At 33.3% G+C, this 56,032-nt stretch overlaps 8 protein-coding genes across 9 annotated transcripts; 6 read left to right on the top strand and 2 right to left on the bottom strand.

Moving 5' to 3' along the window:
* Window positions 1-2,490: 2,490 nt before the first annotated feature.
* LOC106120985 (aminopeptidase N) lies at window positions 2,491-21,054 on the top strand. 2 transcript variants are annotated; one of them, XM_013316459.1, is made up of 15 exons: window positions 2,491-2,643; window positions 10,363-10,559; window positions 11,472-12,118; window positions 12,399-12,554; window positions 13,514-13,834; window positions 13,982-14,165; window positions 14,924-15,159; window positions 15,833-16,013; window positions 16,374-16,572; window positions 17,251-17,525; window positions 17,956-18,152; window positions 18,566-18,733; window positions 19,348-19,561; window positions 20,037-20,184; window positions 20,761-21,054. In XM_013316459.1, the coding sequence occupies exons 2-15, from the start codon at window positions 10,377-10,379 to the stop codon at window positions 20,931-20,933; spliced, it is 3,282 nt and encodes a 1,093-aa protein (XP_013171913.1). In that variant the 5' UTR covers window positions 2,491-2,643; window positions 10,363-10,376; the 3' UTR covers window positions 20,934-21,054. The 2 variants fall into 2 exon arrangements, with proteins under 2 accessions (XP_013171913.1, XP_013171920.1); XM_013316466.1 differs by lacking the exons at window positions 2,491-2,643; window positions 10,363-10,559 and adding an exon at window positions 11,018-11,151.
* A 2,252-nt stretch (window positions 21,055-23,306) lies between these two features.
* LOC106120081 (uncharacterized) lies at window positions 23,307-27,521 on the top strand. The gene is made up of 12 exons (XM_013315256.1): window positions 23,307-23,593; window positions 23,722-23,825; window positions 24,119-24,277; window positions 24,584-24,686; window positions 24,832-24,985; window positions 25,084-25,164; window positions 25,303-25,402; window positions 25,473-25,600; window positions 25,865-26,011; window positions 26,211-26,313; window positions 26,392-26,616; window positions 26,689-27,521. Exons 1-12 carry the CDS (start codon window positions 23,445-23,447, stop codon window positions 26,820-26,822), a joined length of 1,587 nt encoding a protein of 528 aa, XP_013170710.1. The 5' UTR covers window positions 23,307-23,444; the 3' UTR covers window positions 26,823-27,521.
* An 81-nt stretch (window positions 27,522-27,602) lies between these two features.
* On the bottom strand, window positions 27,603-30,285 carry ova (ovaries absent). The gene has a single exon (XM_013316737.1). The coding sequence runs from the start codon at window positions 29,965-29,967 to the stop codon at window positions 28,540-28,542; it is 1,428 nt and encodes a 475-aa protein (XP_013172191.1). The 5' UTR covers window positions 29,968-30,285; the 3' UTR covers window positions 27,603-28,539.
* Window positions 30,286-30,799: 514 nt separating this feature from the next.
* Window positions 30,800-35,669, top strand: LOC106120048 (TBC1 domain family member 5). Its single transcript, XM_013315229.1, has 11 exons — window positions 30,800-30,840; window positions 30,913-30,980; window positions 31,844-31,978; window positions 32,478-32,577; window positions 32,900-33,016; window positions 33,482-33,606; window positions 33,786-33,836; window positions 34,096-34,198; window positions 34,627-34,745; window positions 35,207-35,349; window positions 35,467-35,669. Exons 1-11 carry the CDS (start codon window positions 30,838-30,840, stop codon window positions 35,652-35,654), a joined length of 1,152 nt encoding a protein of 383 aa, XP_013170683.1. The 5' UTR covers window positions 30,800-30,837; the 3' UTR covers window positions 35,655-35,669.
* A 1-nt stretch (window position 35,670) lies between these two features.
* LOC106119694 (uncharacterized) lies at window positions 35,671-36,918 on the top strand. Its single transcript, XM_013314818.1, has 3 exons — window positions 35,671-35,759; window positions 35,877-36,105; window positions 36,356-36,918. The coding sequence occupies exons 1-3, from the start codon at window positions 35,671-35,673 to the stop codon at window positions 36,608-36,610; spliced, it is 573 nt and encodes a 190-aa protein (XP_013170272.1). The 3' UTR covers window positions 36,611-36,918.
* A 439-nt stretch (window positions 36,919-37,357) lies between these two features.
* On the top strand, window positions 37,358-39,567 carry Vps51 (vacuolar protein sorting 51). The gene has a single exon (XM_013314982.1). The coding sequence runs from the start codon at window positions 37,423-37,425 to the stop codon at window positions 39,526-39,528; it is 2,106 nt and encodes a 701-aa protein (XP_013170436.1). The 5' UTR covers window positions 37,358-37,422; the 3' UTR covers window positions 39,529-39,567.
* A 419-nt stretch (window positions 39,568-39,986) lies between these two features.
* LOC106120506 (uncharacterized) lies at window positions 39,987-50,150 on the bottom strand. Its single transcript, XM_013315860.1, has 4 exons — window positions 49,156-50,150; window positions 47,991-48,054; window positions 41,926-47,869; window positions 39,987-41,752 (listed from the first exon to the last, which is right to left on the bottom strand). The coding sequence occupies exons 1-4, from the start codon at window positions 49,794-49,796 to the stop codon at window positions 41,319-41,321; spliced, it is 7,083 nt and encodes a 2,360-aa protein (XP_013171314.1). The 5' UTR covers window positions 49,797-50,150; the 3' UTR covers window positions 39,987-41,318.
* Window positions 50,151-50,567: 417 nt separating this feature from the next.
* On the top strand, window positions 50,568-52,383 carry LOC106120086 (uncharacterized). Its single transcript, XM_013315271.1, has 2 exons — window positions 50,568-50,794; window positions 50,990-52,383. The coding sequence occupies exons 1-2, from the start codon at window positions 50,719-50,721 to the stop codon at window positions 51,214-51,216; spliced, it is 303 nt and encodes a 100-aa protein (XP_013170725.1). The 5' UTR covers window positions 50,568-50,718; the 3' UTR covers window positions 51,217-52,383.
* The last annotated feature ends 3,649 nt before the right edge of the window (window positions 52,384-56,032 follow it).

The raw sequence follows: 56,032 nt of genomic DNA, 5'->3' as shown, positions 1-56,032 counted from the left end.
TTAATTATTTATTGTTTTACTTGACAAGCAAACTTTCAACTATGGCTTTTGATGTTCGACGCTGGTTTTAGAAGTTGAAATTTAAAAATCTTATGTTTTCAGTACCTAATTTTTGAATGGATGGACGTTTGTTATAAGGCATCTCCGGAAAGGCTCAATAGATCTTAATAAAATATATCAGATATGTAGAACATAGTCTGGAAGAACATGTAAGTTACTAATTTTTTTTAAATCTGACTGGACTGAATTGCGGGCAACAGCTTCTAACAAAAAATACGAACTTCTTATCTGAGTAAGATTTCTAATATTATAAATACGAATTTTGCGATGGATGCATGAATGGATGGATGTTTGAAGGTATCTCCAGAACGGCTGAACAGATCTCGATGGTATTTGACATACATTTTTTTTTTTACGTTTTATAAGCCAGCGCTTGACCACGATCCCACCTGGTGAAGTGGAGACTTGGTCGAAAGATGGTACGCGCTAGTTTAGTAAGTGCCTATTCACTCTACTTTTGAAGGTCCCAATATCATATTTGGACGGAAAAACAGAGGCTGGCAACATATAGAACATAGTCTGGAAAAACATTCAGGCTACTAATTATTTTATTTAATTCCGCGCGAACTGAATTGCAGGCGACACCTTCTGACATAAAATACGATCTTCTTATTATGATATAAATGTTTCATGAGTTGTGTACATCCTGTATGTAAGATCTAATAAAGAAATAAGTATCATCGACGCTGTAAAGGATGTTTAAAGTTACAAGTGACTTCATACGTCCTCATTAACTCAATTCTTGTCTATTTATACCAATTTAAGGCATCTTAGGAAGAGTATTTGAGAAGGGAAGACATCATGAGGATCTTCTTCCGAAAGAAACATCATCGGTGTCATTACTAGCTGTCACCCGTGACTCCGTCGGCGCGGGATTAAATAAAAAACTTAATTAGTAGCCTATATGCTATTCCAGACTATGTTCTACGTATAATATTCTGCGAGATTCATACAGCCGTCCTTCAGATTCCTTCAAACATTTATAATATTAGTAAGATTAGTATAAGCTATTTTCGCTCAAATCTTACTAATATTATAAATGCGAATGTTTAGATGTATGTATGAATTCAAACATGGATATTTGTTATTTGGTATCACCAGAATAGCTAAACGAAATTTGGCATAGTTTAAGATCATAGTCATGCAGGATACATAAGCTACTATTTTTATTAATACTGTGCATACAGAGTCGCGGTCGACAGCTAGTATATTAAAGCTATTACTTTAGTCTTGAATATTTTACAAAAACAATAGTTATGTTGCCATTTAGTAGAATAAAACATCGATATAAATATACCGTGACAAACGCTTAATGATAGCTGTAGGTACCTAATGAGTATGTAAACTAATAATTATGTACCATCGAGTGATGAAAGATATGCCGCTATATTTCTAAGAACATAGTGCTAACACCTCATTGCCTATGGTAATACCCAAATGCGCATCAATGACAAAAAAGCATAGATATGAGAGTACGGAATAGTGTAAATGTAAGGTTTTTATCTGCTAAAAGTAATTGTCTGGGTTACTTACGGATTTTGAAACATACTGTTATTTCGATTGTTTATCCATACCGGTCTAGACATCGAATAAATAAATCTTCGTTTATTTTTACTCTTATTAATATTAAAAATGTGAATGTTTGGATAGATGGGTCTTTGTTTAAAAGTATTATATCTTCAAAACGGTTGCATGGATCTCGCTGATTTTACAATAGATGTAGAACATATCCTGGAAGAACACATAGGTTATAAGTTTTTTTTTAATTCCGCGAAACCGGATTCGCGGGCCACAGCTTGTTATATATAAAATTTTTCGGACAGCAATTTTAATCCGCAAAAAGTTTCAATTGTAATAAAATCATAGATTGTTAATTTATTAAAACTTGAAGAAATTATGACGCAAGCTATAATACCGGTAGGAATGAAATAAGATACGGTAAGACAGAGCCCATTCAATAATTTCACGGACATGGAAATGAACTGAAACATATGTTTCGAAATAATGAAATTATTGTTGATGCCATAAAGGCAAAATAAATGCCATGGAAATTAAAATATAAATAAAAAAATGTGTAACCAAAGTGAATCCCACAGTCAAGTTAAAGTCCTTTTAGAAAAAACGTCGTTGGATGATTATTATATGACATAATAATAAAAACTAATTACTTTTGAAGTACATGCGACTGTAAAATCAACAAAACATAGGAACAGACAAAAGAAACAAATATCTGTAAGAAAAATAATATAATGCAGGTAGCACAGACATTATCAACAAGGTCGTTGCAAACAACCCACTTCATACCATGAAATAACCATTATAATATGATCTACCTACCTCCTTGATCACTGAAACATTACAAGGTGTGTGGTAGTCCAATAACCACTGGACGTTAAATACGTAAAATAACGCCCACTGCGAAGTGAATTTACCGTCATTTACCGGCATTGCGCGCGTCGCTCATGACATATTACGATTCGTTTTCCCTCGCTTTTTTTGTTTTTTTTTTCGTCGTGTAAACTTCAGTATATGGTGAATGTGCTCATTCAGCCACTTGGATTTACGGGTGCCATCTGGAGAACGGTAATAATATTTTTTTTTATTAGAATTTTAATCTGTAATAAATATCTGTATTTGGAAATACACTCGCATATTTAGCTCGTAAACTTTAAATAAAATTTGTGTGCTTGCTTTAATTTCGCTGATACATTTTAATGTAATTTTTTAATTTGCAATTTTAATTAATTTCTTTTGCGTTTTCGTTTTTTTTATTTTTGTTACAATATCGGTACAAATTAATTTGCTACACATGCTGCGTTAATTTATGATTTTCTTATTTTTCAATTCAGATTTTAATGCATAACTCACTTTCTTGATATTTAAATTGGTATTGCAAATTAATTGGTCACGATAACAATAATAAAAAAAATATATATTTTTATTGATATAAAAAACTAAATAAGAGTACAAACTACTATTTATAGATAAAATATGAAATTTGAAATACCTATAAAATTAATATTTAAATGTATTTCTATATTTTAAAGTCCCAAAAACTATTGTAATCAAATTATAAACACTTGTGCAAATAACGTACATATAATTCAAGACAAAATTGATTAATTGAAAGCGATACGTAACGTCATTTTACGATTAAAAGTAATCGTTTTTATGTTTTTTTTTATTTGCCAATGATTTATAATTGAGTTCAATAAGATCGAAGCAATTTTTCAACTACCTACGCAGTGATGCAACAATTTTATGAATATTGAACGCCATTCGTCCAATGTTCGTCAAACTTCAAACTAAAGTCTACAGCAAAAAATTAAGACAAATGACGATCATCAATTACGTTTTATACAATAGTCAAATGTAAAGGCATAGAAAAACATGACAAAACCAATTTTAATTTATGGCGCTTTATTTTCCCAAAAATTATTTAAAAAAAACGAAAATAAAAATTAGTTTATAATAGATAAACAATCGATGTTTTAAAAATCCATAATAAGAGATCTTTTAAAGTAAAATTAGATTTCCGAATACATAAAAGCGTTTAAAATCTTAATTATATAATATTATAAATGCGAATATTTGGATAGTTGTTTATTACAAGGTATCTCCAAAACGGCTACATGAATCTGGCTGAAATTTACGACAGATGTAGAACATAGTCTGAAAGAACACATAGGCTACTAAGTTTTGTTTTAAATTCCGCGCGGACGGAGTCATGTTCGACAGCTAGTAAGCCATAAATACTACGCACAATTATGATGCAATTTTAGCTATGAATCAACCATGATGAAATGTGGATAATCAATTATATTCGCATTAATAATTCGACTTTGCATCCGACAATAACAAATTGTCACGTGACATGCGCAGAAAACATAAAATTGTTTTTGTTGTTGTTTATGTCTACTAGCTGTTGCTAGTAGTGAGTGTGGAAAGTAAATTTATTCCTTGGATCCTGTACATTTTTCTTCATCATCAGCTCACTATACGTCCCCACCGAGGGGCTCGGAGCCTACCCTAAGTTAAGGGTGATTGGGCCATAGTCAACCACGCTAGCCAAGTGTGGGTTGGTTGACTTCACACATATCTTTGAATTTCTTCTCAGATATGTGCAGGTTGCATCACGATGTTTTCCTTTACCGTAAGAACGTCGGATAAATGTACATATGTAAATCGAAAATCGAAAAGCACATTGGTACATGGCGGGCTTCGTACCCAGGACCTGCAGATTGCAAGTCACTTGACCACTGAGCCACCGACACTCATTTTTCTTGGATAATAGTAAATATGCTTTTCCATACTCTAGTCTATCTACGTGTATAATACCTCCAGATTCATACAGTTTTTGGTAACAAACATCTATTCATACGTTCGCATTATTAATAAGATGTGACTAAATTTTAAGGTTTGGAAATTTTAAATGTTTTAATTTAAATTAAAGTAAGTAATTTTCTTATTTCAAAAATACATTTACGAATTCAAGTAAAAGACAAAAATTCAGATTGTACAAACCTTGATCCAAATTCAACAATTTAAAGATGCGCAATGAGGACGACTCTCTTAATGTTGTTTTTTTTTAATTTCATGCGATGTTGACTTTGATTGATTTCAACGCTTGCAAACTTCTTTTATTTTTAGTTATTAATTTCATTCCGTAAATTTTTTTTTCATTGTACATTTTAATTCTTTAAATAAACGTCAGAATTTTTCGTATTCATTTAATGACTTTAGGTAAAAATAACCTATTATTAAAACGCTATTTAATTATTTAAAAAAGCAAAAGTTAAATACAGATTGAATTTGAACAATAAATATAAACTTAGTTTTATTTACTATTAAATCATGATAACAATATTATTGAATATTTATTGAATTATCTTTAATCATTCAACATAGAAATTTCTTTCAATTGACTGCTGTAAAATCTCTCATACCAAATATTTATATAAAGTCTATTGAATCTAGTTTATAGACCGGTGACCTCGATAGACTTTATTATTAGTTTTCTATGAACTACTGAACTATTGAATATTCGTTACGGTTTTGATAGCGTACCAAATGTTATGTTAATAAATTTTTCTACCATCGATTCTACGACTGCGGCTGATATTTATAAATCATTCCCAACATTCCAATGAGTCATTTTATAGCAAAAAGATTTTGCGCAACCTAATACATACATATCTTCTAAATAAGTTGTGCCCGCGTATAAAATGAGTTGTGCCCGCGTATAAAAAGAATTGTGCCCGCGTATAAAAAAAGTTGTGCCCGCGTATAAAAAGAGTTGTGCCCGCGTATAAAGAGTTGTACCCGCGTATAAAGAATTGTGCCCGCAACTCCGTCCGCATGGAATAATGTTTTGGGTGGCATTTTTAATGACTTAGGCCAATTATTATACTTAAAATATTAAAAAAAAAAACATTTTTAACTTACAATACATTCACATAAACCTTATATACCCGTACAACCTTTCATCTCCTATTCCCTAATGTTATATTGAACCCTTAAGGGTATCATGTTTACAAACATCGAATGTCGTATTTATTTATATCAAATTAACAGCCTAAAAATAAGTTTCAAGCTTCTATCCGTACGACGATACTTTCTTACAAATTACAAGCCCAATTTTCAACTTCTTACAACCCTTTTTTCATTGTAAAAAGTAGCCTATGTCCTTTCTCAGCCTCTAAACTATCTGTGCGTCAAATTTCATTTAAATCGGTTCAGTAGTTTTGCGTGAAATAAGGACAGACAGAGTAACTCTCGCATTTATAATATTAGTAAAGCTTAAATAAGGATTGCCTTTGTTAAATATACACAATATATAATACTACACGCTATATAATATTGCGTACAAATTATTATTGATAGTCAAAAATACATACGACACAAAAATTAAGCGGATAAAAATATAACAACGAAATCCATTGCGAAATTATTTTGATTCGTCATAAAGTAAAAAACGAAGTAAGGAAAATTAACTATAGTTGACGATCGTGGAATTTACACATATGTCTCCAAATATCCAAATATCGCCTTTTACGTGGCTTGAAAAACTAACCGTAAATAATGTATGCAAATTATTGTTAAAAAAAACTTGAATTTGTGGTTTTGACATCACTAAACATGTAAATATAAGGCATCTAGTTTAGTTGCTTTATATTTTGGTGAATTTTTTTCACATGTTTTTAATTTAATTGGTAACGCAGATAGCATCATTTAATTTAATGTACTAAAGTATTTCTTACATACTAGCTGTCGCCCGCGACTCCGTCCGCGTGGATATATAAATTTTTTTAGTGTAGCCTCTGTATTCTTTCATACTATGTTCTATACGTATGCCAAATACAATCGAGATCCATCCACATCACATCCATCTAAACATTCGCATTTATAATATTAGTAAGTTAAATAAAAAGCAGCTCTTCAAGGCATAAATTCGAAAAAAAATGAATAGTATCCTATGTCCGTCTCCTGGCTCTAAGCTACCTCCTCATCAATTTTCAGCCATATCGGTAAAGCCGTTTTTGAGTTATAAATAGTGTAACTAACACGACTTTATATATATAATATAATATAATATATATATAAATATCGGCTTTACCGATATGGCTGAAAATTTAATTAATATTTTATTACAATAACGGAAGATTTTTTTACAAGCACCAAACGAATTTTACGAAACAAATTTTATAGTTTTCTTACAACAAAAGTTTGAATGACGTCATCCCATGTGGTCCCGATAGTGAAAGTTTGATCTGGTTATTCATTGAAATTTGAATGAGTAACCGATGGATTCTGATATCCAAATCGATGTATAAACATATTGACAAAACAGAGATAGCTATATGTTTAAAAGATAGATTTAATGCTCAGAAACTCACTATAAAACGCGATTCCTGGCAGGTATTTCACGGTACAATGTATATTATGATTTCTTTTTTTTCATGTTTTTTTTATTAAACTAAGTTCCATTGTTAAAAGCAAAAAGCTGCGTCTTCAAATAGCATTTGTTTATAGTATTTTTAACCACTTATCTATCATCAAAAGCTCTATTATCTAACACACTTTTCGTTTAACGTTCTCACGTAGTACAAAGGCGGTTCAAGATCAAACAAATCATAAATTAAGAATCTGCGTAAGAACATCCGGTTTGTATAACTGTCAGCCGTTTATTTACTTTAATAGACTAGAGATTATTTTATGTCTACGTAATATTTTATAAAGGACCTTCTAACAAACATCCATCCATCCATCTAAACATTCGCATTTACAATATTAGTAAGATAAGTAAATTTCTCTCGCGCTACCTTCTTAACCGGTAAGTTCAGCCCATAAAAGGAATTAACCATTAAACTTGGACCATAGATAACATATTATATTTAATCTTTATCATTGATAAATAAATAATCTATGGAGCTTTTTTTATTAAAATTTGTTAAATTCTCCAATGTTAATTATTGCAGCTCTGATTTAATTAGGTTTAAAAAACCGTTGCATTAAATGCCATTTATTACTCACGTGGGGGCATGGACCGCAAATATAAACACAACTATACGTAATATTTTCCTGAAGTTACTTACTATATTATATAAAACGTATGATTTACAATAACTTTTCAAACAAATTTTGATCCTTATTATTTATGCAATTGATTCCAGTTTTGTATATTATATTACAAAAATTACAGGACTATATTTGCGGAAATATTGCTTTTATAGATAATAAAAAGGCGCACAGACCGCAAATTATTACGTATAAAGACGTCATAGAGTAAGCGTACGTGAGATGGAACACTCACCATTTAATTTATGGTCTTAATTTCCCGCTATGTTGTAGAGCCCTAAACTCACTATGACGTCATCTTGCTACTTTTTTAATCTGCATATTTCATTTCCTATTAAAATAAACTTTTTTGACTTATGAATGTATGAAAATGCGCCTCTTTACTAAATAAAGAATACACTGCCTTTAATATTTTCTACCTGAGATTTAAATAGTGCAATAAGTAAAAGCAGTTAAAATTTTTAAAAGTAACAAAATTCGGAAATCTAGGCTAGATACTATTGAATCCATGACGTTATAATATACGTCATATAATTCGTCACATTCTTCTATGCTGACATATAACGCACCAAATATGGTTATTTCCTGTTGTTAACGTGTCAATAAGTCACGAATAACTATTTCAAAGAAGATTTTTATTACTAAACGACAAAAAAAATAACGTTCACACAACAGATAAGAAAACTGGTGCAACAATTTTACTATTATCACTGTAAGTCTAAAAGTATCGCAAATTTAGTGCTAAATAGAACATTAGCGATTATTATTATTCTAGTGATGTACAGACCCACATCCAACGGCCTTGTAAGATGACAGGAAATAAAGTGGAGATAATTCTTAACCAATAATCTCATTAAAATTATAAATGCGAATGTTTAGATGAATGAATGTTTCTTTGAAGGTATCTTTGGAACGACTCAACGAATCTTTGTAATTTGGCACAAATAGAACATATTCTGGAAGAACACATAGGCTACTCATCAAGTTTGTTTTTAAATCCGCGCAGATGAAGTCGCGGGCGACAGCTAGTAGAAAATAAAGCTATCTTTATCTTTATGACCAGCGGCACAAACTCCTGAAGTTGTCATTAAGAAGCTTCCTTAGAATAACTGAATGTGAAATATATACATAGTCAGATGAAAAAAAACACGCAATTATGCGGCATCTTATATCTAATCTGTTTAAAAAACACAATTTAAAAGCGTTCATGTATTGATATTTGTTAGACATAACTAACGTTGTATAATAAATTGATAGCGCTGCTCATTTGTTATCTTCTCGTTTTGCGTTCTAATTTTGAAATTATTTACATTACTTCATATATTTTACATTAAAGTTGAAGGTCGGTTAATTTCATTAATTTTTATTTATTCGTGAACTAGCTTCGTGTTCTTCCAGGCTATGTTCATACATCTATGCCAAATTTCAGCGTAGTGGATGATACCTTCAAACAAACAGCCGTTCATCAAACCAAACATTCGCATTTATAATATTAGTGAGGCAAAGATTTCAAACCTAAACTGTTAGTATTGCATGTTCTTACTTCGTTCTAATCACAATGGCATACATATCAATCCTTATATGTTTACCATTGTACATGGAATTGGAAGTACATTCACTTACAACATAATATAACCTTGAATATACCTGTGTGCCCATATTTAGATAACTTTATTTCTTTGCTAAACTAATATAATTGCATTGGATTTTTCCACTGAAAGTCCATTTTTAAGAGATGCTTGTAATTTCAATAAACACAACATACTATAACATTAGAAAAAATATATCGACATTTTTTTTAATAATTTATTGATTGAAAAATCGTTAATTAAATGACTGCTAATAATTTTCTGTAATGGCTATTATTGGTCAAGTAGATTGGCAATTTATGAAAGAATAGGCAATAAAAAAAGAAAGAAATAATCGTAAACAACCATAGACACTTGTATATAAGATAAGGCAAAGGAATTTCAGATTTGTACATCATAAAAAATAATCGTCGGTTTTTTTATTTGCGTTTTTTTTGCGTATATATTGCAATATTTTAACTTGAATCATAAAATCGTAGCTCGGTAGCAAATTGTTATCGCAGGTGCCCGCATACAATTCGTCACACCGCACACGATTAGACAAGGTTTATGTCGATAGTAACGTAGTAGGTAAACAAGCAACTGTTAGAGGACCCTACCTATATTTAACGACTTATTAATATGGTTTTTACAAGGGACAAAATTCCCAAAGAGTGGTCGTAGTCCTTTCGCCCAGTATGTTTGCCCTAGGCAATATCTTATCTGGAAGTTGCAGCCAACTGTTTTGGTTAATAATTTTAGAAAGAGACTTAACTATACACAAATATGCTTTCAACGATTTCACCTCGCCGATTATAATAAGCTTTAATAATTTAATTGTTTATTAAAGCTTACAATCAGTCATTTATAACTAGGAATATAGCGCATTGCGAAAATATTTTTTTTCATGGTTTTTAGTACACCACTTAAATTGCCTAAACGATTTTGAACTAAACTGGCGTTAGAAACAATTATTGGCAGCTAAGACTGTCGATTTTTCAAATTACTATATTAGTTTTTGCTGTGTATTATTTATAAATTTATAAGTAGTTATATTTAATAAATTATATGATCCTGGTTGTTGAATCTTAATGCGTATGTAATTAAAACAAATGTTATATTGTGCTACTAATATGTTTATAATTATTTATTTCAGTATGTGTAAAGGACATGGCTTTATCGACAAGTCGCCAGCAGTTCCTGGCGTGTGAAACTCAAGGTCTCGATGACATTCACTATGGAAGAAGAGGAGGAATTTTTATTTCGACTTGTATATGCATCTCTTTTGTCATCTTTGCGGTTATCCTTGCTTTCATAGTCGGAGTAATTGTTTATTTTGTAACATATTTTAAGGTATGTTTATCCACAAGTATTTAGTTGTTATCTTAGTTCATTTTAACATAAAAAAATTCTACTTGGAAAATATCAAAGTTTATTGAGAGATCTAAATCCATCAGTGGCCCAGCACATAAATTGGGTTGATGATATTGCAAAGAACAATTTTTAAATAACAACTCGTTATCCAAATCAAAGTTTAAATTAATTGCAGTTTTATCAATTGCCCATTGCCACGGCAATTTATCTATAAAACGGAAATTATGTAAAAAAAAGTCTATAAATACGTGACCTTTGCAAACTGGTGTTTATACTCTTTGGTCAGATAAAAACAAATGCCTGGCGTCAAACTGACAGTTACAAATCAATATGTCACAGAGTGATAACGTCTTTCAGTGTATACTTATATTTGTTAATTTAGTAAAAAATTAAATTTAAATTAATTAATAATGCTTTTCCAATATTTGATATGAATTTAAAAGTGTATTAGTTTAACATATTGAATTTCCCTCATACCTGTGATATTTCTTAGTTTTTATTTTACAAAATGAGTCATTTAATTTATATTATTATTCTTATAAATATTTTTTCAATTTGTGGTGACGAAAATGTGAGTATTAATAAAATCATTAAAATAATATAGCACAAGTAGTTTCTAAAAATATTTTAAACATTTTGGTTAAGTTAGTAAAGGACAATTAACAAGTCTAGTGGGGTTGTGAACCCACCCATTTACAGATATGGGATTGGTTTCGATATACTTATATGAAAAAATACAATAAAATACTCATGAAAAGATAATTCCATTTTTCAGCCGAAAAACAATGGGGTTCATTAAAAAATTTGAAACATTTTTTTAATTAAAGCTATGATTTTTTCCGATTGACATTTCTTTGAATAATCAAAGTGAATTTTTTTATTTTATTTCAGATATCGCAAGAAGCACCACATGACTTCTGGGATAACACAGAACCATTTGGGTACACAAACGCACCCTCACCCAACCTCAGATTACCACCTCATGTGTTCCCAAGTTTTTACAGATTGAAATTAAAAACTGACATAGAAAATTCTGTCTTCAGCGGAGATGTGTACATAACACTAAGGGCCAGTAAACAAGTTAAAGAGATTATTTTACACTCTAAAGGTCTTAGTATTAATAAGAATGCTACACTTACGGAACAGATTTATGAACAAGAAACAATAAATGCAAGGAAAAAGCGTGAAACAAGTAATACTACAGACATTACTACAATAAACAGTGTATTGGTACCTCAAAATGAGTCAGAGAATTCCGTTACTACAGAAAATAATACTGATATTATTAATCATACAACATCAAATCCGCTTACCAATCTTGAGTTAATAGTTGACACTCAGGTGACTCACAGTAGTGTACGTAATATAAAGATATTGTCAATAAAGGAGGGTACTGGTGATAGATTGATATTAACATTGGAATCTCCACTCAAATCTGACATTGATTACATACTGGAGCTGTCATTTGCTGGAAATATTTCAAATTCGATGACTGGTTTCTATAAAAGTACATATACTACAAGTAAAAATGAAATAAAGTAAGTTGCAAAGTCAATTATCATTTAAAACACCTTAAAAGAAATTAATTTTAAACAATTTATTTCAAACTTGAATAGTATGTAATATACTAGTGCTCGCGACTCTGTCCATACGGAAATTACTAAGAACTTAATTAATAGCCTGTGTGTTCTTCCAGATTATGCCAAATTTCAGCAAGATCTATTCAGTCGTTCTGGAGATATATTCAAGCAAACATCAATCTATCCATCTAAACAATTGATTGATTTCCTAAATTATATGTGTTTATTTCATTTTCAGAAACCTAGGTGTGACTCAATTTGAACCTACATCAGCTAGGGCGGCATTTCCATGTTTTGATGAGCCCGCTTTCAAAGCCAAGTTTGAAATCAGTATATTACATCCAGCAAATATGACCGCTTTGTCTAACATGAAAGTATCAGCCGAGGAAAATGTGTAAGACGTTCATTGCTATCTAGATTTAAAAACTATATTTTTATTTTGTTGTCTAGTTATTGAGTAATTAGTAGAATACCAAAAAATATCCCAAATGGAGCCATCATTTCCTGAACTAAAATCCATACTAACTTTTACATTTATTATATTAGAAACATTTATTTGGATTATGAAAAAGGAGCGCCGGTGGCTCAGGGGTCCAGCACTTGACGTGCAATCTGCAGGTCCTGGGTTCGAATCCCGCCATGTACCAATGTGTTTTTCCATTTCCGATTAACATATGTACATTTATCCGACGTTCTTACGGTGAAGGAAAACATCGTGATGCTGCACATATGTGAGAAGAAATTCAAAGATATGTGTGAAGTCAACCAACCCGCACTTGGCCAGCGTCTTTGACTATGGCCTTATCACCCTTAACTTAGGGTAGGCTCCGAGCCCATCGGTGGGGACGTATAGTGAGCTGATGATGATTTGGAATATTCTTGACTAAGTTCTATATAAAATAATTTCCCAAAATATATATAAAATAAATATTTAATATAAGGAAAAGACTTGGTTTTCACGTTCCTTAAAGATAACCAAAGTGTATTTATAATATTTGGGTTTTGCCATTGGTATAAGGAAAGTTATAAATCAGACACGTAAATAGATTTATGTTTGACATCAGCTATCTTCCAGTCTAAGTCCCTTCAAAATAAGTAAAGCCGTTATGGAGATTACTCGTAACAAACCCGGCTCTGCGGACAGACATACAGACAGACAAAAAAAAATTTTTATACATACAAAGTATGTTTTTTTTTTCGATATAACTTTGTTAATATGTTTAATGCTCTTGATTATTGCTTGATAATAAAAATAATGACTTAAGATCGATTTGGAGATTGAAAATCTGATGCGACCTAGTGAATGGGAAAGTACAGGATGTTCAAATAATTCAATAATTTTTGATATTCCAGAGAAGAAGAGCCCGGCTGGCAATGGACACATTTTGACAGATCAGTTAACATGTCTACGTATTTAGTTGCCTATGTTATATCAGATTTTCATTACCTAGAGACAAACTATATTAGTAAAGACAATATAACAAAACCTATTAAAATATGGACGAGACCTGAACTAATACATAAAGCTAAATACGCTTTAAGTATAACACCAAAACTTCTAGAATACTACGAGCATGTTTTCGGTCTTCCTTACGCTTTGGAGAAACTAGATTTGATAGCGATTCCTGACTTTTCAAGCGGTGCTATGGAAAATTGGGGCTTAATCACATTCAGGTAAAGTTCAAATTTGACTGCTTAAATTTAGTCATAGACAAAAAATACTTTTATTATACATAAAGGATTGTCTTAGCCAATAGTCTATTTAGGAAATTTGATGTCTATGTATTGGTTGGTTTATTCTATTGTTTATTTAATTTCTAGGGAAACAACACTTCTTTTTGACAAAGATGAGAATGTACCCAGAGACAAACAGAGCGTGGCCATAGACATAGCTCATGAGTTAGCTCATCAATGGTTCGGGAACTTGGTAACAATGAAATGGTGGACAGATCTATGGCTGAATGAAGGATTTGCTACTTATATAGAATATGTTGGTGTTGATCATGTAAGTTTTAATTACTTTAAATATACTATTATCTTATTTCTTACTAATATTATAAATGCGAATGTTTAGATCAGTCTTTCCCAAAGTGGGCGTAAACGCCCCATTGTGGGCGCTGCAGGTCTCTAGTTGCGGGTTATAGTAAAAGTTTCGTTTAGAATTCTCTATTAATATACATATTTAGGTCACAATAATTAATTAATTTAATTTGAAGTTATAGTGGTTTTTAAATATGTGAAAATATGGGGGCGCTAAGAAATATTTATTCTCAAAGTGGGCAGTAGTCAAAATAAGTTTGGGAACCACTGGTTAAGATAGATGGATGTTTGTTTGAAGATATCTCCGGAACTGTTATATGGATCTGGCTAAAATTTGTCATAGACGTTGGACATATCCTGGTATAACACAAGGTCTACTAACAATTTTTTTTTTAATATATCGCGAACGGAGTTAGGTTTTTTTTGTGCTACGGAACCCTAAAAATGAGAATAAATATGCTTTAATTTATGTGTATTAACATTTTTCGCAGTTTTTTTTTTTAATGAAAATAGCAGATTTTTGTGTAAATTTACTAATATTTCTTTTACCATTCCAAAATAAGCTCTAAGATTATGCTAGGATATGTTTTACCACAATAGTCGAATGTCAGCATTCGAACCCGCGACCTCGTGATCGGAAATCCGTACCCTTAACCATTAGGCTATTGACGCTTTTAAGTAGTTTCTTGCAATGGCTGCTGTAATTTAATTTGTTGTAAACAGATTGAACCGGAATGGAAAATGTTTGAATCACTAACTCAAGACAAGATGAATTTATTAAAATCCGACGCTTTGAAGAACACATCGCCTGTGTCCCGCAAAGTGGTTGATGCTTCGGAAATATCGCAGAAGTTTGATGAAATATCGTATATGAAAGGCGCAAATTTAATTCGAATGTTAAACAATACGATTACTGAGGAACTGTTCCATAAAGGATTAGAAACTTATTTGAATAATTGGTAAGATATTTTATCTTATATCTTTAAATGAGCAATTCTTGTATATATATATATATAATCGGAATCTCGGAATCGGCTCCAACGATTTTCATAAAATTTAATATATAGGAGGTTTCATTTTTAGAAAATGTCATTATATTCGTGTTTTATCTATAATCAACTTAAACATAAATTTAACTTTTTCTATCGGTAAGATCGAAAAATATTATTCATATTTCATTATTTTATTAGTAATTCGTACTTAAGTATAATTTCCAAAAAACACAATTAAAAAAAATACCTAGTTTTTAGTTTTTTAACACAACAATACTTACAACCGTCAAAGACGTAGGATCTGACTCCGAAACTACATAGACGTCGTCAAGGGGATACCCCCTCTCTCTAGTGTATCGAAAAATGTAAAATATATATATAGAAAATACTTCTAAATACTGTCCGTGTATAATCCTTATAGATCCAGATAGATAACTCAAAATGCAAACATCTGTTGCCCGCGACAGACACACGGAATTAAAAAAAAACAAAATTAGTCAAAATCTTCCAGACTATGTACTACGTTTATTCCAAATTTTAGCAAGATCCATGCAACCGTTCTGGAGATAACTTCTAACAAACATCCATCCATCCATATATATTCGTATTTATAATATTAGTAAGATTAAAATATTTTCAGGAAATATTCAAATGCAGTTGAAAATGACTTATGGGCAGCGATGTCGGAAGTAATAAAGAATCATTCGATGTTCCAACATCTGTCAGTTGTCGATTTCATGAACTCGTGGACGCGACAGGCCGGCTACCCTGTTGTTAATGTGGACAGAGATTATAACACGGGAAAAGTCACTTTCTCTCAGGTTAGTGGTAGTTTTGTAGTTTTATAGTTTCAAACATGTACACTCGGAACATCTTACGAGTCGCTGCGTAAACAGGAATGTTGTCTCCCCACAGCGCAGCGCGTCTCAAGGTCAAACTACAAAAACATTAATTTTAACAGTGGAAGAGCCCGTTTTAACAACTTCGCCCGAATTGTCCCGGCTCGCCCGGTGATATACCACGACCACAAAGAAGACACGCCTCAAGTGGAAGCTATTCCAAGTACAGGCTGATGAGTGTGCGTCCCGGAGGACTAATTTAGTCCTCTTTCCCTTCCCACACTTTTTCTTAGAAATTGCATCTATAATAATACTAAAGTTAAGCTAAATTTCTTAATTCAGAAACTGTTCACAAGTAGCGGTGAACCTTACAAGGAGATGACAGATCAGGTGTGGCATATACCACTCAGTTATGCCACTATGGATGTGCCACGTGCCAACTGGACCACTCGGCCCCGGCTGTGGCTGACTGACAGAAGTGCCACCACTGACCTGCAGATAAATCACACGGAAGCTTTGTACGTCAATATCGATGCTATCGGTTAGTATTTTACTATTTATTCGAAATTAAATGACACCCATACGATAGGTAAAAAACTGCTTCTTTCTCCTTTGCTACTAGAGTGACTTTAGCATAATTACTGCTGTGGATGGTATTCATAGCAAAGATTTCTGTCAAATTTCACTCAAACTAAAATATAAGTAAGTAAGTTTTTATATGATAGTTCATTAATTATTTATAGCAAAAAAATACACAAAGAATTACATTTCTTTTAATCGCTAGAATGGCGTATAAAATGTTTGACAGATGACAGCCCGCTCTTGACGTTAGCGCCACCTACTTAAAGCTTTCAGTTTTTGTTATTAATAAAATTGTAATGTCTGTATGTAACATACAAAATGATCTTCATAGACGGACAGACGGATGGGCAAGAAAGTGATCCTATAAGAGTTCCTATATTTTCCTTTCTAGGAACCCTAAAAAAGATTTTTTGTTTTAGGCAACCCAACATCAGGTGTATTAAATATTTTTTTCCTCGACTCCGTGCACGCGGAATAAAAAAAACACTATAGTAGCCTTAGTCCTTCCAGACTATGTTCTACGTCTATGCCAAATTTCAGCCGGATGGGTCAGTCGACCTTCAAACATCCATCCATCCATGTAAACGTTCGCATTTATAATATTAGTAAGATTTATCAATTTCCATACATTTAACAGGTTACTATCGTGTGAACTACGACAAGAGGAACTGGGAACTACTGAACCACGCACTCAAATCAGATGCATTCAGTAGTCCTTTGACAAAGGCTCAGTTGATAGATGACGCTTTTAACTTCGCCAAAGCTGACCAGCTCGAGTACAGCTATGCTCTGGGTCTTACTACTTGTGTCATCAATGGAGAAGATTCCAAGATTGTGTGGGATCTTCTGCTCAGCAACATGTACTTCTTGAAACATAGTCTAAGAGCTACATCAGGATATGTCTACTTCCAGGTAACAAAGCTTTATGTGTAACTAAAAAAAACTTAATTAGTAGTTTATGTGTACTTCCAGACTATCTTCTATATGTATGCCAAATTTCATCGAGATCAGTTCACTCGTTCTGGAGATACCTACAAACAAACATCCATATAAAGTTTCGCATTTATAATATTACTAGTTGTCGCCCGCTTCGCTCGATATAAAAAAAAACTTAATAAGTAGCCTACACTTCCAGACTATTTTACATCCGAACCAAATTTTATCGAGATCTGTTCCGGAGATACATTCAAAAAAACATCCATCTAAACATTCGCATTTTTTATATAAGGATTACAATTTTGGTTTAAATTAAAAACTCAGTTTTAAAATGCATACAATAGATGGCGCTATTACATTAAAGCATTAATAAGAGTTTATAAAATAACGTTAATAATGAATGCAGGACTATATGAAGATAATACTGAAGAAACAACTGGAACGTCTGAACTACGGTCTGAACACGCCCAAGGACGACAACGAGGCGTTCCTCATAGAGAATCTGGTGATGTGGGAGTGCCTCGTCGAGTCCCCGCGCTGTCTCGACTGGGCACGAGAACAGTTCTACAACTGGTCCTCACAACCTGACCTCACTAATAACCCGTAAGTATTGTTAACTGGGAGATCCCAGCATCTTCTGCATTATCTGCATCATCTGCATTGGGTCTCATCCGGTGATATACCACGACCACACAGAACACAAGCCTTAAGAGGAACCAACTCCGCCTTCAGTCTAATCAGTGTGCATCAGAGACAAAATTTCAGGCTTCTTTCTCTTTTTACATTTTTTCTTATAAGGAAATGATGCGAAGTGGATTTGATAGAGGAGGGGACGCATAGGAAGAGGAAAAATTCTCTTTCTGTGCGTCTTTTCTTTTGAAGATTAAATGAAGGCATCTGCAATTGCGGTTTTCTGTGGAGAGCAGTCGTTTCGCCATTTCAGCGAATCCAGATTATATGCTCGTTTGCCACCTTATAATATGAACAAGAAAAAAAATGTTGTATATCTTTTCCAGTATACCAAACTACTTGCGTTCGTTGGTTTACAATATGGCGGTGAAGCACGGCGGACGACGCGAGTTCGACTTCTTCTGGAACCTGTTCCTCAACTCCACAGACCCTGGCGTCAGGAGTCAGGCCATCAACGTGTTGCCCAGCACTCGCGACGAGTCACTTATATCTATGTAACTTTTTTATTTCTCATCTCATAGTAACTATAGACGTACCTTACTAATTTACTCAATTAGGGTAAATTTAAAGCTTAATTTCATGAAAAAATGCTAACAAATTTAACTCAATATTAACTAAATCACTCGATATCGTAAGAAACTTCTCTTATTAATATTTCGTAAGAAATCAATAGAAAATAAAAAAAATGAACTCGATTGAACTGTTGCAAATTATTATATCCATTGTTTGAGTTGTCAGTCAGAAGAATACTTTTTTCCTGACATACGTAAAGTATAGTTCATTTCAAATAACTTGACGGCTCAAGGTCATGTGCGCGCTACACATTCCGCTGCCGCCGCGACTCGCGTGAACTTAATAGCCGCTAGGATATCTGAAAACTACTATACCTTATATTATATTGGCATCTTACTAATATTATAAATGCAAATGTTTGGATGGATGGATGTTTGTTTGAAAGTATTTCCAGGACTACTGTATTGACCTTCCTGAAATTTAATATTCGTATAGTACATAGTCTGGAAGAAAACATAGGGTACCGATTAAGTTTTTTTTCCGAGCGGATGGTGGTGGCGATCGGTGTTTACAGCTGGTATATTTAATATTGCAGGTTACTAGAGAAGAGCCTGACGGAGATCCCGAAGCAGTACGCGGTGGCGGCGTGGAGCGTGGAGCCGCCGCTCGGCACGCGCCTGGCGCAGGACTTCCTCATACACAACTTTCATCGCGTCTACGACAAGTTCTCTCAGATGGACGCCTTCATGTTCCCCGCCGTCGTCGGAGGAGCTTTCGGATTCATTACTACCACTGAAGAACTTAACAAGGTCAGACATACTTAAAAAAAAAAAGGTCAGACATACTTAACCGTACACACAGATTAAAAAATAACTTAATTAGTAACCTAATTGTTCTTCCAGAATATTTTCTATGTCTATGCCAAATTCGCAAACATGCAGTCGTTCTGGAGATACCTTCTAACAAACTTACATCCAGCAATCATAAATTTCGCATTTATATTAATACGAAGATCTTATTAGGTGGCAGACGAGCAATCACTTGGATTCGCCAGAATAGCGAAGATTCCATCACCCATAGACATCCGCAATTATAGATGCGTTGCCTAACTATAATATAATCGACGAAACAGAAAAGGCAGAGAATGAGAATATTTCCCCTTCTTATGAGTCCCCTCTTCCGTTAAATCCACTTGCCCTTCCATCCTTTATAAGAAAAACACGAAAAAGGAAATATGGCAAAAATTAGCTCTGCACAATATTAATAGTTAATTTTCATGTTTAGTTGAAAAAGTTCGCGCACGAGCACAAGGAGAAGCTGATGCCGATGTCGCAGACGCTGCAGAAGATAGTGGACAGCGCGGCGCTGCGTATACACTGGCTGCAGCGACATGCTGCTCACATCAACTCCTGGTTCCACCACTACGTCACTGGTACTCACACCATCACACGCATCTCACGCATCTCATACCATATTCCAGCTTGATACCTTCACGCGTTCCTGATAAAGGTCTTGAAAGACAGACGGACAACAAAGTGATCCATTATGGTTCCGTTATTTCCTATAAATGGTAATTCATTGATTATACGAAACACGACACAAATATTGTCCACGACAACTATAGTGAATTTGGAAGTAATTTGGGATCAATCCAAGCAAGTGATTTTCGCAACTCCGTCTATACGGAATTTTAAAAAAAAGAACTTAATTAGTAGGCTATGTTTTCATTCACGGTATGTTCTACATCTATGCAAATTCTTATCGAGATCCATGCAGATGTTCTGGAGATACCTTTAAACAAACATCCATCCATCTAAACATTCGCATTTATAATATTAGTGAGATTTCTTAGTCTAGAAGATAGATTAGTCTAGAAAAACACATAGGCTACGCGAGTCGCGCTAGCTACTAAATGAAAATTCTTCATATGAATTTTAGCTTTATAAATTAAACTGATTTTTTACCAATTTGAATGACAAAATAACAATATATAAATAATATTTTTCAGTGAACGCTACAATGCAGGAGTCAGTAGACACCACAACACAAACTCTGCTCACACAAAACATCACATTGAATATTCCCGCCGACAGCGCGCACAACGCCACAGTGCCGCCAACTGACAGAGCTGACACTGCTGACAGTGTTGACAGTGTTGCCAACACAACTAGTCCACAGTAGATTGTAAGTGTTACCATATAATGTTCCTTCTTAGCTTAAGTTGTCATTCATCTAGTTATTTGAGTATAATTGTTGTATAATTATTGTAATTTATATAAATGACCATTTGTTTTATTTAAAAAATAAAATTGTAATCGTATTTGTTTAAAGCTATTTAAATTAAGCATAATAAATTATAATAGTACATAACATGTTCTGAAGTAGTCAAAAATAACATTTTATTGAAGTAAAGTTCGCTGTAAAGTGTATTATAATATTTTTTTATTATAAATATAAAGTGGAGTTCAATGGAATAAGAAATTATAACAAACCTATTTTAATACTTACCTTTATAATTAAAAAAAACAATTAAAACAAACTTTTTAAACAAAATCCATAGATAATAAATGACATCAGCCAGTGACGTGTAAATATAATTTCTCATTTCCATTGAATTCAACTATACAATATGTAAATTAATCATGAATAGCTTATTTTATCTGTGGTCATTGCAATATCCCAACGTGTGGAATATCAGAACCGTTACTTGAAAAACTAAATGTGCAAATAGTCTGTGGCCTGTCCAGTGTTACCATAGATGTTAAAAGTGAAAGCTGTCAAAATCAGGTTCACATGCTTTTTATTTATTGCATTTATTTGTAAGTGAGATAGTGTGTTTGGAACCTGATAGAATAATATAATTATTACCAAAAAATATTTTTTGCAATGGCAACATTTACTGTCAGCCAAATGCTTTTTTGTCTATTTAATCTATAAGAGAAACATATTTTTTCTATTATGTACAAATGTTAATATTGTTTGTTTGTAAACTAGCGATTTTATAAACTTAACAAACCTATTTAAATTTATCTTGTCTAAAATATCCAAGAAACTTTTTTTTTCTTTAATTAACATGTAAAATATTGCTTCCATTTGTAAATGTATTTTTTTAATCTACGTATAAATCATTTTGTTGACAGATTATAAAATCTTATGTTAGATTATAAACAAACAATATTCACAATATTACTGTGTGTTCAAAATAATAAAACGTACTTAAGAGATTTTATTTAGAAAAAATATTTTTCTTCTATTCTTCTACATAATATATAAGTAGAATATATTCGATACCAAATTAACTTAATAATTATATTTATTTACGATAACTTTACCTTATTTAATTCCAATACAGTAAATCGACAAAGCGCAAAGAGCGTCGGTGGCTCAGTGGTCAAACACTTGACTTGCGATCTGCAGGTCCTGGGTTCCAATCCCGCCATGTACCAATGTGTTTTTCGATCTCCGATTAACATATGTACATTTATCCGACGTTCTTACGGTGAAGGAAGCAATTCAAAGATATGTGTGAAGTCAACCAACCTGCACTTGGCCAGCATGGTTGTCTATGGCCTTATCACCCTTAACTTTGGGTAGGCTCCGAGCCCCTCGGTGGGGACGTATAGTTAGCTGATGATGATGAAATCGACAAAGTTGACGGAGAATTTTACTTGATAACGTCATTAAATATTGATGAAAAATTACATATGTAAATTTAATAGAATTAAAAGAGATAAATACGTCACAAAACCGCATAGGCGATGGTGCCTCTCTATCCTTTGTTCCTTGCTCTCTTTTACACTCGGCTATGGCGGAACGTGACAATATGTCATTACGTCGATTTTTAACACGTTATTACGTCAAAAAAATGGGAAATTTCAATATCTTTGATTTCTTTTGACTATTTTCTGATTTGGAATTAAATATTAGTCATCAAAATAATAATAATTGAGGTAAAATAAAGTTCTCATAATTTGTATGATTGATAAGAAAATATCTAATTTATTTTGACTTTTGTGTTTTAAAATTTAAAATAACCGATCATTTATTATTTTTATTAAAATTTATCTATTTGATTTACAAACAATCCTGTGAAAATGTGTTTAAATAAAAAGATCTGTGAAAACAATTGTTTTATTTACCTTGTATTATGACGCAAAACGAAACAGCTTGAGATTAGCTTTTTTACTGATTTTTTATCCCGATTTTAGACATTTAGCTATAAAATCAATTGTGCATTACCTTTTCTTGCTAAATAAAACAACGTAGCTTATTTAAATCGAGAAATAAGAAAGTGCACATAGGTTCGCGCATAGCAGTTCATAAGTTCGCGCTTCCAAAAAATCAATATTTTCGCCAACAGACTTTCACTCTAATTACCTTTAAGTAAAGTCTACTTCTGTATGATATTTAAACATTTTTCTACATAAGTACACTAATAAATATAGCAATTATTATAAACTTTTTAAATTGTAATGATACATACAAACATAAATATAGTGCCACGTCATTTCAATGCCAAATATTGGATATGGCAATCTCACTAAAAATCAATAATATGCTTGTAAACAAGAGATTCATGTGGGGGAAATAATATAAGCTCTTTCGTAACGTTTTGTACATTGCGTTTTGTTATTATTTAGCTATTTCTAGTTGTTTTGCGTTTTTCATCTGTAGTGTAGATTTAAGGTGACAATGGATACAGCAAATGTGGGATATTCCTACCATCTTCCAACTGCAGGATGGAACTACAAAATACGGAACACTTTGTCTCAATTCAGTGACTTATTTAGTGAATTTAATAAATATATTGCTCCTGCTTATCATCATGATCGCTGTGAGAGGTAAGTTAATGTTCAAACTTAGATATTTATTATGTAAACTAAAAATTACTAAATATATAAATATGTGTTAACAGTATCAATATTTTTGTTTTTAATTATATGAAATTGCAAATATATTTGTGTTACAGGTCCGTACCAATGAGGATTTATTCGATGCACAAAGGGGAATTTGTAATGGTTTTTATAGCATTTTTTGCTTGCTTCGGCCTAGGTGTCTTCATAGGACTTGCAGGTTTGTAAAATTTATAAAAGATACCATTCTCATTGTATCTGAATTTGTCTTTTTAAACATTGGCATCGCCAAACATATTAAATTACAAAATTTTGCAGAGAAAGGGATTGATAAGAAACAAAAACCTCCTTTTTTATTCAGATTTAAACTTAAAGATTTATCAAAGGGAGTTTTTTCTATTGACGCCCCAAGAATAGACGAAAACATTCTTCGCTACGCTAACCAGCGGTTCCTGGCTTATTCTAGAAATCTGTAATCCTTGCCTACTCCTGTTACATTTATCTTATCGGTAGGTCCTTCTCCGACGTCGATGACGTCAGTAGCAGGCAGCAGTGTGCTGGCTAACGCGAGCGACATGTTCCGCGGGCCGTACCCTCTGCGCACTCCTGCGCTCGGCACTCGCGCACAGCAACTCTGGCTGTTCGCTGAGATCCTTACCAACAATAATGACGGTGAGGACAGACCTTTATTTGAACATTTACTTACTATGTCCTGAAACTCAACACGCTGTCAGTGCAGAAAGGAAATAGCGTGATAGCCAGTATATATCTTTTTGGATAATTAAGCTGGTTAATGCAAAAAGATTTGTTCAAAGTAATATTAGCGAAATAAAACAAATTAACCTATTTCGCTTTAGTAAACTCATGATATTTTGATTATCTTAGAACAGCTTCACCATAAAAGCCCGTAAAAATATTAATCATCCATATATTTCACTGGTAGCGAAGTAACGCTTAAGTGTTCTGTTTTATTTCCAGAGGAAATATTCGACAAAAGTTTTCAGATTAGTATATCTATAGATGGAGTACTGAGTGATCATTCCGCAACTAATTTGCTGCCAGAATCTGATGCTACGAATAGGTAAATGTATCGTATTTTTTAGATTGGTAAACATTCTTTTTTCATTTAGAAAGATTTGTAGCCCTTTATTTCGCGCCTTTGCTTTATTATTTTAGTAACAGTGTTGTCAGTTTCAAAATTTTTAACAGATTAAAAATGTTTGTAGAACACAGCATCTTAAATGCAAGAAACAGATATGTGAAGAGGTGATGGTGCTACACCTGGGCGCATTGGAGTTCACGCATTACGTTCTCAACATACGATTCTATGGATTACAGGAATTCCATAAGCGCTACTTTATACGAGAAATTGTATTCTACGTGAGTATAAATTAAAAAAAATCCAAAACTAAACTTCCATCATTTCGTTTTTATATATTTCTAGAATAATTGTTTTATATTTTTTAACAATCTTACAGTTTAAAACGTACAATCCAGCCTTTACACAAATGGAGACGTGGTTTCGATTTATTTTTTTACTGACCACATTTACAGTAGCGGTAAGTTATTAGACAAACACTTGAAAAGTTTTTTCATCCTACAAAATAAGTTTAATAACATTGTTAATGAATTTTCTGCTTTGAATTTAGTGTTAAATTTAAAATCAATATAAATAGAGTAACTTGTAAATATTTCAGTGTTGGTTTGCACATTCACTAAGGAAGTACTCCACACAAGACTGGGCGATAGAACAGAAGTGGCTTTCAATACTGTTACCTTTGCTTCTTCTTTACAATGGTAAGATTCTGTTCCAAATATGCCTGTTATATTGTCATAAAAATAATTTAAATGTATAAATTATCCACAGATCCATTATTCCCGTTACGATTGGTATCAGCAGGATGCTTCGCGCCGTTTATCGATACGGTTTTCCAATCGATGTTCCTCACGTGCGTCCTCCTTTCTTGGCTAGCGTTATACCATGGGCTTAGACAAGTGAGTACTATCCGAGTATTGTTTACATCCTTTATACCATTTACCCAATTCCGTTATATCAATACAACAGCCAAAAACCTGTTAAGTTTTAGTATCCGACTCGAAGGACCATATTTACTAACTGTTTACTAATTAGGTGAATTTAAATTTTAGATTACTGTATTTGTATTAATTGTTGATAGAAGATAATATAGATAGAAAATAAGATTTAATATATGGATAGAAAATAAGATTTACTAACAAAAGATCATATTCTCCTTTCAGAATGAAAGAGGTTTCTTGTCATTTTATTTGTTCAAATTAATAATAGTTGGTCTCGTATGGATGCCTGTCATGATCATCACCGTCTGGCAAAAATATTACGCTTTTTATGATCCAACTTTTAACTACACTGTGAACACCAATTACCCGGTAAGCGCTTGAACAGTTAACTTCAAATTATCCATCCAGTATTCTTGTCATTATCATTATCGTGGGTTTCTGACATAAAAATCTCTAAATAAATATAAATGAATATGAAATCTCTAAATAGATGTTGTAAACTGATATTTTGGCCTCGGAAACCCACGATTAGCCCTTCAAACTTATTTAACTTATTTGTCTCTGACAGGTTATAAAGCTCGTATTCTTCGGTGCCATCATTCTTTACTTCTTATACTTGCTCGTACTTATCGTCAAAGCGTATAGTGATTTACGCAATATGCCGTTTTTCGGTAAGTTTCACATCAAAAATTGATTATTTTTAAAAGACAAATTGATTGAAATAAGATGAGTTGTTTGACATTTTCTAGACATAAGGCTTCGCTGCTTGTCCATAGTAGTCGCTACTGTGACGACTATAACAACATTGCTGGCACTGCAGTCATGGGGACCCGCCGCGCTCCAGGACCACTGGGCATCACAGCCCAAAGTCACCTACGATACGTCCGCCCCTTTCATGGCCCTCTATGGCCTATTTAACTTTAAAATGTATCTATTAGCATATCTATTCTCGCCTGGCATTGGATCTATTCACGGTAAGATTTATTTTTTACTTTCTCAAACATCTGTTTAATAAAAACATAATAATGAATTTTTATATGTTTCAGAAACGGCCATAACCAAAGACAATCCGGCGTTCTCAATGATCAACGACTCGGACGAAGAAGTAATCTATGGTTCCGATGAGGAAAGTCGACGGCCGCTCAATTCGCACCGCAGAGTCAGCCACGAAGATATTTAAAGTCCATAGTTATTTTCCTTAAATCTATGTTTTCTTGTTATAAAATTATACATTGTAATTCGTTTCTTTTTGTTTTGTTATGACCCTTCTATGCACAAATAAGTATGCATTTATCCCTAGTTCATATAACTTGTGACTACATCCCCCTTTATTGTCATATTAATCAGTGCATCAATCTAACGATAAAGGGGGATGAAAGTTACAGACAAAGTTCCCTTATTAAGTCGAAGTCTGTCCAACAATGGTTTTTCGAAGCCAAAATTTCTGTATAAAACATCCACATCCCTGTTTCTCTTTGACAACATTTTGGTCTCAAAAACTCACAGTAAGAGATAACAAGCCTATCATCCGTATTAACAAGATAGCAGTTTAAAGAGCAAAGTCCACCTCCTTTGATTTGAATATCAAGTGCATTGGGTAAAACGATGCCGTATTCATTCGCCATTTTGTATCCGTGGCCATCTTGGAATTATTTATTACGGTATGCAATGTGGTGTAATTAATCGTCAGAAAGTTATTACATTTTAATAGCTTACCATTAAACAAGGCATGTGGAATAAAATCTTTAAAAAAATATATTAAAACCTAAAGAAATAAAAAAATGGCGTAAAGTAAAATGGCGGCTATTGTGTCAGTTCGGTGACAATAGCCGCCATTTTACGACGAAGGTAACATTTATCCTTTTTTAAGGGACACGAATTGATGTTTTCGAAACCTGTTTTTACATATATTAAAAAAATAAGAGTCACGTATACAAATATTGTGATTTTATTACAAGAATTAACTATTGATCTTTTTACATAAGTTAAGAGTTGCATAAATAAGAATTAACTCCTTTTCACATTTGTATAAATAAAGGAATAACTGCTAAACTATTGTACAGTATGTTAAACAAAATAAATAAGTGCTTGTATAATTGTTCAAATTTGGAAATTTAATACTGCAAATTAGTTTTAATGTACAGGAGCCATAGACATCATCTTACATATTAGGCCATGTTCACATGAAATATATTATCAGCTGTTTACTTTATTAATTGTAAAACAAAATTGCAGTGTGTTTTAACCATATTGCATTTTTGTTTAGTGACTATGCATAACACAGCATAGGGATTGTATAGATGGTCAAAAAAACCTTTTAAAAACAATGAGTTATATTGCTCACAACCAATTGCTGACAATAAATTTGAATTGAACACAGCCATAGACAAAGATTTTTACAAATGTCAAAGTTTAACATAAATAATGTAAACAAAACTGAAAATAGATAATTATTAACTACACATTCATAATCAGTTTCATAAATGAAAAACAATATATTTAAAATATTGTAAGCTTTGTTTCTTGACCTACAAGAGTCAGCTATTAATATCACAAATTAAAGAAAGCTTCAAATATGAGTTTTAACTGTATGGTCTTTTTCCAACTCGAAAGCAAAAACTTTTTTGATGACTAAAGGTTGTCACACAATTAAAAGGACCTTGCCAACCCAGTACCTCCACACCTCGTAGTCGACGCGGTGTAAGCTGTGCTGATTGAGTGATTCAGATATAAATTAGTTATCAAAATGAAATGCCCATCTGGTTTGCAGCAGATATTAGCCCCAAATGAACTTAGAAGGTGAGGTCCTTTTAACAATGTGACAACCTTAACATCTTTTTAGACAAAAGCTTGATGGCAATAAATAAAAAAATATCCCTGGTAAAACAATATAAAATTCATTCTAAAGTTATAGTCTGTAAATTGTTCAAAGTATGAGCGATTAGAATCACAGGGTGTGGCTGCAGCACAGCGGAAGGCAGGTGTTGGATTGCCGGGAGGGGGCGCTGGCGTGCTCCGCAAGGCTCCGCTGGCAGGGCATTAGGTGTCGCCGCAGCCCGACGCAGCACAGCACCACCTCTCATTACACATGTAATACCAGCACGTGGATCACAGTTCTCATTTCCACTAGGTCCTTCATCATCCGAACACAAGTCAATCACTTCACAATCATTATCAAGTCTCTTTAATGGATCTGCACTCCTCACATCTGCTTCTGCTGCATGATCAGAGTCGAACCCATCAACATACACTATATCTTTGTCTACTACATACATTTTACTCTCAGATTCCTCCTTGAGTTTTTCAATATAGTCTGTCATACTCTTTAATGACATTCTTTCAACTTTCACAGATACAGGTCTACACTTAAGATATAGTAGTTGTCCTTTCACATCCAGTAACTTCTTATTTCTTTGATTTGGAAATATGTGTGTTCTGTGCCAATAATCTATAGGCCTTCTATACCTAATTGGGAATTGATTTCTACTTTTGCTAACTACATTTTTATTCAAAGGAGTCGTTGTACAACAAAATCTTTCAATTCTTTCTCTAGAATAAGTGGAATCTCTCTGAACATTAGTTTTAGCATTCCTCATATAAGCTAAGGAGGAAAATGGGAAGGGAGGACCTCTATCAACATTGGCAGCTGATCGAGAATTCTTAGGTTTTGTATCTATGTTGATATTATTTGAACTAGCACCATGGGCGATTTGTTTTGTTGACTGCAGTTTCAATGCAGACATAAATTCTGCCAGGCCCCTATTACATGTAGTAGTGGGGATTTCATTATTGCAAAGCCTCTCATGTGCTTGTAATGTATGTAAATTGTCAAAATGACTATCACAATTGTCACACAGATATATGTCAGCAGATTTGACATGCGATTCCTCTTTTTCGACTGACTCTTCTCTGTCATAAAAAAGATTCTCATTTCTAAAAGTTACTAGAAGCCGTCCACTTGGCCTGTAGTACATAGACGTAGTGTGATCTCGATTGTCAACTAACCTTAGCCGTTTTCTCGGTAAGCGCGCGAGATGTGCAGAAAACACAAGTAAAAAAGCGCTCTTGTGATGATTGTAACATCGCCTTACAAGGTTCTTTAGACGTGTCTCCCAATCCTGCGGTACTTGCTCTGGCTTTACAAAGGGATGAGAAAATTCCACATCTTCCGGCCACCATGGTGGTTGGCGAATGTCTTTGGCGGTGTCGTGGCCCCAAGAACATGTTACCATAAACGTTATGAACTTCTCGAGCTGTGAAGCTGATATTGTTGATACCGCTATTGGGTTGCCGTTTGCAAAAAGCAACGGTAGATTAGCGATCATGGCTAGTGGCGTATATTATCATCGCAGAGGTGTCAGCCGATGTGATCTCGCTTCACTCAGCAACACGCTAACGGTTATCACATTACAAGTTGTTGCGAACATCGTTACCATAAACATTGTATCCACAAAACATATGGTTTGCTAGGAACGTCAAACAAAGACCAGAACCAAACGTAAGTTTAATAGTCAAATTTTACAAAAATGCAAACAACTAACGCATTCTGGCTTTAACAAAACTAATGAAAACGAGAGATGGATAGATTCGCAGTGCACAGATAACATTCGTTGCTTTTCTTTCTCACAGATCACAAATGTCTTTTACGGCGCCATATTGGCGCCATATGATCATGTGAAATGTGAACCCGCACTCTCTTAACTCGGACTAGAAAAGCTGTGTACATAACAGATGTGTATTTATAAAATATGAACTATACGTTTAATTAATTTACATCCTTATTTCTATGAATACATAAAGTCTTAAATCTATGATATAAAATAAAATTAAAAAAAAAACGAATAATTAACAAATAAAATTACATTACAATTCATTCTATCAAGTTGGAATGTTTAAAAATAAGTCGACGTTTTCACGTTTTTGTGCGCACGGTGCATTCTTTTTCACAATCTTTCGTATATTTTACACTGTGTAATCTATGCTGTCAGTGCGATTTGACATTTGACACTTATTCAATATCAATAATATTTGTCAAATTGTCAACATTTACTGGTTTAAAACGGTTGTTTTTCTTTATTTATTTTTTATTAATATATGTAACAATACTATTTATTAAATAGTATTACCGTTCAATCAATTAAACTTATAATTTGAAGTTTTATTTACAAAAGTGCGCTATGCTTATTTAATACAATATGGTATGGTATTATCGTATTATTTGATGTAGTATTAGTATTCAAAATGTAGTTTTATTTTTTTGTTTAACTTAGGAGTCAAACAACATCGATTTTTCAACTGGTTCGCCGCCAAATAATCACGTTGAAGCTACAGATTACGAGTAAGTATTCATAATGTTATCAAATTATAAATATTGACATTCTTTGTTCATTTCTTCTCGTAATATCACTAAGCAAACAATGAATCAAGTAACTTTTACTTATTATTTTAATTACGGATTCTAAAGTTTTAATCACAAAAAAAAGAATAAGTTTAATATAACATTGAGATTGCTATAAAAAGTTGTAGGTTTTACTTTGTAAGGTCATTGGTTCCGAGACTTCGGCTTTTAGAAAGTTTTTACTTCATGTTTTACACGAGATGTATAAATTGAATTCATGGATCTGATACTCTTTTCTCTGTGAATGTAACAAAAATACTTTTTATAAAACACTGACAAAAATATATTAAATAAAGGCATTAGTTCTCATTTAAGGGGTGAGACTTTAACTTACCCTTAATTATATTGATTTATTTATAAGAAATATATAATAAGCATATACAATATTTAAAAAATAATCAAATAGTTAATTCAATATTATAAATGTATGCCAGTTACTTTTATAGTATAATAATAAAAATTATATCAAATTACTATCAATGTAGTTTATTATTATCTGGATTGGAAATAAGATATATTTGTTTAATATTAATCAAATAATCATTACATATTAATGAGTCGACCCTGTGAATACTAATATTATGTATAATAAAATTATTTTACTCATTAACATAAAAATACAATAACTAGGGAATAAACACACATTGGAGGAATAAATTACTAAATATAAAAATATGTTGAAAGGTTTGAAAGTACTGGTTTTCTTAAGTCCACCTCAAATGAAAAAAAAAATAGTAAAATCATAAATGGAAGTTCTCTATCCCTCTGAGTTATCTATGACTTGTGTTGTTTTTTTTTTCTAGTTTACATTTTGCAACATGGAGTATGGAATATTTGAAGAATGCCGCAATGCAGCTGCAGCTAGTGAGGCCAAGGAGCTTAGCTTGGGCCATCATGTTGAAGGCCCTTCCTTCACCTTCTAGTGATATTATAACCAGGTATCCACTTTACTTGTAATTCAAAAGAAAACATAAATATATTTTTAAAAATATTTTAATTCTTGGTTGAACAAATTTAGTTATATTACATTGAAATCAGTTAGATGTTTATGAAACATATCACTTTTACCTTCGTTACAGTTTTTCTTATTAAATTCCAATTGGATTAGTAAACTCTTAAGTGCCTTTTTCCACTTAGTGACTTTCTCTTGTAGAGATGTCATGGTTGCAGAGGAAATAAGACAAGGACTATTAGTCTATTGTTTATTTTTATAATGTTAGTAGCTATCGCCCGCAACTCCGTCATGGCGGAATAAAAAAAAACGTAATGAGTAGCATATATGTTCTTTCAGACTATGTTCTACATCTATGCCAAATTTCCTTGAGATCCATACAGCTGTGCTGGAGATACCATCAAACATCCATCCATCTAAACATTCGCATTTATAATATTAGTAAGAAATACTGAAATGTAAGCCAAATGTTATATTTTTTACAGTATTAAAGCACATAGGAACTTTTATATTGACCTAAGAGATAAGTTGTCTATGGACCCGCGCGCCGTCATAGACGATGATCCACTCTCACAGAATGATGAGGTAAGTTTACAGGATAGACTTGCAAATATTATTATAAACACATTCAATACTACTACAATTCCAACTTGCAAAATGAAATGTTGACAATCAGTAGCGATGAATGTGTTATGTTAGTTAAATTAATTTATTACTGTAATATATAATATCGAACCTGGATAAGCAATAAACTGTATAAGCAAGATTCATTCTCCGGTCAAGACCTTAAGTGAGAAACTGGGTGTAGAAAAACCTCTATTAGGGAGAAAAATATCCCGGTTCTTTGGACTCTCTAAGACTGTTTATGGCCATACTATTGTTTATAAATTCTATATTTTTTTTTCAGAGTGCATGGAAACAACACTTCTGTGATAATGAGCTGAAGGCTCTTATATTACAGGATGTTGTTCGAACTTATCCAGAAGAAGTATACTTTAGAGATAAAGATGTTCAGGATTTAATGGTAAGGATACATTGTATATTGACGTGGACTAAAAGTATATTACTGTGGGTTTCCACTGTTTAAAAACCTATAAAAAAAATCTACAGATTTTCCTTTCAACCTATTTTATCTTACTAATATTATGAATGCGAATAGATGGATGGATATTTGTTTGTAGGTATCTCCATATATCTGGCATACATATAGAAATAGCCTGGAAGAACACATAGGCTACTAATTATGTTTTTTTTTATCGCCAATGGACAGAGTCGCGGGCGACAGCTATTGTTCCGTATGATAAAATGTTGGCCTCTAACTTGGGTAGGCACCGAACCCCTCAATGGAGACTGTGTGAGCTAATGATGATAAGATCATAATAATTTATTTTTTTTAATTAGAAATATAAATACTGTCCATTTATAGAGTTTAGTGGATTTTCATCAAAGTCGTTTAATTCTTTTATTTTTAAAATAAACATATTTGTAGGTGCGTGTTCTATTTTTCTGGGCCAGATCTCACTCGGTGGGATACAGACAAGGTATGCATGAAATACTGGCCCCCTTACTATTTGAGTTACACGGAGATAGGAAATACGCACCAGATGATATCAGGTAATTAAATTAATTTACTTATATTTCTCTATGTTTGTGCCAGGATGTTTACGACAATAGTCGAATGCCGTACCTTTAACCATTAGGCTATTGATGATGATTTTAAAATAATTAAATTGTGTTTTTTTTTTCAATAAGAGAGAATTGATTCATTGTTTTAATAAGATTTTCTTTTCCAGTGATACACTCAAATGTTATTTAGACAAGGAATATTTGGAACATGATAGTCAGTATGTATTTTTATTGTTTTTAATTTTTAATCTACATTTTTACAATGTAAATAATGAAAGTACATAAAATATCCTTTATCCGTAAGATTTTTTTCTCATTTTGTCTATTTTTAATATTTTATTATAACTGTTGATGATGTTATCAATAAATTTAAAATGAAATTTAATAATATTAAATCAAACAGAGATTGAAATATATAAAAAAAAGATTTTTTATTTTTTTTATTTTCCTGTATATTGTTAAAGATGTTTGTTGCAGCATGTTGTTCAACGCAGTAATGAAAGGTGTGGAGAGGTTCTACACAACGGGAGATGTGGTGCCCAGCTCCAGCGGCAGACTGCCCACCTCCACATCTGTACATGTAACTTATCCATTACTTATTACCTAAGTTATTATATTCAGATAAATATAAACTTAAATTACAAATACAGACTTTACAATATGAATAAGACAATTTTTGACGGGCAGACAAAAGACAATTTTTTTGTTGTTTTGTTCAGTTTTTTTTATTTTTACTTACATTAAAAGAAATAACAAAATTGAAACTCGGTATTTTCTTACTTTTTACTATTATTATAAATGCAAGTTTTTGGATGGATGGATACATATTTGTTAGAAGTTTTCTCTGGAACTACTGCATGGATCTCGTTGAAATTTGGCACAGATGTAGAACATAATCTGGAAGAACGCATGGGCTACTAAATAAGTTTTTTTTTTTTAAACAGGACAGTTTTAAATAAAACATGACATTTTATTTTATTAAATAATTAATGTTGTTTTGTATTACAGAGTCAAAATGAAGTGGTGCGATATCTGGAGAGAGTGAAGGATGAGTACTTAGCGCCATTAGACAATGAGTTGGCCACACATTTGGCCAAATGCAATATATCAATGGAACTATTTGGAATGTCAGTATTCTGTAATAATCTCCTAATAAATGCATTTTTAATGAAAATATTACGATTTAAATATCGTCGTTTAACACTTTTCATGCTACTGCGATTTTTTTTTGTTAAATTTGAATGCCTGGCGAGAGGCACTGAATGTGTTGAATCTACAAAATCTTATTACTTATACTCTTTTTAACTGTAATCAAGAACGTCTAAACCGATTTGGCTGAAAATTGGTGGAAAATTTTATCATTTTTTTTTAATTTCCTCATGGTAAAATCGCGTGCAAAAGTGATAAAATTATTTTTTTACTATGTAACAAAATCAACATAATAAGACCTACTATGGTATAGTAGTAAACATTTTTTTGGAATTTCTTTGACCCGGTTACGAGGCCTTTAAGCCAAGTTATTTATAGATGTGCAGAGATAATTTAAAAAAAATGTGGCGTGTGAAAGTATAGAGAGATATATGTGCAGTCGGTGGCTGCGGCTGCTGTTCGGGCGAGAGTTCCCGCGCTGCGAGATCCCGCACCTATGGGGCTTCATCTTCGCAGACGGACCTGTGCTGCCCAACCTGCACTACATCATTGTCGCCTTGCTCATCTCTATGAAGCCCTCGCGTAAGTATATTTTAATACATATACTAGCCTATTGATTTCCATTGAATTATATTTAACTAATTTCGCATTTTTAGTTTTAACGATGTATGTTTTTAATGATGTTTGTTTTATTATCAGTGATGGAGGCGGAGAGTGGTGCGGCGCTGTCAGCGCTGATGCGACCTGCGCGTGCGCCGGTAGCGTACGTGTGCGCGCTCGCGCTGCATCTGCGCCGCCCACATCTGCCGCGACCCGCCACGCCCCCGCAACCGCCCTCCCCGCCCACCACACCGCACACCTCGCACACATCGCACACATACGTGTAAGTATATTCACTGCCTTATGTCTTCTTCCATACCATGTTCTACATCTATACCAAATTCCACCAAGATCGATGCAGCCGTTCTTGAGATAACTTTTAACGGTCATCCGTACATGCAGCCAAACATTTGCATTTAAAATATCAGTAAAATTGACTGCCTTTGCCTCCAGTTAATGATTCCGTATACGGCAATTTTTTTAACCATGTGATCTTTGTGGATATTAAGGTCGTCGTGGGAGCGTGGTCGCTACGAGCGGCTGGAGTACGCGGGAGGTGTGGGGGCGGAGTCGAGCTCGGAGGGGTCGGAGGGCGTGGCGGAGGGCGGTGACGTGGCGCGGTCGCTGGCGGCGCTGGCTCTGCTGCGCGCGCGCCTGCCGCCCGCCGCCGCCGCACTCGCCGCCGCGTTACCCCGCGCCCCGCCCGCCGCCGCACTGCCCCTCAGGCAGATACTACAGGTCAACACATAACTAAAACACATCCACATTTCATCCCATACCAAAAAGTGTTACATCTCTTACGACATCTCGTAGGAATATTAACTCTTTTTGTTTAACGAGGCGATTGTGTTAAGGATTCACTTCTTATTTATGTAGTCCTCAAAATGCAGTAGTTTTTAACGCCTATTCCATTTTATAATCGCTTACAGTCTGAATGTAGCTATTAGGTGTGACAGTTTTTAAACTTAACATTTGATATGTTTGACAGTTGGCAGCTCTACTGCAGTGCCGGAACCACGACCTAATAGACGTGGAGACGGCACTGGAAGCCGCGGAGAACCAGTCCCCCGATGCTGTGGGCCAGCATCAGATAGTGCCCGTGAGGGTGCAGCCGCAGCGCCCTCGCCAGCTCCGACAGCCCAGAAAGGTCAAGGAGGTCCCTCTCAAGGTCTTCCACCAGGTAGAGTGCCAGCAGCCCTCAGACCTTCCCTTCTTGGACCCATTGCGATTAAGGACAGAGTGACTACGACGCAAAATTATGCTCTATAGTTATTACCATTGAGTTATAGTGCTGTGAAATTGTCTATGGTCGAACCAATACTATGATATTTTGTATTACTTTCGTCTGTTTAATTAGTTTTAAGTGCAATACGTATAAAGATCAAATTTAATATATTTTACATGTTAAATATATAGTATAATTCGCTCTCTCATCTTGGTTGCTCTTAAGATATATTTTTAGCTGATTTTTTTTTATGAATTATATTTACACGCATGGCACACATAGATTTTACATTTTCATATGTACTGTAATTATTTTTAGTTTAAGTATAACTTGCATATTATTGATAATGTACAAACATTATTATGTTTCGCAATTTTTTTGCTATATTTCGAACGTAAACATTCTTTGCATAATTCTAACTGTATATTGTGTATTTATGAAAATTATATGAAGAATGAAATAAAATTGAATATTTCTGTGTCTAACTTGTGTTTTTTTTTTACGAAGTTGAGTAAAAGTTTTTTTTAAATTACATTAAGCAAAATTAGGAACTGATATTTTAAATTACCAGAAAAATAAAAGCGTTTTGTCACACAAAGGTTTATAGTTTTCCACGTGTTTTGGATGTATGTTACATACGTCTTTGTCTCCGTGCTTCGTGACAAAAAAAATGTCATCTGTCTGTCAATTTATTGTCAAATCAGATTTGTCAAAATAAAGCAAATAAATATTCTAATTTCCACATTAAATTCAATTAAAGAAACAAATTAATCATTATTTAGGAATTTAAGATTTTACTACTGTAAAAGTTAAGTGTAAATTTCTTAAAAATGGCGGAAGCTAACAAAGAAAATGCTGAAAACCCGCTAGACATAGATGGTAGTAATTTTAATTCGGAAATGTATTTGGAATGTTTAATGAAACTTGCTACTTTAAAACAAGTTATGGATAAAGAAGCCGAAATCGTAAAGCAGAGTCAATTTCTACAATCAGAAATGCAAACTTTGGTGTACGAAAATTATAATAAGTTCATATCTGCCACTGAAACTGTGCGTAAAATGCGTACTGACTTCCAAATTATGCAAGAAGAGATGAATAAGCTTAGCAATAATATAAACAAAATAACAACATTCAGCTCTCAAATATCTGAGTCTTTAAAAGAGAGTGGTACAAATGTAAATCGTTTGTGTTCTACAAGACAGTTACTTGATAAACTTCAATTTTTATTTTTGTTGCCATCACAACTTAATAAAGCTATAATAGAAAACAGGTACGCTGATGCAGTACATGATTACGCACACGCTCAAAGGGTGTTACAAAAGTATGGTAACCAGCCATCATTCCAGAGTATCCAGTCAGAGTGTTCCGAAATTATTTATGGCTTAAAAAAGACACTGAGAGATAGGCTACTTAATTCGGAAACATCAGCATCTGAACTAGCAGAGAGTGTTGGACTTCTAAGACAGTTGCAGGAAACAGATTCCTCGTTAAAAGATATTTTTCTTAGTTGCGCAGAGAGTAGATTAGATCAACATTTAAAAAGTTTAAATGCAATGTTGGAACACACTGACATATTAGAATGGGTTGAAAAATGCAATAATACCTTATTAGCTGATTTAGGTATTGTTATATCATGTTATCATGAAATGTTCCAAGATCAAGAAGCAAATAATCTCCCTGAATTTGCTGAAAAAGTTATGTCTCAAGTCTTTCATTTATTTGAGGAAGTTGTGAAAAGACCTGAAAATATTGGCACAGAAATATTGATTAGAGGTTTAGATAAATTCTTCAGGAAGTTGCAGGCCATGTCTGAAATAATTTCCAGTGATGTAGTTTCACAAAAAGCTCTTGATGTTGTCATACAATGTATAAATCATAAAGCTGTAATGCAGTATCAATTGATTCAAAGTCAGTTCAAAGATAGTTTGATGAGAGTGCGGCAGACATTAGCAAGTAAAGGCACAGAAACTGTAGATCTGAAGGATATTTTAAACTCACTGCAAGTATATTTGATGCAAAAAATTCAAGCATCGCTGTTAGACTTAATGGCGTTTTTACAAAACAACCTGTCATTTGGACTAAAGCCGTGGTGTGCTAAAGCTGTAGCCAACAGTTGTTGGACAGTGATTTCAGAAACTCTAATAAATCTATCAGATATGGTAAAGAAGATGGCCTGTTTGAAAACATCCAACAATATACCCTTTGAGCTTCTTCTAATTCTTGCCAAATTATGTTTGGAATTACAAGAAAATGGAGTCAGTACTCTACATAATCATCTCATAAAACTTCTAGAGGAAGCTGCACCGGGATTGACTATAGAAAATAAGGATAAAAACAGTGTGATGGTGAATTTATCCACAGCAGCACAATCTGCATTGGATTCAGAAGTTGTTTTTATTGGACAAACAGCGGCACAGATGTTGCGTGTATCCGTGCTTGCTAGGGATTGGTTAAGAGCTCCGGAACCTAGAGGACCAAGAGCAGTTTGCCGTAGAGTAGTGGAAACACTGGCGAGTGCGGATTCCGCTGCTTCGCAACTATTCCCTACTAGTGTGAAGCCATCTAGTGACTCCAGTAGGCGTACAATTTGGTCACGAGCACCATCGTCATTTTCTCCTATTAATAGAATATTTTCCGAGCGTATTGAAGTGTTCAGTCCGGCTGGCGCTGACCGTGGTGCGTTATCTAACGGGGCGTTGAAGGTAGCGCTTAAAGCGCTGGTCGAGTGCGTAAGGTTGCGTACATTTAGTAGGCATGGTTTACAACAGTTGCAAGTTGACGTGCATTTCCTGCAGCAGAGGTTGTCGTGTATGGGAAACGATGAGAGATTGCTGAATGCACTGCTGGAAGACGCGTTGGCATCCGCGCAGCTGAGATGTGTCGACCCGCAACTCATGGAGCCCAGTATTGTCGATATTATATGTGAAAGAGGATAATTTAATCTTACTTTAAATATAAAATAATCTTACGATTTATTGCTATTCCTATATTTATTAATAAATTTAATTTAATATTATCAAAACGTGTAGTTTTCTTTACTTTCCAAGCAGTCGGAACTTAGTGCGTGTTTACTGAGTTAGAAAAAGAAGAGGCGAACCGTCATTTGTACCTCAGTTTCCACTGTCGAAATACCTGCATTTATTTCTGTTTTTTCGAAGATAATGAATGAACGAGGTAAGGATTTTAAAAGGATTTAAATAAAAACAGTTGTGTTTTAGACAATTTATTTTTAACCCATTAAAGAAAATTGCATCATCATATGAAAAATAATGAATCTTCTACCTACATAATATATAAAATTTCATGTTAAATGCTCCTAGAACATAAATCTCACGAGACCGATCTACATATTACTTACAAGTTACGGTGTTAGTCACAGTACAATAAACATCAATTAAAATTAAAAACAACTTTATTATAATTACTATTACAAACAGAATTAAACGATTTGGTCCTAGTTTGCTAAAAACTCAAAATTACATCGGTCAAACTAAATATGCACCACATTCATCTATTTCTTACTATTTGAGATTGCAGAAAAATGTATCGTTAGTCTAGAAATTATCGCCTCAAAAATTGAAATTTTTGGTCTGTTGTTTATTCCCAATATATAATAAATTTCATCAAAATTGAGTTGGATCTTAATATTACAAACACCGATCAGATAAATCCGGTGTCGAATAAAACTAACGCTTATTTTACGATGGTCAATCATACACTACCAACATTACGGAAACATAAATTGATACAAACGGAAGCTCTTACATTCACTACAGCAAATTACAATTCCACATTATAAAATAATATTTAAAACAATGTCTATAAGCTCTTGAAAATTCATTTATTTTATTGTAATATATTTGATTTCTTTCTTACAGTAAAACAGTCATAGATATGTCTCTAAATCTGATTTTAAAATGTGTGACCTTCATTATTGTATTAAAAATGTCCAATTCGATTCGCTTTTTCCAACACACGGTTTACAACGATGTCGATGTCTACGCGCTGTCCAATGTAGTTGCAAAAATTTTGATAAATTTAACTTTTGTATGAGATCACTATTCGTGATCATTTATCACAATTCTCATTACATTTCAAATATCAAAATATATATTTCTTTCAAAAACACCACAATTACCTTCATTTCTTATTGTATTTGCATTATTTAATTCTTATTGACTACATGAATTACGCAACCACTTGTAGAAAACCTTTGAACGACTTTAACGTATTATAATAAGAGATTTCACTTCAATCTAATTGAAAAATCTTCCCTTTTCTCGTAGTAAAGCTCTTGGTCTCAAAACCTTTCGAACGAGTGTTAAACATTTCATGGACAGCCGTAAACATAAACTGCAATTTCCAAATTTAATTGCACTGCACCTGTGGATAATGAACTCAAAAAATCCTAAAAATAACAATATAAATATCAACTCTCATACATCGTACTTATTCTAAAACAAATTGACAAAATATAACTATAATATTATAAATCTTAATTCGCAAATGTACACGTAGACAAGACCATCGCTCGACTCACAATAAAAATATTTGAAATTTCACGTAGGCACCATAAACTCGACGCGTTTGTAAATATATTTCTATGATACAAGTGGTCCTTCTGTTACCGTATTGTGAGTTTGTCCGCGTGATGTCATCTAAATAACTAGCGATTCCCCTACTCCTTAAACTATATTATTACATCGAAAAAATGTCTCCGCATTAATTATCCCGAAATCGAAACTGTTTTGTTCTTCAAATGTTGTTTGGCGACGTGTTTCTTCAATTCGTCTGGAACGGGCACGCCCTTGTGCGCCGCCACGATCGGCGTTTTCGCAGCGGGCGTCTGTTTCAAAGATTTCCGCGTGTCCCGCGACGGTTTAGCGTCGTTATTATTCGTGGTCGAGTTTCTAGTCGCGACGCCTGATTTTTTAGTTTCATTCAATTCAATTGTTTTAGGTCGCACAGTTGGTTTAACAATAGCTTTTTTCGGGGGAGTTTTTCTTGTAGTTTTGGCGACATTAGCGTGGACTTCGGGCGGAGGTGACCGACGCCGCCGGCTGCGTGGCGGCGTGTGATCGAGCGTGGTGTGGCGCGACAGCAGCGCCGCGCTACTGAACAACTTACCACAATCGCATCTGTGTTCCACTTCTGTTGTGCCTGCATATAATTAAATAAACATTACATTGATAAATTAAGTAAATGACAATGATGATTGACACTGGACTTACGAGATAAACTGACCTCGATATTGAACAGATTTTTGACAAGGATTAAGAATATTTTTAAACTTGATAAGTCTGTAAAAATTTAAATAGCAAGAAAATACTTACGTTTTCTAATAGGTTTTGCTTGTTCAGGTTTCAATTTGTGCTTTATATTAGTAGGCTTTCCCAATGATTTTCTCTTAACTACACCACCACTCAATAATTTCCGTTTGCTCGCGATCGATTTCCTTTTCTGCGGTTTCTTCACTTCACTAGCGGTGGGGGTTTCTTTGATGGTTTCGGGTAAGGCATATTTGGTGTCGCTGTCATCAGAATCAGTGGCAGTGGTTGGCTTCTCATTGGCTTTGGGAGTTGACTTAGTCGCTGTGGATGAGGTCGGTGCAACAGACATTTGTTCTATAGTTTTTTTCAAGCGAGACGTTTTGAGCGGCAGTTGCATAGAAATCCTTCTTTTCAACAAATCCCTTGAACTGGGTCTTTCGAAATGTAAAGAATTGCGCTTTTTAGTTTTGATCTTCATAAAGCTTTTTTCTTCCATTGATGTTTCTTCTTGGAAATCCGGATTGAGCATGTATCTTACGTCATCTTCATCACTCGATTCTATCGAAGGCTTTAAAACAGACTCAGCGAGAGGAGCGGGCGGCGTATTGAAACTCTTTTTTCGTTTAGTTATAGTCGGGATGACTTTATTTATATTCTTTTTCTTATCGACTAAAGTATCATTAACTTTTGGTTTAAGATTTTCGTCATTTTTTATCTTTGAAGGTATGTGTTGGGGAACATCTACTTCTTTGTTAATAACAGTTTCGGTTACAATTTGTTGTAGTACTTTTTCTTTTGCTTCAGTTATTTTTATAACCGGATCCTGTATCATAGGCATAACAATATTTACGTGTGTTTGCTTTCTCAATAAAAATCCAGCGTTAATAGTATTCTCAGCCTCGAAATTTCCAAGTTTGCTTACGCTTATATATCTATCATCGTCTAGTTTATTTTGCTTGATATTAATTGGCTCAATGCTGTCCTCTTCATCATCTTCCACGATAATCAATGAATCATCTGTTTCATTAAGACACTCTTCCGATTGACGACTTTCGGTATCTAAACTTTCTCCTTCTAATTCTTTCTTTAAAGCGGCTTGTTTAGCTTTTGCAATTGACTGTTTCTTTTTTCTTAAACATTTTTCTGTATGTTTATTTAAAGAAAGCTCGTTGGGAAAAACCATGTAACATAATGAACATTCGTGTATAATGTCTTTTGTAGAACTGAATGAGCTTTTAACACTTTTATCATCAGATTTTTCGGAACACGTCTCTAAATGTTGCTCCTTGTGTTCATTTAATAGTTGAATTTTCTTAAACGTTTTATCGCAAATGTCACATTGATGGGTCTGTACTGCCTTCGGAGTTTCTACTTCAATAGCTTTTTGTCTATTTATTCCATCGTGCGTCTCTCTATGTTCGACAAGATGATGGAGTTTTCTAAACGACTTGTCACAAGGCTCACAGCGGAACCCAGCACTGTGGTCCTCCGTCTGCTTTAAAGCACTCTGCTCTTTAGCAATTTTATTGTCGACTTGTTCAGATGAACTCTTCCGCAGTGTTCTTGTCGGCATAGAACTAGGATTATGAATAATCCTATGTTGCACTAAATGATGCAACTTTCTGAATTCCTTTTTACATATTTCACAACTGAAAACTGACTTAGGGACATTCGTGTCATTATCATTTTTCTTCGAATCTTCATTCTTATGTTGCAATTTATGATGAGCTAAGTACGACAAGTGTCGGAAACTCTTTCCGCAAATTTCACATACTATGTTAATAAAAGGTTTACAAACATTTATGGCTTTTAATGTCGATTTTCTTGATTCGCGTTGCTTAGCCATTTGTTCTTTATTAATCGTTTCTTCTATTATGTCTTCATCTGGATTAGAAACTTTAGATACACTGTCTCTTGAATTTCTTTTCTTCGCAGTCAGAATTTCCTTTTCTTCTATATCCTTGTCATCAGATTTAATATCGTGTAATTTATTTACACATTCTTCAGGATCTCCTGGCCTTGTGTAAGACTTGTTTAAACGATTTGGCGATAGACCTGTACAATGTTTAACATGTTTAAAAACTACATTTTCATTTCGGTAAATCTTTTTACAAATAGGGCACGCTATTTTTTGATTAATTTTACCCATTGTCCAATTTTCTAGTACGATTTCTTCTTCGCTAGGGTCTTCATCGTTTGCCGGGGGACTCGGACGTTTCGGTGGTTTCGGACCTTCCGGTGGTTTCGGATCTTCCGGTGGTTTCGGGTCTCCCGGTGGTTTCGGATCTTCCGGTGGTTTCGGGTCTCCCGGTGGTTTCGGATCTTCCGGTGGTTTCGGATCTTCCGGTGATTTCGGATCTTCCGGTGATTTCGTATCTTCCGGTGATTTCGGATCTTCCGGTGATTTCGGATCTTCCGGTGGTTTCGGATCTTTCGGTGGTTTAGGTTTTTCGGTATCTATTAACCTTGGCTTCTTCTGTGGACTCGGATCTTTACTTTTATCTGAGTCTGCATCAGGAAGTGGATATTTTCTCGGACGTCCCCGTCCCCTTTTTGGAGGCGTTTGCTGTTGTGTGTCAGAATCTTGACTTTTTATCGAACTACTGCTGTTTTCAGCTTGATTTTCCAATAATTCGGCAGCTTTAACCAAATTATCAATGGCACTTATTGGATTAGTATGAGCAACATACGTATTCGTGTGGTTGTTAATATCATTATAAGCAACTTTATCTACCTCAGGAGATTTGTTTTTGTCATCAGCATTAGTACGTCCTAGGAGGTATGATTTTTTCGGAACATGATTTTTAGGACTTTTGTCAAGCCTATCTTCAACACGTCGTTTTTTCTTTGGCGATATTTCAATTCCTATATCGTCGGATTGAATTAATTCCATTTCTGGCGCCTCTACAGGAGTCAACACCTGTTTTCTCTGATGTTTACTCTTAGTAGTTTTAGTCTCCTCTTGCGTTTTATTATCGAAGTTGTCTAAAATATCAGAATCCATGGAATCTGTTGTACTATGGGTAAACGTTTCTGAATCTGTTGTAAATTGTTTGATTGGAGATAACTTTTCACCTTGTACATTTAGTTGACTTGGTACGAAATCAATATTAGAATCCATAAACACGACCTTTACTGGTTTCTCTTCAATTATTGTAATTGGACTTTCTTTTTGACGTTTAGCTGTCAATGCAGTGTGATATGCAATTTGCACTTTTGATTGATAATTCTTTCCGTGAGATTCTTCCTCAGATGTTTGATGTTTATTAGAAACAGGTATTTTGCTGTGATAGTTACTGTGTCGCGCTTGTAACATTTGCTGTTTGTGCGTGGACTTCGCCTTAGACTCTGCCAATAGCACTTCATTCCTGGTCAACTTCTTTGGAGCGATATCTTTCTCTACCGCAGTTTGCACAATATTATGTGTCTCTTTGCCATCTAAATTAACGGTAAGACAATTTTCATAAGTTACAGAATTTCTTCTGTAAAATTTATCAAAATCTTTTTCTGTTATTATAACTTCTTTTTTAGATTCGTCATTCGCTTTGTGACTTAGTTCCATTTCTAAGTCACGTGTTTGTTTTGCATCTCCTGAAGGTATCTTTTTCAGATTTACATCTCCCGTTATTGGTTCATGTTCGATTATTTCGTCGTCTGAATCTATATGCACAATTTCGTTTGTGTGTTGCACAATGTTTTTGTTGTTGTTGAACTGTGATAACACATTGGTTTGATTGGTGGTTTTGTTTTTATGACTATCATTTTGCAAAGATAAAATATTATCAACGACAAATTTCTGTGGTAATTCATGAGCTGGTCTTTCTACAAAAGGTATGCCATGTAATTCATTCATTTTGGTTTCAATTTCATCTAAAGTTACAGGTTGATTGTTGTTGGCATGATATGAAGGTCCAAATAAAGTCATACCTTTCTGTTTTTCTACTCCTTCCATGTTTGAATTATTTTGTGTTCGATCCTTATTTGTGGTTTTAGCTGGAGGGACTCTGTTTATAATGTCCTCAACAGTTTTGTCAATTAGAGCTTGATTGTTTATTTCCCTTCTTTGTAATAACTCTTTCATATTTGCGTGTGAATGTGACATCAAATTGGCAGAGTCAGCTTGATGATTTCCTGAAGTATCATCTTTTGTAGTTTTTTTATTAGTTACAGGTTTTGTTTTTGTCGCAGGACGGTCTTTGACTTGATTTGGTTTCGCGTCATTTTTGACAGCAGACTTAACAAATACAGCCGTTTCGTTTTTGTTAGAGCTTAGTTTTTGATGTTCTTGTACCTTCGCCATAGCATTATTAGTTTGTTGTCTTTGACTATCAATTTTCTGCAGTACATCTCTTCTGTTCAAATCGTTCGGCTGTTTGATCTGCTTCGTATTAGAACTGTTAGTTGTAACTTTAGTTTCTTTGATTTTATTAAGAAACTCTTGTCTATTAGCTTCTGTCCACTTGCCAAATGGAACTGCAGCATTGTTATTGTTTACAACTTTTGAGCCTGCATGTTTCGTAATTTTAGGAATTTCCTTTTTAGCTTCATTTTTTACATTAGATTGAATTTTATCATGACTTTCAAGTATTTTAGTTTTATCCTTCAAATCAACAGGTGGTGGAGCTATAACATTCTTCTCAATCATGTTGTGATTGTTGCCTTCTTCCTTTATTGTCTTTTCCATAATAATTTTAGTATTATCTTGATCTTCTTTCTTATTGGGTTTTATTTCTTGTTGTATTAAATTTGTTTTTGGCAAATCTAATGTTGGTTGTACATTTTGATCCGTTTTTATCTCATCTGTTATCAAGTTTTTACTCTCGTGGGGAGTGTTTTTCGTCGCTTTATCAATTTCTTCATTCTGTAATTGGGATTTATCTTTTGTTAGCTTCACACTTTCAATCGTAGTGTCTTGCATTGTAATATCGACATCTTTTACTGGCTCCACAGTCGCCTCAAGTGTGCTATTATTTGAAATAGTAGCACCTGTCATTTCCTTCTCTAATTTTGTTTCTGAATTACTCTCCACTGTTACACTTTCTTCTGTTTGCATTTCTTCTATTTTGCTGTTCACAATAGTCTGGTCGATTTCCATAACTTCACATTCTTGTTTAGATTCAACTATTGACTCATCTATGTCTTCAGAAATATCTTTAATGTCGACACAGTTTCCAAGAACTACATTATTCTTTACAATTGATGGGTTATTAGTGTTATTACTTGGCTCTGTTACTTCTTCATCTTGGGTAGATAATTCATTAACATTCTTTGGTGGTTCTTTCATAATAATATCCTCACTTATTATTTCATCTTTTGGTGCTGATGTATCGGATTTGTTAACCTCCAAAGTAGTTTTAATGATCTTCTCTTCTGTATCCTCATTACCTGTATCCTCAATTTTATCTTGATTTTCTATCATATCTTTCGCTGGAAGTGCTTCATTATTATCAGTATTTTTCTCTGGAAGTGTTTCATTATCATCATTACTTTTCTCTGGAAGTGTTTCATTCATATCATTGTTTTCATCTGATGTTTGTTGTGACTCCTTATCTGGAATTACTGGTACATTTATTTCACAAATTTCTTTTGAATTTTTAACTGGTGCATCTAAATTCTTTTGCTTGGAGCTATCAGTGTGGACTTCTATTGTTTTCTTCACATTATCTGAATGTCTGCTAGGGTGTAGTTGCTGATCAACCATAGTCTTTGTTAATGGAATACCTTCTTTATTAGGTGTAGAATGATATGTCATAGGTGTGAAACTACCAACAACAGGTGATTTTCGAGATTCACTGAACTTCATCATCTTTCCATTTAAGTTGACTTCTGACTTTGAATCTGACAGAGATTCTTTATTCAATTCTACATTGATTTCATTTGTAGGTGTTTCTTTTTGAGGGCTAGCGATTTTCTTTTCATCAACTTTAGTGGGTTCACTAATTACTTTGTTTATGTCTTTTATTGGGATGTGAGATACATTCTCAATTGATTTTCCTTCCTTCACAGGCTGAAAAAATAACATAGTAAAATGTACAAGTTGTTTGTAGGCAGACAATATTTTATTTTACAGCTACTTTAAATAAGCAATTCAATTATTGTGTCTGTCATGTAAAACATGCAAAACTTACAACTTCCTTTGGGACTTCTATTTCAATTTCTTCATAGACTTCTAAATTCCCTTCAGAGTTCTCTCTGAAATGAAATTATAAAATTCTGTTTGTAATACTCACCAGAGCAATCATTACCAAATTAAATTATTTTAAGGCTAAACTAATTTTAAAGTAGCAAGGAAATGGACCACTTTTAGAGCAACAGTTTAGTTACACAATGAAGCATCTAGAAATCCTAAGCCTTTGTTGTTCTTCATCTAAGAACAAAACAAACAAAATTCCAGTACTTTATGTGTTTATTTCATTCATTTCAAGCAAAAACCCTTTTAAAAACATGTATAATGTGACATATAACTGAACAAACAAAGATAAGAAGATCTATAAATAAAGTGAAGTCTTAACCAATCAATATCATTTCTAAAAATAAATAAATGCATCACAATTCCTTTTTAACTATCTTCAGCAATCATTAAACCAATATAAATATATTTTGAGATTACATCTTCACAGATACAAAAGCGCAAATACTTTTTTTGAAAGTTGCCTTTATAAACAACCTGAATTTCAACTTTAATTTTTTTGTAATGAAAATATAAGCAGATTTTTGTTAATGTTACTAATATTATAAATGCGAATGTTTAGATGGATGTTTGTTTGAAGGTATCTCCAAAACAGTGGATAGATCTCTATGAAATTTGGCATACATATAGAACATAGTCTGGAAGAACACATAGGGTAGTAATTATGTTTTTTTTTCGTTCCGCACGGTTGGAGTCGCAGGTGACAGTTAGTTTACTAATATTTCCTGTAACATTCTAAATAAGTTCTATGCTTGTGCAAGGATGTGGTTTACAACAATAGCCGAATGTTGGGATTCAAACCCCTGATCTTGTAATCAGAAATCCATATCCTTAACCATTAGGCTATTGATGCTTCAAATTTGATTCTTCTACATTGATATGTATTTTGTAAATCATTCCACTAACCATATGATGTGGAACTAGAATATACCATAGTAATTTTGATACTACCAATAAAGTAAGTTGTAAATGTTCAACTAACACATGGTTAAATAAACAGCACAAGTCATAGTAATATTAACATTAAATCAACATTGTGTGAATAAATACAATAAGAGTAGTAGTAAGTACTTGTATTGACTAAAATTTTAGTAAAAACTTACCGCACTTTCAGGAATTTGAAGCTGGACTGTTGCTGATCATCATTTACTATCTGTACAGCCGCTAATTCCTCTTCACCCTCTTTCCTATACAAATATAAGCCATTGCCAATATCTATAGCATCGACATTTTTACCATCAATCTGGAGGACCACTTCCGTGTCTTTACTTGGTATCACTGGCTCTACATCATCTATATTTCCCGCCAAGTTATCTTCAACCTTACCATATGGAATATCCTCAATAATTTTCTCATCCAAATTAGTTTTTTCATCAGACTCCAGAGCATTGTCGTCGATAACAAGTTCATCGCCATCATACGAGTTTTCATTATCTTCGAAAATATTAATACCACCAGATAAAATATTCGCAGCCTCTATTTGTTTACCGATCTTGTAACTGTCCAAATCACTCGATTTAGAAATCGGTGATAAATCCGATATCATCGAATTATCTGCGACCACCGCTTCTTGATCGGAATTGACATCTTTTCCCATAGTAAAGCTCGCGTCATCTTCTAACAATGAATAATATTTAGAATTCTCGTTCGCAGTTAAATAAGCCTCACTGGCCGCCGAAGACGTGTCCAATGATGAGTCTCCAGAGCCTCCCGCTTCGCTCCGCAACTGATTCAATCTATCCATTTTCACAAATCATCTGTTTTGACAACAATCACCAAACGTTTGTTGCAAAAGCTCGAGATGTGCTTATACACTTTGCCGCCTATAGGTTAGCTAAGCAAAACATCTGAAGGTTGGACAATTAGCACTTAGGTCAATAGCAACGAATTGGAGTGAAACTTTTAGTGGAACAAACGATAATGAAACTGTGACAACTGACTAAGTCAGAAACGGCACGATGCCTGCTGTTCGTGCATCGGTAAAATACTTCTGTAGTTAGTATTAAATAAAAAATGTCTCAAAATGTTCACTTAAAACCTATTTTAATAATATTTTTATATCAATTTTATTAACAACACAACACATCAAAGATTAAAGATGGACGTCGCGAAAAATAGATAACAATGTTGCCATTACTTATTGCAACTTATCTGCAAAACATTTACATATTGATTAAGTTAAGCATTTAACTTGAAAGTTATTTTTGGTACATAATATCTTAAATACGGACTTTTTGAACTTATTAACAGAAAATTTAGTAACATAGGAAACAAAAAATATAAGAAATGTCTAATTTTAAAAATCTCATACATTATTATTGTTGGTAATAAACGTCATTAAAATGCCTATAATCGTATTTTAACAAACACAATGGAAACCTCTGAGTACTTCACAATGTGATCATATATATGAATGTTATTGATTATGGATGTTTGCTTGATTTCACATTTGGCTTTAAGATCTGGTTACCACGACAAAATATGCGAAAAAATGTTTTGACATTGACATTGGCACAACAGACAGAAAGCTATATTTGTATTGACACATTGACAATCGTCGCAAGCTTGTAAACCGTTATAATTCAAATACTTATAATCGACTGTTTTACTCTTGGAATTAAAGTAAGTTAATTTTTAAATACACACCGTATTACACAGAAGATAAAATGGCTCCCAGGGATAACCAAACTCACAGAGAGCCAACTAAAGGAGTAAAGATTGCAAAAAAGAAGGAAGTCAAGAGTAAGTAAATTTATGTGTTATTAAATTTTTCTATAAAACATTCTGCCTTACCTTAACTCTCTCACATAGATACATGATCTCGTGTTCTTAATACCGCCCATTCTTTACCAGTCTGGTTGGCATAAATCTCTCATAGGTATAGAGATCTAGTAAATGTGTAATAATAACAATAATTTATTTTTATTAAATTTCCAGCCAATAAAATTGAGGTGGCTGAGACAAAACCTAAGACAGTACCAGCACCGAAACCAGTCACTCCAAAATCTTGTAAAAAAGAGAACAAACAAGCAAATGTGACAGGAAGTGTGACCAAGAGCGCTAAAAAGCCAATGCGCAATAGACGTCCAAAGCCAGCACATTCTGGTGTTCCTGTACCGGAGAAAATGAGAAAATGCTTAGCTCAATTACTGAATTCCGACTGAAGAAACACACACACACATATATATATATATAATTGTGTAACAGTTGAAAAAATATTACTAAGAATGTATGGTTAAATTGTATAATTTAAGGCTTGTCAAAGACTACTATATATTTATATTTCTTTATTCTAGTAGTATATTGTATCCTTTTAGTTTTGCTTAAACTTTATTGTATTACGAGCTGTTAGTCGCGACTGTGTTCGCTTGAAATAAAAAAAGTAGCCTATGTATTCTTCCAGACTATGTGTGCCAAATTTCATAAAAATCTATTCAGCCATTCTGAAGATACCTTCAAACCAAGATTCATCCATGCAAACATTTTCATTTATAATATTAGTAAGAATAAAAGACACATTAGCTTTAGTTTTTAGTGCCATCTGTGTTTAAATCTAGGATATTTAAACTTATTGACACGTCTAATAGAATTCTAGATTAAATAGTTCTTAAGCATCATTTACTGACTTGCCATCATTTTTTTAAATGTAGTCTACATTTAAATATATTTTATCATTTAAAAAATAGCTGTGGGTCTTTAACATTGAATACATGTAGACTATACATATCTAAAAGAAAGGTTTCTTTTTTAATTTTACAGTTGTCTGTAGCTTTTTCACAATCATAATTATCTTGCCATGTTTCAATCTTCAAATGGGTTCAGCAAAGGGATAGCGGTTGACAAAGGCATCGCCAGCCAATGATTAAGAGGGTTGGGGGATGGAATGTAGCAAAAGTTTTTATTCCGTTTCTATTCCGAAGTGAATTTTTGTCAATATGTAGTCCAATTCTTATATCCATGGAGATTCTATGCATGTTAGTTTACATTTGTTTTAACTAATCTACCATACTTTCGAAGAATGTTTTGGAAAGTTCATGCGATGATTAGGATTTGGCAGAAATGTATAGACAAGGCTATCAAGACAGAAATAACAAACAAAAATAGTTGTATATTTATATTACAGAACAAATTGACAAGTATATTTTCATTGTATACATATAAATATTGACAAAACCAAGACATTTTTTAGTAATTTAACTTTAGTTTGATTTAATTTTAATGGGCAATGGAAAATTTCGATTATTCTTGATTCACAGTTCTATCAATAAGTTTTTGTTATAATCATGATTGATGATGATGACAATATTGATTGGAAATTTATGTTTTATTATAAAATCAAGCTGAACTTTGTTGATGATAATTTGTAATATTTAGACTGAATTTTGTATAAGATTTTTTTTAAAATAAAATAATTTGTAGGTTATGTTATTAACTTTAAATCCATTTTGTTACTAAATGTCAATATACATTTTTATAGAAATTTTATAATAAAAAATAAATAAAGTACTAAGTTTTTTTTATTACATTTTTAAAACATCAGTGGAAAACATTCTATAACCGATAGATGGCGTTACTATAGCAATAATTAAGTTTTCGCTATATCACTTTAAATATTGGATCTTTTATTTGTTGTTTATTATAATACTAAAACTATTTTTTTTTCTCAATAATTTTTCAAAAATTTCACTCCTACTATCACGTGTTTATCTCTAAAATAAGGCATGATAAAACAGTTAGGAACGAGTTTATTTATGGCAAAAAAGTGATTTCTTTATAATACTGCAATATTACAAACCGCTACGGCTTAAGGTCCTTCAAGACGCGTGCGCACCTCTCTCAAAATTCAGCCAAGCGCCTGTTACTCTGTGGTTGCCGATGTCTGCCATGATGCCATAAGCATCGAAGATCACGTTCTTTGATACATTATAAAAAAAACACATCATCGGTAGACATTGCGTTAGTAGAGATGAAATCCGCCATAGCGACTCTCCTATAATAGTGGGAAGTAATTACAATAACATTAAACATTCACTGCACTTACGTGTAACAAATGTATATGAATACCATTAATTACTAAAATAAAAATAACCTACATTGTATATGTCTTTATCTTTATTTGCCATTAATACGTAATGGCATTTTAGCTGTTTAAAGAAGAAAATGATGTTCATTTTTGTATTTTCTTGGGTATAAATAAATCGCAGAGAACCAATTTTTTGAGTTCTCGTAAACTCCTTTCAAAATTTTACTGGTTTCGGTGGGCCCTTGCTACATTTCTCGTTCAAATTGAGAACCATCATATTCATTATTCCTTCCATGCAAAAAGATCACTGGAGGACACTGACATAGATCTACTGGTCTAACTTCATGCTATTTTGTTATTACTTATTGTGAAAAAATTAAAAAAAAACTATTGGTCGCAGCATAATGTTATATAGCCTAAATGGACTATCCAATAAAAAAGAATTTTTCAAATCGGACCAGTAGTTCCTGAGATTAGCGCGTTTAAACAAACAAACTCTTCCGCTTTATGATATTAAGAACTTACTAGAATTGATGATTACATACCAATGAAAAAGATTTAGCCAAATATGTGGTGTTATCAGATCTAGACAATTGGCTCAAATCTAGAATAATAATTTGATTAAGGGGGAGTTGATAAGTTTTTGTGTTTTATGTTTTCAATGTTTAAAGAAAACCTGTGCCGCTTTCGCTATACTAAAAGTGACTATTTGACTAGTACTGAACGTGAGATATAGTTATCAGAATATATTTAAATAGGCAGGTATCAAGAAGAAAGGAGAGTTTAATAAGTTGAATAATATAGATAAATAAATTGGTATGATTTAAAAAATAAGAGATTAGAGCCGGTAACAAGTCGAGTACTTTATTAATTATTGTAATGACGAATCGGCTTCCTCTTAAGTGAATCTCGTTAGGAATGCGTATCGCGAACATTTTATTCGAATAATACTGTCAAGCGCCACCATGTGACCAACATCATTGATATGGCAACACCCAATTTATGACATAAGCCGCCAAGGTATTTTTTACTTTAAACTAAAACAATATATTTCATTATTGGTTTAAAAAAATATTAAGATCGTTTAAACCGCGAGTAAGTAAAACCCCTGTTGGTCATGGGTTCAATTTCCAATAGAAAAATGCAGTGCGCAACCGTCGATCGGAAAACTTCTAAACACTCAAAATAATAGTTCATTTTATTTAGACGTAGTTTTACCACTATGTAAAGTACATATTACTTTAGTACGCGAGTATGATAAAATTTTCAGCAACAATATAGAGCTGCAGGTAATATGAATAACTAGGCGGAATATAAAAAGCAATAAAAATGACAAGACTCCGCCTACATCTATAAGTTATAAGCTCGGAACATAAAACGATCGACAGTGGAGAATAAACAATAGGCACACGTCTATAAAACAAATTAATAATTAGGTTAGGCGCGGAATACATGATTTACGTCCACGAGACCCCGCCTGTCCGCAGTGATGGATGTTATTTGACACCGTACGATAACAGAATTAATATTTTGTTTGTGGTTTAAAGCACGAAAACCGAGAAAGAAGCAATTCGTTTGTAGTTTTTTTTTAATTTGGATCCTGTATAGAAATGTATCCGATCGGGTATGTCATGTGGCAGAATTCGAAATTTAAAACATTCTCAAGGAATCTTTTAAACTTTTAAATGTTTTAATTATTGGACAAAAAGTTTTTTACCTATTTCCGAACTGCTATAAAGCCAAAGGCAAGACTATGGTCATCTTTCATAACATTGTTCGGATTGTTTATTTTTATAAAAGTTAAAGAATTTGTAATTAAACAGACAAGATTTATCATAATAAGCTACAATGTCATGGTGATGATTATTCAAGAATCTATCAATAGATATTCAACACTCTCACATCTTGTAACTTGGGCCATATGTAAAAGGCTCCAAGGCGCTTAGATTTAACGTATTGTATGAAAATGTCTACGCGATTTGCGTATCCCGACACAATTAAGTGATGAACATCTACTCACTAAATAAATCTGCGTCGTACACATGCATAATTAACATTACCTTTTTAAGGTTATATTGTGATTTAAAAAGGAAGCTGTCCATGATGAGGAAGATGAATTATGTAAAAGAGTTGTACCTTTGGACTTATCTTTATTTTTAGTTAAAAAGAATAATAATAATTGAAACATAAGAAACTCTCGCTAAACAGTTGGTTTAAGGGCCCGATACAAAAGGCAGTTATCCTATAAATCGCGCGCATCGTGAGAAGGTTCCTGTCCCTGCAGCCCTGACCACTGATTGTTTGAGTCATTCTACAGTCGGTGGTGCTCTATTTTTAATATATTTTGTATATTTTTTTATTTTATATATGAAATGCACTTATTAAGAATATGATAAATAAATAAATACGTGATATTGAAACATAATTGAAGTATAATTAAAATATACCAAAACTATTAAATGTATGATGGCCGACATTGTTTTCTTTCGCAAGTATCAAGGACATTAACAAAATCTAAAAGTCAATTTTAGGCGTTGTTATTTTTTGTCGTCTGCCCTGGGTCCGATGGTGCCAGCTCTGTTGCGTCTTAAAAATTAGTAGGTACTTAATACTATGTTACGCTTTACATGCTTATTTTACAATTGTTTTTTGTTTTATCTCTGCGACCTCACTTCACCATTAGTTATTATTAACACGCAAAATTAAATACCCCTTGTACAAAGAGTTTTGCTTCGTCGATCATAACGCGCGTAACATGTTCATCTCTTTGTTGTATGTTATATGTACATATATGTAGGCTATCTCGAAGTCGGGATCAATTAAAATATTACAAACAATGCAGACACATCGAACTCTTTGATTATTCTTATGACTGGACTGGACAAATGCACCTTTTAGTGTCTATGCGCGCACTTTTGTATTTCCCCCTTTAGCCAAAATAGATACTTATAATATAT

This window comes from Papilio xuthus, unplaced genomic scaffold, assembly GCF_000836235.2.
Source record: "Papilio xuthus unplaced genomic scaffold, Pxut_1.1 DF829129.1, whole genome shotgun sequence".
Classification (NCBI taxonomy): domain Eukaryota; kingdom Metazoa; phylum Arthropoda; class Insecta; order Lepidoptera; family Papilionidae; genus Papilio; species Papilio xuthus.
This window is presented reverse-complemented; position numbering and strand designations above follow the sequence as displayed.

Excerpts from the sequence above, each read along its gene's own strand:
- LOC106120048 (XM_013315229.1), top strand. Across the intron at positions 30,981-31,843 it reads GTTGAAGCTACAGATTACGA|TTTACATTTTGCAACATGGA; the intron begins GTAAGTATTCAT and ends TTTTTTTTCTAG. Across the intron at positions 34,746-35,206 it reads TCAATGGAACTATTTGGAAT|TCGGTGGCTGCGGCTGCTGT; the intron begins GTCAGTATTCTG and ends ATATATGTGCAG.
- LOC106120081 (XM_013315256.1), top strand. The coding sequence starts at position 23,445 with ATGGATACAGCAAATGTGGGATATTCCTACCATCTTCCAACTGCAGGA. Across the intron at positions 23,826-24,118 it reads TGTCTTCATAGGACTTGCAG|GTCCTTCTCCGACGTCGATG; the intron begins GTTTGTAAAATT and ends TCTTATCGGTAG. Across the intron at positions 24,278-24,583 it reads CCTTACCAACAATAATGACG|AGGAAATATTCGACAAAAGT; the intron begins GTGAGGACAGAC and ends TTTTATTTCCAG.
- LOC106120086 (XM_013315271.1), top strand. The coding sequence starts at position 50,719 with ATGGCTCCCAGGGATAACCAAACTCACAGAGAGCCAACTAAAGGAGTA. Across the intron at positions 50,795-50,989 it reads AAAAAAGAAGGAAGTCAAGA|CCAATAAAATTGAGGTGGCT; the intron begins GTAAGTAAATTT and ends TTAAATTTCCAG.
- LOC106120985 (XM_013316459.1), top strand. The coding sequence starts at position 10,377 with ATGGCTTTATCGACAAGTCGCCAGCAGTTCCTGGCGTGTGAAACTCAA. Across the intron at positions 10,560-11,471 it reads ATTTTGTAACATATTTTAAG|ATATCGCAAGAAGCACCACA; the intron begins GTATGTTTATCC and ends ATTTTATTTCAG. Across the intron at positions 14,166-14,923 it reads AATATGTTGGTGTTGATCAT|ATTGAACCGGAATGGAAAAT; the intron begins GTAAGTTTTAAT and ends TGTTGTAAACAG.
- LOC106120506 (XM_013315860.1), bottom strand. The coding sequence starts at position 49,796 with ATGGATAGATTGAATCAGTTGCGGAGCGAAGCGGGAGGCTCTGGAGAC. Across the intron at positions 48,055-49,155 it reads TTCAAATTCCTGAAAGTGCG|AGAGAACTCTGAAGGGAATT; the intron begins GTAAGTTTTTAC and ends ATTTCATTTCAG. Across the intron at positions 47,870-47,990 it reads TAGAAGTCCCAAAGGAAGTT|CCTGTGAAGGAAGGAAAATC; the intron begins GTAAGTTTTGCA and ends TTATTTTTTCAG.
- LOC106119694 (XM_013314818.1), top strand. The coding sequence starts at position 35,671 with ATGTCTTCTTCCATACCATGTTCTACATCTATACCAAATTCCACCAAG. Across the intron at positions 35,760-35,876 it reads ATAACTTTTAACGGTCATCC|GTCGTCGTGGGAGCGTGGTC; the intron begins GTACATGCAGCC and ends GTGGATATTAAG. Across the intron at positions 36,106-36,355 it reads CCCTCAGGCAGATACTACAG|TTGGCAGCTCTACTGCAGTG; the intron begins GTCAACACATAA and ends TATGTTTGACAG.
- Vps51 (XM_013314982.1), top strand. The coding sequence starts at position 37,423 with ATGGCGGAAGCTAACAAAGAAAATGCTGAAAACCCGCTAGACATAGAT.
- ova (XM_013316737.1), bottom strand. The coding sequence starts at position 29,967 with ATGATCGCTAATCTACCGTTGCTTTTTGCAAACGGCAACCCAATAGCG.